A 72089-nucleotide genomic window follows, 5' to 3' on the forward strand; every position below is an offset into this window, starting at 1 on the left:
ATATATTGTGGTAAAAGTTCTTCATAAAGAAGCTTATGTTCTTCGTGACATGGATGGTAAGATGGTAAAAAATCTGATCAATAGTTTATTCCTAAAAGTATATCATATCAACTTATGGGACATATGGAAAGATTGGGCCAAAAAGTGGTTAGAATAATCACAAATGACTTAAAAAGACCAAACTCAATTGAGAAAAATAGGAGTAAACATAAATATAAATATTATATTAATGGTCGAATATTAACAAAACATGGCAGACTGGTCGATTACATATATGTAAAAAAAAAAAAAGGAAGAAAAGAAAAAAAAAGAGAAGGAAAAGTGAATGCTCGACCAGAGAACGGATTAGGCATATGCAACATTCATCTCCTTGAATTCCTTAACAACACGTTTTATGATGAGTTCAGCTATTTTTCTTTAAGCCTTTTAGGATTCTCCGTTTTTTAGAACTCAATCAAGAAAGCGTAGGACTTGGTCGATCCAGCGACCGATGACATCAACCTTATGCTCTGTTTCTCTCTTTCATTCATTGTTTTAAAACGACCGAGTATGATAAAGATTGACCTGAGAGTTGATGAAGTTCAGGAGGGTCTGGGAGTACCATGGACATCTTTCAGGATCGAGTCGTTCAGTCTCCTGAAGGTCATCATTGATTTCTCTACATTAAACTTGCAAAGTTCTTAACATCACCTTGTTAAAGTGATGTTGCTGAGTCCATTGCATGTTGTGGTACCATGCCCAATTGTACTGATCAGAAAGTATGTTTATTTTCCTATGAATGACATCATGTTTGTTCGTATGAGCGTCAAGTTCTTCAAGATATTTCTCGGCAATGAAGTATGCATCGTCGATGCTCTGGAGTTTTATCAAAACATACATAAGTTTGATTAATGAAGCACCATCCCTGGTAGTGAAATGAAAGTCATGAATGAATGAGTAAATGTTACATTGAAGAGTTGAATAAGAAAATATTTCGATATCCATGGTCAAGATTTCTCTTAGAAATCTTTGAGCCCGATTGAAAGCAGACATGGGTCTAACATCCATTAGAGAAGGAAAGAGTACTTGTGGAGAAGGAAAGAGTGCTTGAAGAGAAGAAGAAAAATTGGGTGTACAACAGAATAAGCACCAATGATTCATTTAAATAAGCATTTAGGATGAACAATCACACCCAAAGACAAGGTGTCGTGTTGGTTGAAGTGTCTCATTAATGGTATGAAACGTTTCATAGGGAGAGAAAACGAACAGGTGCATGACTTCTCATGAATAGCTTCTCATTAATACCGTTGATAAAGAAATCTGGTCGATCCTGCCTCACCTCCTGCTAGTCGAGGTACCTGTGATTTAATGGAGAACAAGAGAAGACATTGGGAGCACCGGTTAAGGTCGCAGACCCTCTGATGCCTAATTCAGGGTAGGTCTGCAGAAGGAGTAGAAGAATCGAGATCGTTGTGACATACCTTTCACCATAGATGAGACTCTTATTTATAGCCTTTTGACGATGGTGACATATATGTTAATGCCTCTGTATGGTAGATGCGTATTACGGAAGGGATCTCCTTCCTGGTATGTCACCCTTATCATCCCGAAATCTTCAGCGAGCACATTGGGGAGATCTTATCTCAATATATTGCAAGTATATTTTTATTCCGAATTAGTGGTTAATATCTGAGGCCAACTTCTGAGGTCGAGGTCTATGTTCGAGGCTGAGGTCAGTATCCGAAGTTGAGATTGGTACCCGAGGCCGAGGTCGGTATCCAAGGCTGGGGTTAGTACTTGAGGTTAAGGTTAGTATCCGAGGCTGAGGTTGGTACCCAAAATCCAAGGTCGATATCCGAGGCCGAGATTGGTACCTGAGGCTAACCTCTGAGGCACCTGAGGTCGAGGTCATCTCTTGAGGTTGGCGAACAAGGCCGATCTCTAAAGTCATTGGTTGGCACCAAAGGTCGGGTGATTTTTCAGCCCTCAAGCAATCCATAATCATCGAGTTTGGCTGCTCGGCTCATCTATCTCATATATTCCTTTTAGCCTCATTTTACTCATAACAGTAGCCCCTTACTTCCGAACTCTATACTTTATGAGCTCAAGAAGTAACGTCTGAACTAATGTATGAGAAGGTTAGATCATTCTATGTATGTTCCTCGATTTAGTTGCCTTTATGTTTGGGTGGTTGTGTATGATGACTTAGTAGATATGATAGTCGAACATGTAGTGATAGGTCGTGCACGGTAGAATCAATAGGTCAATCGTCGAATAGTAGATGTTTTAGTAGGCCGAGCACTAAGGACTTGCTTCCCTTATATTGAGGGAAGTCCTTTTGGTCGATTGTACAACTTAGTTAGTTGGGAGTTGAAAGAAATTCTCTTCTCCTGGTAGAATTCACAGTGGAGGACTTTCTTCCCTTACACCAACGGAAGTCCTCGTAATCGGTCATGTAGTTTGGATAGTTGAGAAATCATTTAAAAGAAATTCTCTTCCCCTGACCTGGGGAAGCTCTTTTATTGTAAAATGTATGAGCATAATAGATAGTAAAATAACAGTAGTGTCCTGAGCACCTTTTCCTTTTGAGAAGGGAGGTTGCCCTTGTCGAGTAGGTTGGGGTTGATAAGTAGGTCGAGGTTGGCCGATGAGCCTTATTGTCGAGCTTGGTTGATTGGTTTAGCTTGGTTATTAAGTTTTCTTGCTCTGCCCATCTTTCTTAAGTACCTACTCCGGCTTAGTGTTCAAGGGAGTCTACTGATGGAAGTGACTTTCCGGATGTTGGTTGGTACACTGGCCTCAGTCTTGACCGTCCTCTTTCTTTCTTTTGGCGGTAGCAATAGAGGGCTCCCCTTCTTCCTTTCGTTTCCAATCTTTAGCCGATTTTTTTTCTCATCGAGTAGCTCTTCATGAAGTAAAGAACTCCTCGGCAATGGAATATTTTTTTAGCACAGTTAAGTAGGTCGACGAGGGTAGTCGAGGGGTTCCTACCAATAGAGAAGATGAACTTTCCTTATTTAAGGCCAACCATCATGGCGGTCAGAGCTATCTGGTAGAAATAACCATCAACCTAGACAACTTCGATGTTAAAATGGATGACGTAGCCTTTTAGCAGCTTGTCCTCCCTCTGAGTGATCGTAAAGATGTGGGTCGATGGGTTTCTCCTACCTTTTCCACCAATGAACTAAGTGATGAAAGCTTTGCTGAGTTATGTGAAGGAGTTGATGGATCTCGGCTTCAACTGCCTATTTAACTTTCGTGCCGCCCCTGATAAGGTTAAGGAGAATGTGGGGCACATCACCAAACTGATTGCACCATGTAACTCCATCCATGCCTTAAAGGACTGCAGATGCTCGACAAGATCTCCTATTATGGAGTAGAGAGGATCTGGGGCATCCAGAATTTGGACGGGAGCTAAGCCCCCATGATGTCATCAGTGAACGGTGGTTCAACTTCCTTAAACATGACTTCCACGAAGGTCGGACCCCAGGCTCAACATGCCTGTTGAATGTCACCAAGCTGACCTCGAATCTCTTTCAGCTTTGCCCCCCATGAGACCTCACTCTTTGCGACAACCTAAAGAGTCTTCCCGCGCCTTCTATTCTCTAGAGTGTGGTGCAGGTCAGACTTGGCAATCTCGGATGTTCCCATTGTTTGGGTGGGGACTCGCATGCATCGCACTGGTCAATCCTTCACTACATACGAATTGTGAGGTACCTGTGGAGGTTGGGATTGCTTAGTAGGTGTGCCTGCCTCTGGTCAGTGGTCGGGGGGCAGTTTATGCCTTTCCAGTATCTGGATTAACTGGTTCATATTGCCGGTTAAGGCTTCGACCTAGTTCTCTAGAGAAACTAGCCGACCTTCTCGATTTCAGGATCAACGAACAGGTGCTGGAAGAGCAGAGTCAACATTGTGTTGTGAAGACGGACCTTGGAGATCTGCGGACTACTCGACTGCCATGTTAGTGACTGGTGTGGGAGTTGTCGCAATGATGACTGCCAATGTATTCTTTCTTCCTTTCGCCATTGCGGAACCTTAGTGAGATGGAAATGGCTTTGAGGTCATTCCCACAGACAACACCAACCGTTGATGCAGAAATCTGGTCAATCTTGCCTCGCCTCCTGCTAGCTGGGGTACCTGTGATTTAATGGAGAACAAGAAAAGACACTGGGGGCACCAGTTAAGGCTAGAGACCCTCACATGCCTAAATCAGGTTAGGTTTGCAAAAGTAGTAGAAGAATTAGGATCGTTGTGTCGTAACTTTCACCGTAGATGAGGCTCTTATTTATAGCCTTTTGGTGTTGATGACGTATATGGTAATGCCTCTATATGGTAGATGCGTATCTCCTTCCTGGTACATCGCCCTTATCTTCCTGAAATCTTCAGCGAGCATACTGGGGAGATCTTATATCAATATATTGCAAGTATATTTTTATTCCGAGTTGGTGGTCAATATCTGAGGCCGACTTTTGAGGTCGAGGTCTATGGTCGAGGCTGAGGTTAATATCCGAGGTCAAGGTTGAGGTTGTTACTAGAGGCCAAAGTTAGTATCCGAGGTCGGGGTTAGTACCTGAGGCCGAGGTTGGTACCCGAGGCCGACCTCCGAGGTACCTGAGGTCGATGCCATCTCTTAAGGTCAGCGAACAAGGCCGACCTCCAAAGTCATTGGTCGGCACCAAAGGTTGGGTGATTTTCCAACCCTTAAGCAATCCATAGTCATCGAGTCTGACTGCTCGGCTCATCTGTCTCATACATTTGTTTTACCCTCATTTTACCTATTAAAAAAATACAATTATGCACACAAAAAATTTAAGTATTAGAGAACGCAATACAGACAAGGAGTAAGTTTTCTGGTTGATTGTATTAAAGATAAAGTAGTTACAAGACCAATAACGGACATACAAAGTAATAAAAAATTGAAAGACGATAAAGATGCAATTGCTTCTTGAAGCTTCGACCGCTTGACTTTCTCTCGATGGAGAGTAGCTTAGGTTTTGACTTATGAGTATGCAATCTCACCAATCAATGGAGTATGCTTTTGCATGAAGGAACCGGTTGATTGATTTTAACTTTTTGACCCTATCTACGCTTGGTCAGAGGTTTTTGTACTTCATTTAACAATTTTAGTTTATCTTCCATAACTGAGATTTGAGCTTGTAGGTTAGTCAAGGAAACTTCTGACTCCTTTAAGTATCTGTATGCTACAACAAGTTGCTCCCTAGTAGCTATGATCATCGTCATCTTGAGGGAGGCGACCGAATGCTCAGCTTAAAGTCTATTGACCGTAATGAGTATATCCTAGTGTTCGTGAATCAAGCCTAGGAATTCATACAGTGCATGTAGCTTGACCAACAAAGTTTCATCCGACTAAGTAAGAGTTTGGTATCAGTGAATGAGAAAGTTCAGTCTCTCAATTGATTTTAATGCAATGATGTTAGCAACACTAGATTGAATGAGGATTTGTAATTCTTCCTATAGTTCCTAAATTTTCATTGAAGGTGCGAGAGACTCGACCATCAGGATGTTACGCAGAAAGGCTTAGTCAAAGGAAGATAATATATCTTCTATAGGAAGCAATTCTTTTTAAGAAGACAAGGCATGAGAATCATCGGCCGATGGGACTAGAGGAATGAAGACGTCAACCGTTGCAATCTTCATACCTAGAATAAGAGAAATTTCAGCTAGTTGAGGTATCTCTTTCTTAAGTGTTTCTGTTTCATCCAGAGAAACAATCTCATGCTCATTGGTTGATCGGTTGGTTTTGAGGAAGAAGTAGGCTGAATGGAAAATAAGGCCGATGATGTAACTGACTTTGTAACTTCTTGATCCTAATTAGATGCAAGTGATGTAGTTATTGACTGTAAAAGGCAATTGAAGGACTCCACAGGCTGGTATATTATTACCTTCTCTTGGCCTAAATTTGATCTGACAATTGTCTAATGTCGCTCATAGTCCTTTTTTACTTAGAAACTTTAAGTGTTCGGCCTAGGACTGAGCAGCGTCGGCAATGATGTCTGGAGTAGACACCTCGGCTTGAAGAGTTGATGCAGTAGTTAAGTTTTTAGTGGTCGAAAGTTCCCTTGTTATTGTAGAAAAGAAGAGTAAAGTTAGTAAATGGAACTAATAATCATTATAAAAAAGGAAATGACATAATATTGAAATACCGAACAACAATGGTAATGAATCAGTCATTTGCTGGTGAAAGTTTGGAAAAATTGACGACCAAAGCCAAAGCACAGTTGGAGCGAGAAAAAGGAGGAGGATTAGGATGATATGGCTTGAGATATCGGTCAAAAGGAAGAGTAGGGTTGTTTAATATTTCATTTTCACATTGCCATTTAGTAAATGGCTTAGTAGAATGAGTGTCTTTATGTCTCTTATACACCCATTCCATTTCCCAAGAGTATTTAGCAGGAGAGACACCCGGTCAGAATTTAGTTTTATAATACTTCTCAAAATCTGCAATCGCTTTGGCCAAAGAGGGAATACCTAAAGCAGCTCGACCAAATGTTACAGGCAGGGTAGTGCGAGGCATTATAAGAGGTCCAAGCTATGAGATCTTTGAAATGGTTAAAGGAATTATGAGCGTTAAGATTAAAGCAGTTGCTGGGACCATTGTGGATATATATATACCGTTGTGATCTTTTGACGCTTTAGCTTAGGTTAAACTGGCTCGACCATGTTTATTGAAGAAAAAGAAGAGTTGGCCGTCTTTATTGGTGATGGAGATAGGATGGTCGATGTGGTTGAGGTTGCTTTCCTTGATCATGTCTTCCTCTGAATAGGAGGCATGATCGACTGAGGAATGGTAAACTTTTTGGTGCTTTCTTTATTTTTCTTTTTCTCGGCCATATGTTTCTCCACCTTTGATGAAGAAGGAAGTCGACCGATTATTAATTCATGAGACCCACTGATCAGAGTCCCATAATATATTCTTCCATCAAGAGTAGAATGACTCTAGTTATTGTGGGCAATTGGTGAAGAGAGGGACTGTAAAGGATGAGCTAAGGGACTCAAGTCCTTTTATAAAGTCTGAAAGATAGTGACCAAAACCGTGATTGGCCGATAAGTCAGATGTTGGTTACAAGTCCGATGAATGAAAGGAAAATGGATACCTTGAGTCAAACCAAACTGACATGCAAGAAGATTAGGCAGTATTGTTCAATGCCAGTCTTAACATTAACACCTATGTCTATATTTCTGCCGTATAATAAGTCTCTACATATCAGAAAGTTTTTCCAAGCCACGTTCTTAAGGTTTGACATTTCGGTATTGGTCGATTTATATTATTCAGTAAACCATATCAGACTGAACTCCTTATCCTTAAAGGGACAAAAGGTATGACTGGACTTGTTAAGGTTGAAAGAAAGAAAGAAATTCATATATTCGACTAAAGAATAATTAGTCTTAGAGCGGAGAATATTGCAGTGCTCGAAGGAGGTAAATTCAATATCCATTGGGACGGGTTTAACAAGTATTACTCCAAAATACTCATAAAACAACATCTGGCCAAGCCAAATAGGCCCACCAGAGTGGTAGAATCCTTTAGTAATTGCTTCATACATGCTACAGTAAAGGTGGCCAAGTATGAAAGGGGAAAGAGCAAGCCAATGTCCTTAAGCAAGCGCCTTGGCCAAGTAAATATATTCCTTCGTGATTTGCAAAGCGCTCACACATAATAGAAATCGGTAGATCCATATCAGAAGGAACGTCATATGTTCTTGTTCATCTATTTAATCCCAAGACTAGTGTTGAAGAGCCATGAAGGTAGAATATGCCTTACTGGTCCTGTCTAGGAGAGCGAAAGGATGTAGATTTTTCAGAGTGAAGCCCGGGTAGACAGACACGTCAAAGGGAAGAAGGTGAGTGAATGCATATACATCCATGATCGATGGACCAATGGGATGCATTCAAAATGGAATGTATTGGTCGATCGACTCCAAAAGGTTGATCCTGCTGTAAGAAGGAAGTGATTGGTTGGAAATTCGGGTAGAGAAAATTTAATACACTCATAAATTCCTACTTGCTTCCACATATCATCATGTTGTGCTTCAACACGAGTAAACCATTCAGCCCAATCATTCATCGATTTTGGTCATGTTCGTGGGGACTTGAATGCATTGGAGGGATCTGGAAGACCATTCAATTGGATAAGCAGAACTGCATCAGGGTACTTCGAAAAACTAGCTTCGATTTAATGAAGATGTTCATAGGTGACTGCTGGATGGAAAATAGATCCAAGCATTAATACTAGTGTCTGGTTCAGTTGGAATATTGAAGAAGAGATCATTAATTACTACAGACGACAAGGCATCAGGGTCTTTAATGAAAGATTTCAAGCGGAAAACTAAAATAGAAAAAAAGAAGAAGATATAAGCATGGTGATGATTTGAGAAGAGGTGTAACGACCTTGGAATTTTTGTGCTAATCTTTCCTTAAGTAGTTGTTTTTGGGGTAATTAGCGCTCTACTTGATTGCTTGTGAAATTCACATCAATCACTTTAAATTGTATCTGCATGGCTCTAAACGTGTAGATTAGTGAGCGCTACGTTACTCTGAAATCTGGGATCCATCGCTAAATCCAGTTGTTCTGGAGAATTTTTGGAAGATCTGGATCGGACCTAGACCGCGCGTCGAAAGTCCGATGGCGATGATCTTAGGCTGTTGCGGTCACACCTCAAAAATCAAGTCGATCTGATGTTTTGGGTCGATTTGGTTGAGTTCGGAGTGAAGAGTGTGAGAACGGTTGGAATTTAATAAGCTTTTTATGAAATTGAGTCGTGTAGCTTGCGACGATTTTAAGCATTCACCGTTGGATTCTCGACCCAATTTCACCCTCCGATCAGGATGGTTGGCCAGGCATATCCTAGTGCTTGTGGACTTGATCGATTTCGGGGACCGTTGAATTGAGTGTGGTCCGCCACCGCTGATCTGAAGAGCGGGCGTTACACTGACCTAGATCCATGGTCGGTGAGCTTAAGTCCGACCTTTCGTGGTTATAGGCCCACCAAGTGCTTCGTTGGATCGAGAAAGGCGTACTTTGGTTATAACCTAAGTATACCTTGACCCGGGTTATTTCCATCATTTTAAGGCCTATATATAGTCCTTAAACCCTAGCTCTCATTTCCATACGAATTTTCTCTAACCCTAGCTTGGAAAGAGAGTGGAAAAGAGAGAGTTAGTGAGAGAGATTGGTTGGTGAATCATCTTGATTCTTCCTTGTTCTTCTTCACCTTTGAACCTTTACTTTGAATCGTTCCTCTGACGATTTTGTTTGGGGTAAGTTAACCTAACCCTAACCCGTGTTAGAGCTTAGATTAGACTTGGTGTTGTTGTATCTCATTTCTATCCTTATTTTAGGGTATTCTTGCGTCGTTGACGAAGACAACTCTCTAAATCAGTTCGGCTATTCTTTCTTCGCTTAAGGTGAGGACTTTAAGTGTATAGGTTATGGTTTTCAAGGCTTTCAATCCCAATTTGGTGATTTATTCTTGTTATGGATGAGATTTCACATGTCAAATGTTATGTTTACATTGCTTTCCGATATGCATGTGCTATATTGAGATTTGTGTATTCTAAGTGTATTTATAAAGTATCGTATACGTATAAAATACGCACCTATGTTTGCCATGATTTTTGGTCATGTATGTATGCTAGATGCATGTATGACAACTCCTTGGAAGAAGGAATTGTCTAAGTGCACGTATTTCAACATGCGTCATGTATGTTGTTCCATGGATGCTAAGTGTTTGTAGAAATGCATGAATGATCTACGTGTAACTGATTACACTAAATGCAGGCGTTGAGAAGTGATTCTCAATACTTCTATGGATGCGCATGATTTCCCTTATGCATTTACATTCCAAGTTATTTAAATTCAAGCATTCCTATGCTTACATTTATGTTAAATTGATATTCTTCAGATGTGTATGCACCATGATTTGAGTGGTTGTTCCATTACTGTTTTACATTCCATATGAATATCTGTCGTAGTGTAGGATGTTTGGGACTATGCCTTAGTCCAGGAAATCGGTAATTGACCCTTTGGTCGTGGTTGAGATTGCTTTCGCCACGTGAGACGCATTAGACGAACCCGAGTCGTATTAGAGTTGGCGGCAGTGGTTTGGCCACGCGGAGTGTTTGCGCACTCTATGTCGTTCAATTCAACGTGTGCTCGTGCTAGTCAAGTTCGTCAAGTAACCCGATTGTCCGATGTATGTTTACCATGTATGGACGCTACTGCTTGAATCTAGGGTACCGAACTTACCAATGAAATCCTATTAACTATGGTACCGATCCACTAAGACTCATGAGCCGGACATGGTGGTATGGGACACCGTGGTCGAGCCGTCGGCCTACGTTGGGGTGACGAGCCTCCCCGTAGTGACCAAAGTGAGCAACTAAACTCGTGAGCCGATTATGGTGGTATGGGACACTATATTCGTCTTTGTCGGCCTACATTGATTGGTGACGAGCCCTTTGTAGTGACCTCGAGCATACCGGATACCGCAAGGAGGTGACGAGCCGATCCTGTGGTAGTAAGGGCATGAAAGGCGTGCATTGATTGGTGACGAGCCCTTTCGCTACGACCTCAACTATATGATCGTATGAGATGTCTAGGATTGACGACCCTAGTATGGATCACTATTGGATGGTGATATGAGGAAGGTATCTTAGCTTCCCAATCCTGCTGTATGAATTGGACTAATAACAACTTGGTAATCATAACCATGCACCGCATTTGCATGTGCTTTGTAGATGTGGCGCACTTTGAGGCGATGTCATGCGTAACGTAAGATGAAGACGCTGAGGGTGTACGCGTGAGGGCACGCATCATATTGCATTCATACCTGCATTAACAAGAGTACTTAGGATTTATTTAATTGTCCTGCTTTATCATTACTGTTTGATTGAGCGATAGCATGTTAACCTTGCCTTATTGTTCCACCGAGTTGATCACTCACTCCCACGTTTCGGGCGGTGTTTCACACCCACCAGACTCTGTCTTAGGCCCTGATGTTGCAGATGTGGATGCGACGTCTGAGGCAGAGCGGGAGCTGGATGACGACGAGGCTGCCTTCTCCTATATGCAGTTTTCAGACGGGTTCTAGCGAGCCTCGGTCTGTTGCGCGGGATCTATGGGATTACTATTTTGGGAACTGAAATGATGTAACTTGTACTTATAATTTTGATAAATAACACTTTTACACGATCTGGTTGTATATGTAATTCAGGGACTTACACTTGTACACATATTTTACTATAAGTCTTCCGCTTGCTTTATTCACTTATCCCTGAATCATATCTGCGTTTTGGCTTAATCTATCCCATGTTTATGTGCTAATACAGTCAACATACATCATTCATTAATTATGTTGCATAAGTGATGTTTTGGAACTCGGGAGCTGAGTTATGCTCGACCCCCGAATTTCAGGGCGTTACAAGAGGAGATCAAGAAGTATTAATGTAAAAGATAGAAAGAGTGTGAGGGGAGAAGCGCCGACTTAAAAATTACTTATGAATCGGCTATGATATGTGTGCATTAATGAATAGGAAATCATGACTCATCGTATGATATGCTTTTATGTGACGTTGCACGTGGATAACTTAAAAGCGTGAGGCAATAAATATTTCTTAATACGGCATCCATCGAGCAGAATCAATGGGGAAACAATACGTAGATTAATAGTCGATTCCATTTATGATATCGAGCAATGGAACAACGTTGTTCTCACCTTTTCACCAGAGGCGAAGCGAAGCAACATGGGAGGCAATATTGTACCCTATTTATAACAATTATGGGAAAAACAATAGGACGGTGACATGTGGCATTGTATGAGGAATTTAAAGTGGATAAAAAGATCTTTAAAGTTTTGAAGCTCTTTTTACGGGTGTACAACTGGTGTAAATTTAATTTTACATGTCAGTGGATGGTTGACAGAGTGTTGCGGTCGATATACAAGAAGTGCGGTTGAACTGTTTAAGATATAAAAGGTAATCGAGGGCAACCAAAATAAAACCTTAGTCAACAAAAGTGAAGCACACAACTGAGAAGCATTTGAAAGAGAAACAGTCACAAAAAGGGAAAACGTAACAAGAGAATAATCTAGAGAGGGGTTTTTTAGTTACTATAACTGTTGCAGTAATGGTGAAAGGATATGGAAGAATAAGCTACCACAAAACTCTATAAATAGCAGATGAAATCAACAGAAACGGAGCCTCACACTAACCAAACCAAATAAATAAATCTATCAATTTAATTTATCTAACTTTTCATAAGATTAGCAGTAATCAAGTGGTGGTAATTCTTAGCCATAATCTTTAGTGTAATCGAAGTCTACGCTCATACGTTAAATTTGTTCTTTATCCAATATCAAGTAGTTATTTCAAGAGACACGTTCTTGTAATTGCTCCTAGTAACCGATTATGAGTTTTTCCTTATGTTTGATTTGCACTAGTATTCTAAAAGTCATTAATTGTGAAAGGCACAAAGTAACCTATCTTCGTAGGAAGAATCCTACCCTCTAGTTATCGCTTTCAAGTGGCCGAGTAAGTGACCGATCTTCTCAGGAGTTTCAACACCTGGTCGAGGGTTTGAGTACCCATAGGTGGTGAAATTCCACTACGGTGTGAGTGTGTGGTGGTGTGTGTGCATATGTAAAAAAAGAAAGAACAGAAGAAGTGACCGGCCTTCTCATAACCTGATCACATATGTTGATATTGGACGTACTTGTTTATTTTGGTGCTTGAGGTCAAGATCGATTAGTTTGGATTGAGCTACTATATCGTTTCTGACACGCTCACATGATTGAAAACAGACTGAACAACTAACACTGTCTTATAATACTAGCTATTTTAATACAAGATAAATGGATTGTCTACCAATATGGTCAATGGCCCACTACAAAATAAATAGATTATCAATTGCATCATTATAATTACTTTAATATGATGATCTGCACCATCCAAACATTGTCCATGTAAATTAACTGTTAAAAATCATTGATTAGTCACTCAGATGTGATCTTGTGTTTGTGGGCCATTTGAGACTTGGAATTTCATCATTTTTTGGGCCACGAACTTCTTACAACCATTTTATAAAATATTATATACGTATACTAATTATATATATTAAAACCGATTTAGTAATTAAATTCATTAGGGGATTCTAAATGCAGGGTGGCTACGGGGGTTCTGAATGGAACGGGTTCCAAATGCACACTCAAGAACAAGTCTTTACTCGTCTGGTAAAAAACAAAAATAAAAATGGAGAAGGCCTAATTTCCGAATAAGAAAATTTCCGTTGGGATACAAAGATTGCAATGCGTCACATATACGTGCCTAGTTAGAAAACGTGTGTTGATATCCCTACTTCAACTCACTCGCGCGAATACCATTGTTGTTTCTCTATATTTCCCTAAACATCTCACGTTTTCTTGAATACATCACGACGTATAGTCATCTGATATGTCAGGACTATATAGCCATTGGATCTGGGTTCATGTTTTAGTGATCTAAACGTAGATTTGTGAAAATACAGAGTACTTGAAGGCTTCTTTCAAATTATTCGAGATTAAAAGATCATAAACTCTTGATTAATTTCCAAAAAAACACGCGTCAAAGGGACGGTCCATATTTAACAGGTAAGAGCTAATTAATGAGAGGTTTAGGTATCATCCATATATGCCAAAGCCTATCATATAAAGGGTTTGGATCAAGTAAAAAGGCCCCCAGATCCAACGGTTTTAGTCACGATGTATCATCGACAATACGTCGGGATGTATGGTAGAGATCTTTGTACATTTAAATCTCATCAACCCCATTCATGGTCGTTCATTCCGCTTCTCTGTTTCTATCAGCATCTCGTCTGTTTTCCGAATTTCAATTACCTCTCATACGACGATCCAAGATCACCCAAACACTCCACGCCCCAAATTCGTCAATTTTCCCGTTCCAAAACCCTAACCCAAAATCCAATTCAGATCTAATCGCCCTTCAAAACAAAACCCTAAAAACCTCCCCAAATCCATAGAAACCTCCTTGTCGAAAATCAAAACCATCCCACTCTAATTCATGCCTCCCTGAAGAAAATCCATCTTCCCAAAACCGAGACACATCTCAGATTCTTGAAGAAGGAGACAAAGCCCTAGAAACCCCAATTCCAATCGAAACCAAAACCAAAACCTAATCCGAATCCGAATCCGAATCCATATCCGACCCATTTCATTTCAATCCTTCCTGAATAAAAGCCCTAAGGTAATTCAGAATAGAGAGCCTCCCCTTTTGTCGTGCGATGGGCGTGGGTCGTATCTGTAAAGGAACCTCCAAACCCTCATCTTCTTCTCCATCTTCATCTCCTTCTGTCACGACTTCTACGTCTCTCACGCAGACTGTTAACGGGTCCCACCAGTTCAAGATCGCTGGGTATTCCCTGTTAAAGGGCATTGGGATCGGGAAATACATCCCGTCTGAAACTTTCACGGTCGGGGGTTATAACTGGGCCATCTATTTCTACCCAGATGGGAAGAGCATCGAAGATAATGCGGCATACGTGTCGCTGTTTATTGCGCTTGCGAGCGACGGGACGGACGTGAGGGCGCTGTTCGAATTGACGCTTTTGGATCAGAGTGGGAAGGAGAGGCACAAGGTGCACAGCCATTTTGGGAGGACGCTGGAGAGTGGGCCGTATACGCTCAAATACCGTGGAAGCATGTGGTACGCTCGCATTTCTTTTCTTTGCTCTTGGGTTTCATGTCATGTAAAAGCATTTGCTATTATGTTTCTCACAAGGATTCTTGTTGATTTTGTTCTTAAATTCGTGGACATTGTCTTGGAGGAATTATATGATCCTCAGCCAAGGATTTGTAGTATTCTCGGGCCTTGAGTTTGATAGGCGGGGCCCATTGTTAGGCATTTCAGTCCGTTAAAAGATCAGCCAAATGATTGAGAGGCCCTAATAATCCAGTCTCTTAACACAGTGTTCCATTGAACGTGAACAATTTGCTGTATTGTTTTATTTGCCTTCTGCTTGCATTCGCCCATCGAAGGGTTAGGATTGTCACAACAGGGAGTTTTTGGGGATCCATTGGATCAGTGGGACAGCCATGGTGGTCCCATCAGATTGAATATCTGGGTCACTAATTCATGCCTCCCACTTGTACGAACTCAAATCCTGGTGACACTACATGTCCTTGGGCTGATGATTGTATAATTCTTGTTTGACAGAAGGATATGCTATATTACAGTTATTTCTTTGGGAACAATCTTTTATTATCATTGTCATAGCCTTTTCCCAGCTGGAGGCTGGCTTTATGAAATTACTATCTTTTATTCCTAGCTCAGGGTATAGCCATCGTCTAGCTTGAACGAGATTCAAAACAGGCATTCTCATGATGTCTCAGCAAAAGGTTTTAAGACTGGCTTTCCACCTGACATCAACCCTCCTTTGTGTGGGCTTGGGACCGGCCGGCATGTCATTCCTGGTGAAGCGGATACAAATTAATGGAGTGTTACAGTATTACTAGATATTTATGTAGCACAAGTTGTGGTTTGTTTGTGGTGAGATTGGATATATGAAAAATTCATACCTTTAGTTTTGGATTATAGTCTTACAAGAAGGTAATGTGTGCAAAGGATGTCTAGTGACATGTCATTACAAATGTGATGTGCCCCGGTGGGTTTCAGTCTCACATTATTTTGAAATACAATATCATCACTTCTAGAAGAGATTTCTTGTGGGTTTGTGGGGACACTCACAAAGTCCACCTCTAATGAAATGGGTGGAAGTCCAAAAGCTTAAATATGAGGGAGGCATTGGTATAGGAAGGATTAGAGAAAGGAATAGAGTTTGCCAGAATGTGGTGGAGATTTGGTAAAGAGCAAGAGTCATCATGGAGGCAACCATGGCCCCAAAATATGGAATAGAGGAGAGAGCGTGGGAGCTGGGAGTTGTTTCTAGTGGGAAGGACTCTTTGTGTGGAAAGCTATTTTGAAGTTAGGAGATACATCTAAAGGAGTGGGAAAAATAATTTATTAAGGTGTTAGATTCAAATATGGTAACGGACTTTTGGGAAGACCTTTGGCTTGAGGATGATAATTTGGCTAATATGTATATAAGGCTATATCTAATAACCATCCTAAAATCTTCCATAAAAAATGTTAATGAAGTGGTGAATGACAATGTTTTTTGGTCGAGACAATTTTGGAGGGATCTATAGGATTTCGAGATAGACATGCTAGTTAATTTCCTTTTGAGTAAGATGAAAAAAATGTGTGCTCCATTAGCTACTGGCTCCTTTGCCAAACTTTTCTTTGAGGCTATGCATCCACTAATATCTAGTTAGCTCCCTTGTCTGTTAGTTTGGGGTCTACATGCTCCTCCACCCGTTGAGGCTTTCTGTTGGGCAGCTTCCATAAATGAGACATTGATGCTGGATGACCTTAAAAAAAAGAAAAAGATGTAGAATTGATGGATCATCTATTTATTTTGTCATGCAGCTTGGAGGATTCGGAGTGAACTTTTTCCTTTCGAAGTTGATCGGGCCTTGCATCTTTCTGACTGTCCTTTCAATCCTCGAAGCAAAAATCCTTTGAAGGTTGTTGCCATTTGCATTCATGTGGGAAATATGGAAAGAGCAGAAGAATCTTTGAATATCTTCTTTCTAGCCATGAGTAGGCAATTAGAAAGATAACAAGATCTTTGGAAGCTGGGGCAGGAGCTCTTGAAATATCTATAGTGCTTGTATATCTAGTCTCCTTGGCATTTAGGGGGATGTGGCCTACCATCAAAGTGGATCATTGGTCCCCTTTGTCTCTTTGTTAGAGTAAATTAAACATTGATGGAAGCTCAATTTGGAATCTTGGCCTGTTAGGGACTGCAGGGGTGTTCCCAAGGATGGACATGGGTTAATGAAATTCTCTTGTTTGGATCCCTTGGGTGTGAGCTCCTCGAATCGGGCTGAGCTCCTGGCAATCAAAGCTGGAGTGGAGAAATTTTCCAATCGAATAGAAGGTCCTCTTATAGTTGAGTGCAATTTGCTTGGGCCTCAGTGGCATCTTATCATCCATGAAAATGCCTTTTTATCTATATTGAACTGAGACTACCATCTTGCTTCGAGGTAAACTGTTTTTAAGTGTATTAAATTGTAAATTGAATTGTATTGTGGCGGATCATTGGCAGAGGATGGGGTCTGAATGGATCATCTGTGTGTAGGGGAGTTGTATCAATTGCCTTGATGGATCTGGTCTACTTTATTCCCTTTTTCACATTTGGGGCATCTTAATGAAGCTTTCTACGAATAAAAAAGGAAGATATCATCACTCAGATTATGACCCTATTTCTAGTACCAATTAATGTTCCTGTGACACGTTATTGGCTACTTTAAGCCTATAATGTTGCCTTTCCAACAGAGCCAAGATTATACAACTCCAACAATCAAATAAGAAATGGTTCAAGAATGTTCAGGTGCAATGTTTTGATGGAAATTTGAGTTCTGGTTTTTCTTTCGATATGTAGAGGTACTTTAAATTTTCTTATTCTTTTTCTTTTTTAATTTGGGTATCTTTAGGCATTGATTTGTAGACGCCTAAAAATTAAAATGAGAACTCATTTTAATTAATCATAATCATGTATTAGGGGTCATGATTATTGGTTATCAATATTTTTTTCAAGGGGAATAATCTTGATGATTAACGATCTTGAATACAAATTATAATTACCAATGTTATCAGAATCGTACAGTTTCATATGGTATGAATCATATGATTCATATCATTGTAATGACCTAGATTATTAGTTTAAATCACGTTTTATAAAACTTTTGCCATGTTTCGTTTTGACCTCTTCAAATTTACATTTAAACCATCCCGTTTGGTGATCAGACCTGTAGCATCTTGGATTTAATTTCTAAATGCCCATAAATCGAGCTGACTGGCCAGACTTTGGTTTATATCACGAGTCTTAGATTAAATTTTCAGTTCTATAAGGTAACCAGATTAAGAGATTCGAAGGTTCCAATTTCCCATATCATTAATGGTGTAAATAGATGTAGATAGGGGGGATGATTAAATTAGGGGCATAGGGGGCCTAATCTAAATGTTTCGAGTCGTTACATGTGTTTGTAGCATATTTTGTGACGCGTGATGGTTGATTTTTTTTAGACTATTTGATTTGTTGGTTATTTTAAATTCCATGTATGTATGGTTTGTATTTTAAAGGTATATGTAGGGTTAGTAAGAGTCAGTGTGTTTTGGACCATTCTTGAGGTATACTTTTGAATTCTCTTCGATAGGCTTATCGTTTTCAATTTGTTAGGCATCTTAGAAGGCTCAAATTCGTTAAGACGTGGGTGAAGTTGAAGATCTAGGGAGATGCCATAATAGCCCTTGAAATTTATCATGGGCGTCATTAATAGATCAAACGCTAATATTGGGCTTGTTGGAAAGGTGAAGGAGAGAAAGGTTAATGGTTTTCGTCATAAGTGGATGGTGCACGTGGGGCCCACAGGCTATCAAAGTTTTGGACCTGGTAGCCCCCCCCCCCCCCTCTCTCTCTCTCTCTCTCTCTCTCTCTCTCTTAATAAGGGGATGTTATAAGTGGAGCCCACTTGTGGGCATGCGTTACTACAAGAGGGGTGTGCCATGTGCGTTACCACAAGGAGGGGCTCGCAGGTGGAGTGTGGCGCTTTTGGTGATTCTTTGGTCAATCTGGCTTGAAAGGACAACCCTTCAAGAATGAGAGTCAAGTGGTTGTGTTGGTCTTAAGGCACAGGTCTTAGCGAGTATTTCTGATTTGATATCTTTGAAACCTGTTAAGGGTCGTCTCTTCAGGGTGTTGAGGGTGTCTGTGTGAAGTTTTCCTTGTAGCCAACGGTGCTGTTGGCTGAGGTGGGTTTGTATAGTTCCTTTTTTTTTTCTTTCATATTTTGGCTTGGGTGGGTTTTTATAGATCTTTTTTCCTGTTGTCTTTGTTTTGGCTTCAGCCCTAATAAAGATTTTTCATCTCAAAAAAGAAAAAACAGAAATGACCAAGATACATATCAGGATGTGGTGATTGAACATATATGCAAACTACAATTGAACATCGGAACTGAGAAGTATAGAGATGTATTGTAAATATACATAATGAGAAATGCAGGAAGATTTTAACTCATGTTTTTCCTGATTGCAATGGCTACATACTTCCGATTCTTTCAAAAATGGCTTCATACTTCTGATGCATGTCCAACATGGCAATATAAAAAGCTGATGTGCTGTTGAAAAAAATTTCCCGTTTTATGGATTAACCTCTTCATGTCTCATGTGGTTTTTCAAGCAAATCATGTCAACTCATCTCGATCCTGTATTTGGTCAGTTATCGTGTATGATGTGGACTACCTTTTAACATCATCATCATCATCATTTAAGCCTCATCCCAACCGATTGGGGTCGGTGGATTTCTTTTTAACATGGGTGAAAATATTCAAGTAACTTCAAAATGGCCCATAGTGAAAGTTAGTCAAAGAACTGGTTATGAATGATAGGCACAACATAATAAATCTTACTGTTTAATTGCGCAGGGGTTACAAACGTTTTTTCAAAAGAACTGTTCTAGAGACATCAGACTACCTCAAAGATGACTGCCTATCGGTCCACTGTAGTGTTGGTGTTGTTATGTCGCATACAGAGGGACCCAAGATTTACACAATTGCAGTGCCACCTTCTAACATAGGAGAGCATTTTGGGCAACTCCTTGAAAGTGGAAAGGGAACCGATGTAAATTTTGATGTTGATGGGGAGATTTTTCCTGCCCACAAGTTGGTACTTGCTGCTCGCTCGCCCGTGTTCAGAGCACAACTTTTTGGCCCTATGAAGGACCGTAACACGCAGTCCATAAAGGTTGAAGACATTGAGGCTCCAGTTTTTAAGGTTGTTCAGTGCCTTCCTCTCCCTATAATTAGATTTTCTAATTATGTCAAAATGCTTTTACTTTCAATGTCTTCCCCTCTTTTCTTCTTCTTCTTCTTCTTCCTTTTTTCTTTTTAATTTTTTTTAAAAAAAGATTTTCTGATCATATTAATTTGCTTGGATATTTTTGTGCAGTATGTTAACATGCAAAATTTTTATGAGATAATAGGTGTAGAAAATACATTAAAATTGGCAATCGGGATTATGTATATGATATTTGGGCATTTATCCAAGATACACAATATCATGCATGGATTCATACATATTGCAAGTCTCTATTAAGTTGAGTCCATGAATTTCAATTGCTGCTCAGATTGGTTATTTGTGATCATGATGAAAAGGAAAAGAATTATAAGTAGATGGCTTGATATAGTGTCACTGTATGTGCTTAGTTGGTTGAATGTTGAAGGGATGCTAATCATCATTGTTGTGATCATCATCATAGCCTTGTCCGAGATATTTGGACTGGCTTTATGGATCTTGTTTCACATGTTTGTCAAGATTCGAAACAGGAATTCTCATGGTTTAGCAAAAGTTTGTTGACTGGATTTTTGCCTAACAGCAATCTCCTTTATCTGGGCTGGAGACTGGCTCATGCCTTGCTACAATGAGTTCCCATGATTCTAGGCATAAGAATATAGATAAATTTAATGCGCTTTCTAAGTTTACTAAACCAGATCAGTGAGTGCATGAAGGTTTGTGGAGAATGTTTATTTTGAGGAAGTATGTCTTGGCAAAGGGGGTGGGAGCGGGTGATAGGGTGGGTGGAAAAGTTTCATGGGAACTAGATTCTTAGTGAATGTGGGAGACAATGTTTGATTGTGGCAGGATCCTTTTGCATGGGAGAAAATCTGTACCAACTTGATTTCTAAGGCCATGGGGGTAATCTCTTTAGAGAATAACTTAGTTAAGAGTGTTATTAAGAGTTTGGGTGGGCTTATTTGTAATATGTACTAGAAGAAATCTCAAAGATGAAGAAGCAGAAGATTTTATGAAGTTAAAGCTGATTCTCGGTGATGTCTTCATCATGTGATGGGGACAAGGTGTCCCGTATCGGTATCGGTTGGCGTAACGGTGACCTCCAAAACCGATACGGATATGGGGGCGTAACGGTGATACGGGGGCGTAACGGCCCGTAACGGTGCAAAATTTTTTTTTTGTCAAAAAAATATGAAAAAATATGGATTAAATCCGAAATATTCTAAGCATTCCAAATATGCATTCATTTATAAATTGGAACATGTTTATGGTGGTGTAACGGTCCACTCTTTGGTGAGAAGTTGTATCGGACTATCTGATGAATTTATGAACCAGATAACCTGAATTTGACTACAAAATTCATATATTTAATTTTCTAACTATCTACTATCAATGATAGATATATTAGAATGAATGTAATATGAAAATATCTTACATTTAGGTGTTTGCAATTATTTTTGAGGGCCAAAATTCATGCGTAAATAGAAAAAAATATAAAATGGCACCCCAAATATGTAAAATGCACATTAACATGTTCTACTATGATTAACACATCATATGACATCATTAAAACAGCAAAAGAATCATTAAAAAATGATTTTTCGAATTTTCAAAATAAGGGCCGAAATAAATGCGTAAATAGAAAAAAATATAAAAAAAATATAAAATGGCACCCCAAATATGTAAATTGCACATTAACATGTTCTACTATGATTAACACATCATATGACATCATTAAAACAGCAAAAGAATCATTAAAAAATGATTTTTCGAATTTTCAAAAAAGGGCCGAAATAAATGCGTAAATAGAAAAAAATATAAAAAAAATATAAAATGGCACCCCAAATCTGTAAAATGCATATTAACATGTTCTACTATGATTAACACATCATATGGCATCATTAAAACAGCAAAAGAATCATTAAAAAATGATTTTTCGAATTTTCAAAAAAAGGGCCAAAATAAATGCGTAAATAGAAAAAAATATAAAAATATATAAAATGGCACCCCAAATCTATAAAATGCACATTAACATGTTCTACTATGATTAACACATCATATGATGTCATTAAAACAGCAAAAGAATCATTAAAAAATGATTTTTCGAATTTTCAAAAAAAGGGCCAAAATAAATGCGTAAATAGAAAAAAATATTAAAAAAATATAAAATGGCACCCCAAATCTGTAAAATGCACATTAACATGTTCTACTATGATTAACACATCATATGATGTCATTAAAACAGCAAAAGAATCATTAAAAAATGATTTTTCGAATTTTCAAAAAAAGGGCCAAAATAAATGCGTAAATAGAAAAAAATATAAAAAAAATATAAAATGGCACCCCAAATCTGTAAAATGCACATTAACATGTTCTACTATGATTAACACATCAAATGGCATGATTAAAACAGCAAAACAACCATTAAAATTTGATTTTTCGAATTTTAAAAAAAGGGGCCAAAATTCATGCGTAAATAGAAAAAAATATTAAAAAATTATTAAATGGCACCCCAAATCTGTAAAATGTACATTAACATGTTCTACTATGATTAACACATCATATGACATGATTAAAATAGCAAAACATATTAAAAAAAGTATAAATACCTATTTTTGACGAATTTCTGAAAAATGGCCCGCTGAGCTTTGATTCAAAAAAATCTGTGATATAATGTGTTTTTATCTCAAATACCTAGCTAAGGTTGGTCGAAATTAGTAGTAGAAGGAGTGAAAAACAGTTTGGAAGCAAAAGGTTTCAAAAAAACAGCAAAAAATGAGCTAAAAATGAAAAAAAAAAAGTTACCGTTACGGCCGTTACACCCCGTAACGGGCCCGTATCGGCCGATACGGGTACAAAAAATCGTATCGGCCGATACGGCCCCGAAACGGGTAACGGTTCGCACCGTTACCGTTACGTATCGGCCGATACGGCCGATACGTAACCGATTCGGCACACCTTGGATGGGGAGGATGCTAGAATTGGAAAATTTGCTCTTAAGGGCTCTCTCGTCTTTATCCTTCCTTCCAACTTTGACTAATGGAGATGGCTACCCACCTTATGCTCTTGTGTGGTTATTGTTTGCCCCACCTAGGATGGAAGCTTTTAGGTGGACAGCCGTGACAACAAAACCTCTATCTGGACCATCTCAGGTGTCAAGAACATAAACATCCTGATGGGTTTACTTCTTTTACACTTTTGAAGGTCTCTTGGTTTTCCAAAGTAATTTTGGAGATGTTTTGCTTCTTTGGTTGGAGTCCCTTTTTAACCTAGGGTAACAGTCCTTTTGACTTGTAAGTCAACAAAAGAAAGGAACAATTACATTTTTTATGGCAAAAGAGCTCCATTTCAAGTGCGGAGGAAAAAAAATAAAAATAAATCAGAAGTAGCCTCTAATTAAGTGAGCCCTAATGCATCCCAATATTTGGGATCCCTACCTCAAATCTTTTTTGGATGGTCATTTGTGGTTAATAGCGAAGTGGGATCCAAATGCATCTTGCCTTGTTGGAAATTTTTGTCATTGGGGTGGTGGAAACTAAATCTTGGCGGCTTGTCGGTGATCCCAACCCTAGTGGTATTGGTGGTATGATGAGAAATGAGACCTAAAATATCCCCTTCTCTCTTGCTCTGCCTATGAAGGGGACATGACTAAAGCAAGATGGGTTAGCTCGTAGAGAAGTATTGCACATATTCTATATCAAGATACCTCTTTTACAATGATTGAGGGAGATTCAAAGAATTGAGATACCTCTCTTACGACAATTGTTACAATCCTGATATGTGATCCCATGGGAAAAGATGTACTGAGCAGAAGGTGATGTTATCAAGTTCAAGAGCAAAGGTGCTATCAGATGGGTAGATGTGGAAGCCGAATCCAGATCATTTAATGGTTAGAGGTTGACGGTTAGGGTATATGAAAAGGTAGTGGAAAAGGCAAGGAAGTTGGGTAAAGTGCCCACCCGGAGTAGAACCTTCAGGAAGTTTTCCAGACTATGGATAAAAGGGATGTCAAAGAGGGAGACACTAGTGCAAGAGGTAAGAAAGGTTCCATAAAACTCAATATAGTAGCTCACAGATTAGCCTCTTCAGTGAATTGTGATGAGAAGACATCTCAAAAAAGAGGATCCACAAAGCATGAGAAGGCAGCAAGGGAGAAGTCCAAAATGGACGACTTATGAAGATTCTATCATGGGATGTTAGGGTTCTAGCCACCCAGACAAGAGAAAGGCAGTCTGTAGGGTGGGAAAGGGAATGTACGGTATAACTCTTAAGTCAAGAATCTAAAATACAGGATGTGGATGGCTCAGTAATTCCATGGGGATGCTAACGCGGCAGTTGTTTCGGCTGGAGATCTCATTACTATTGGGACAAGAAGTTTGTGCAGTGGATCGCTAGGAAGGAGATTTTTCTTTGTCCGTCCGTCTGCTCGTTGTCAGGAGCTTGACACCATCAGAGTGCAGTGGCAGAAACCTTGTTGTATTGGACGTGATTTCTTTTTTTGAAGGATACATGGGAGGTGATTTCAGCGTAGTAAGATTTGTCCATGAGGAAAATGGTAACTCTAGATCTTATGCGATTATTGATCTTCCATTTGAAGGAGGGACTGTTACCTGGTCCATTCACCAAGACCACCCTGTTATGTGCAGACTGGATCACTTCTTTGTGGACTGTGAATCTGTGATTGGAAAAGACTCTAACCTTAGTCCATGCTGACCATCCTTCTCAAACCAACAGATCACAACCTGATCCTTCTTATATAGCAACATGATATAATGGGGTCCAAGACCATTTCAATTAAAAAAATAAAAGGCTTAGCATTCTAGGTTTCTTTAATATGGTGGAGAAATGGTGGTCAAGTAATGATGTAGTTGGTTGGGTGGTTTCAGATTTAGCAAAAATTTGCAGATCATCACAGTAAATTTGAAAATATGGTGAAGGAATTAAAATCCATTGTTGTTGCTAAATCAGAATTCATTCTCCATCGCATTGAGGAGATGGACTTGAAAGAAACTGCAGGAGGAATAGAGCGCAGAGAGGGAAGAAATGATTGAGTTGAAAAGGGAACACGAAGTTACTCGTCAAGAGGAAATCATGTGAAGACAACATTTGAGAGTCCTTTGGTTAAAAGAGGTTGATTGGAACTCGGGAGTACTTCTATAGTCTATAGCTAATGCAAGAGAAGGAAGAATGCCATCAAAAGCTTAAGGGTCAAAGGAAGAATGGTTGATGACCAGGAAGAAATTGAAAACATGGTGGTAAATTTCTTAAAAAAACTGTATCCCAACGAAGAAATGGTAAGGCCCAATCTGGATGGGTTTTTATTTGCAAGTCTCCTGGAAGACATAGCTCATAGCTTTGGAAGTGTATGGTGATAAATCTCCGGATAGGGATGGATTTTAGATTGGTTTTTTCCATTTCTGCTGCAAATTTCTGAAGTACGACCTTTTGACCATGTTTGAGGATTTTTTCAAGAGAAGTACACTCGATAAGAGTGTAAATGCAACTCTCATATGCCTCATCCCGTAGAAGCAAGGGGCTTCAAAGCTGCGGGATTTCAGGCTGATCAGCCTTTTAGGCGGCATCTATAAAATCATGGCTGAGGTCCTTGCCAACAGACTTAAAAAAGTCCTCCCTATTATTGTCTCCCCATATTAAGGTGCAGTTGTGGAAGAACATCAGATTCTTGAGGGAATTTTTATAGCCAAGGAAAGCATCTACTCGAGGATGATATCCAAAGAGCCGGGGGATTGTTTGTAAAGTTGACATGGAAAAGGCTTACGATAGGGTAGATTGTGGTTTTTTAAGCTACATGATGACCAGATTGGGCTTCGCAGCTAATGTAAGAGATGGATCACCAAATGTATTTCAATAGCTCAATTCTTTTGATCAATGGTGTTCCGTGTGGGTTCTTTAGTAGCTTTAGAGGAATAAGGCAAGGGAATCCTCAGTCCCCTTTCTCGTTTCTGCTGGTTGCTGAAGGTCTGCAGCTTATTTCCTAAAGGGGAGAGTTGTGCACTGATTGAAGGTTTTAGAGTGGGCAGTCTCTCCTCCACTCACCTCCAATTTTCTGATGACACAATAGTGTTTTGCAGGGCCTCATCCAAGGGTTGTTAGTCGCTATGGTGAAGGTGATTCTAAGATGCTATGAGGTTGCTAAAATGAAGGTGATTCTAAGATTCTTCAAGGCAGTGTTGGGGCTCGATGGCTGGAATTGAAGTTAGATGTCATCGTTTCCCTATTTCATATCCGGGCCTTCTGTTGGGGGCTAACTCCTCACCTTCCATTTGGGTGCTGGTTTTTTCAGGGATCAAGAAGAGGCTTGCTGCCTGGAAATGCAGGTGCTTCCCTGATAAAATCCACCTTGGTGGACCTCCCTTTTTTATTTTATTTTTATCTCTTTAAAATTCCAGCAGGGCTGGCTGCAAAAATTGAGAAAATTCAGAGAGTTTTTGTGGGGGATATTCCTTGAACTAGAGGAGATTCCACTTGGTGAAGTGGGAGGAAGTCCACAAAGCTGAGGAGGAGGGAGGCCTTGGCTTGTGTTAGAGTCCTCAGTAAATGGTGCTGGTGGTGTTTTGGAAAGAAAAGAGATGCACTATGGTGTAAAGTAATGGATGAAAAACATGGCTTGTCGAATAAGGGTTGGAACTCCATGTATCTTCGCAGTTCCCCTGTTTCAAAAATATGGAAGGATATAGCAGGCATGGGAGATCACTCGGAGCCATGGGGAAGATCCTTTTGGAGTGATTCAGATTCTCGGTTAGCAGTTAGCACTGGGGACTCCATTCTGTTTTGGGAAGACTAGTGGTGTGGGAACTGCCCCCTAGTGTCCAGATTTCCTACTCTATTGGTTCCACAGAGGCATATTTCTGTCAAAGATTGCTTGGCAATGGTCGGAAATAGAATATAATGGAACATTACTATGAGAATAAATTTGAAGGACAAGGAATTGGAGAAATTTCAAGCTTTTCATGGTTGATTGAATTTGCCCATCCCCTGTGGAGGCTGATTTGAGTGTGGAAAAGAGATGCTTCGGGTGTCTTTTCTGTTAGGTCTTTCTTTTGGAGTTTGTTGAATGATGATAATAAAGTTCAGTTTGTGGGCCCCTCTTTGGAGTGCACCGGTTCCTCCAACCGTTTCTGCCTTTGTTTGGCTTGTGATTAGGCAGGAAGTGTTGATGGTGGACAAGCTCCAGAGGCGAGGCATGGCTATTCATATACATTATGTGTAAAGCAGCTGAAGAAAGTGGCCCCCATCTTTTCCTCCACTGCCTGGTTGTGGTGGCTGAATTTCTTCCATTTCCATGAAGTGACTTTTAAACTGACCTTAGCTGTAATGATTCTGTTGTTGGAAATAAAGAAACAACCCAAAAAGAAAACGGTTTTTTTTTTTTTTTTTGTTTGTTTTTTTTTTTTGTTTTTTTTGTTTGTTTTTTTTAATTTTATTTTTTTTGTTTGTTTTTTTTGTTTTTGGAACTTTTAGGGAATATAGCCTTCCTACACACTGAGATCTTGCAACTAGCTACAATATCAACATTTATCAATGTGGCAAATGGCATTATGATCTGAACTGTTCGTCAGGTGGGTGCTGTCAGTGCGACCCATTGTCTGAAAAATCAGGCCAATCAACTACCCAGATGGGCTATATATGTATGTTGAATCTAGGACTATGAACCCATTTCTGGCAAGTTGACTTTTTGATCTGATAGTTTGTCAATACAGCTGACATGAACCTTATGGAAATGAAAGGAAAATGAGTTCATCTTGGCTGTCACCTAAACTGACCTTGAGGATCTGCTGTCCTGCAACATGATTAGGAAGACTCTATTATATTATTATTTTTTAAACTATTCAAAAAAAAATTAAAAAAATTTAACGACTGAAAGTTCTCATGTATAAAAATGAGAAGGGTACGCATTATCCATCAAGGCAGATAAGAATCTCGTATACAAAGAGAAGATCCACAATACAAATAGGCTCTTTAGGCACTTGACTAAATTGTTAGAGAAGATCTGTAACACAAATAGCCTCTTTGGGCATTTGACTAAAAGAAACAATTATGTTCCAAGGCATTTAGGATAAAAGCTAGTTTCTTGGTGAAGCGCATTTCCCTCCTATGCAATCACTGAAGATAAGTGCCCTTCCACAATTTGCCTGCCATGTACTTGCTTGCAAAAATGCTCACCTTGACTTTAATGGCTAGAAACTTGGCCCGGTTTGATTTGCTGATCTCTGCCAGCCCAGTCAAAGCTTGCTTGATGTCTCCCCAACCATCCTTAATGGTTGTGAGTTGTGACTAATCATTCAAGGGCTTTAATAGTTGAACTTTTAGTCATCTGTGGCTGGTAAACCGAAGAAACATCTCACGAAGTTGAGTACAATGAAACAATAAATCTGTTTATTTCATCTAAAAGATCTCAATCACCCTTTTGTCTGCTATTTTTTGTCTATACTTAAAAGTTACAGTATTCCTTTTCAGACTGCCAGTGTAGGTTCTATAATTTTAGATGACTCTCTCCATCGTTTTTTATTTCCAATTTGGAAGAATGGCTTTTCATGTTTATTGACTCGGTAATCTTGCTTGTGTGCATTTTTGCAGGCCTTGCTCCATTTCATATACTGGGATGATCTACCAGACCTGCAAGAGCTTACTGGTTTGAATTCGAAATGGGCTTCCACATTGATGGCACAGCATTTACTTGCAGCAGCGGACCGTTATGGATTGGAGAGGCTTAGGTTGCTCTGTGAGGTCAAGCTCTGTGATGAAGTTGCAATAAACACTGTAGCCACAACCTTGGCTTTGGCAGAGCAGCACCACTGTTTTCAGCTAAAATCTGTCTGTCTCAAATTTGTTGCGATGCCTGAGAACCTGAGAGGTATTTCTTTCATTTCTAATTATCCAATTATTGAGTTTAGCAACTGCAATTTTGAATTTATTAGCAATGTAGAGAACCCTAGATTTTAAAAAAAAACCCCACTCTGTAACTACATCAATAACAGGACATGGTGGCTAGTGTTACAGACCATTACAATGGGGGATAAGTGTGTATTTATTTGTTTAAAATACCAAAAATGATAAACAAATGAATACACCCTTATCCATTTCTCTATGGCACTAACACAGTCTTTCTTCTTCTTCTTCTTATTCTTCTTATTCTTCTTTTAATAAATACACTCGTCACTCGCTGCATCTAATTTGGTTATAGAAAAGAAAAAAGTAAATTTTCAGTATTACTCTGATGCCCAAATTAGAAAGCAATGCTCTTTTATATAGAAGAAAAACAATATTGTCACTCTGTACTTTACATCCTTTCTCTTCAACTTCGATGACACAGTAATGCAACTTCTCCACCACAGCTGAAATGAGGCTATGATGACCTTTTTTTTTTTTTTTTTTTTTTCATTTTGGAATGTTATGCTATTATGACAATGACGACAATGACAACTAATGGAACAACAACAATGACGATGACAATGAATGGTACAACACACCTAACAGGGGTGGATGCAAAGAATGGCTTCTTTCTTTTAAATGCCAAAATCCGTTATTTACCAGCAGTTAAAAATGCCAAAACAGCGGCTGTTCCATTAATTCAGTGTCCATCACAACATGGGAATCATATATTTTCTGTACAGAGGAATTATATGAAGTGTGGCTTGTTTACATTGGTTGCTAATTTTAACAAGTGGTTCCATGGTTCAGTAATCCATACCTTTGGTCTGTTGAGGCCCACTGTGGAAGGAGAATGCTCCAGAAATCTCCCAAATGGGAAGGTCTCAGCGGTCAATATTTGTATCTTTTTTCAGTTTGTTTTGGACTATCGTTGCATCTCTTCTTACCTCTATGTCTGCAGGCCACAAACTGAAATGGTGAAATTGTCCCATCGAGGAGATCTGTAAGGTTGTGTCCATTCACAGTGAGACATGATGTTATCTGGATTACCTGATCATTGGCCTCACTCGGTAGAATTGAAAACAAAGATGTGGACCATGTTTCATATAATTCCTTGGTTAAATAATGGTAATTGCCTGGAGCTACTACTGCCTTGTACAACTCTACCGTCTGTATCAAAAGCCTTGGTTAAGGAAGAAAAGACTCTGAGCAGTGGGTTGGATTTTCATCAGGCCTTGGTTCAGGCTCACCACTGTAGATTCAGTGGTCTAGACCCATGTCTGATGCAACAGTCCATGGATCAGGTCCCAACAATTTCCCAGATAGGAAGATCCTTGCCGACAATGTTGGGCCCTTTTTCAGTTTGAATGAACACAGGCAATTGCCAGTGTTCTCTAATCTAATCACCTATTTTCTGGCTACAAATTTGAAGGCTATATGATTTTTCCTATCAAGCACACTGTCTGTGGCATGGCCCATTCACGGTGGGTTGCACCAGATCAACATGTCGGATCTTATGAACTGAAAACTGAGCATATTTGTCCTTTTTACTGACGGGACATGGGCCATTCAATAATTAACGTGCATAAACTTTTTCTGGGTTTGGTGCTGCAGCTGTGATGCAGACGGACGGATTTGAATATCTGAAGGTGAGCTGCCCCGCAGTCTTGACTGAGCTCTTGGAATACGTGGCAAAGGTTGGGGAGCATTCCATCATTGTTTCTCGGCACCATGCAAGTGAAGCGCTTGACGGGAGTGATGCCAACGGGAGGCGCGTGAAGCAGCGGATATAACTCCAACAACAATCTGGAATTCTGTAGCAAAGCTTCACTCACGCACTAGTCTTCTAGATAGATAGATGATGGCTAAAACCATTTTCAACTCCCTCCCATGTTTTTTTGAGATGTAAAATTGGTAATGTTGCCATGGCATTTTTCTTGTACTTGTGTGAAGAAGGCAGGCTTTCTTGAGGTAGTGGATTGGATTTTCATCAGACCTTCGGTGTCATCTTCTTTTGTTTATGTATTCGTTTTCTTCCAGTTCCTGTATTTAGGGGTGTGTTTGGATGCGTTATTGAATTGGACTGTAATGTTTCTACTGCATTTGAGTAAAAAAAATGACAAATTGTAATTTCCTTTACATTCATATCCCCAGGGGAGTATCGTCCAAGACGTAGCTTATGCTGTTATTATCTATATCAACCCCTCCTGATGCGGTAACTTGTAATGTGTGTGTGGGCCCTGGCATGAAGATGAACTGGCCTGAAAAAATAGGTCAGTTGTTGGGCAGCCAAACAGTTCAAAGTTTTTCTTGCATTCTTCTTGCCTCAACTAAAGTTGCTTGTAAACTTCGCCAGTGCCGAGCACGGTGTTAGATTAAAATAAGTTTTAAAAATGATTCAAAAAATATAGAAAAATTGGATTTTTTAAAAATCTTTGTTAACCAACTTGTTTTAATTGTGTTTAGTTTTTGTTGATGCAAAAATCCGGTCCTCCTTGCTAGGCTTCGCGATACATGCACAAGCAACGCAACAATGGAGACCCTGACTAGGACAGGGGATTGTCCGATGCCAAAGTTAGGCAAACTGGATCTTAGTATGGAGTATTTAGACGAGTGATTGTGTTCCTTTCATGGAGTATTTAGACGTGTGATTGTGTACCTTTCACGGTAGATGGAGGCCTTATTTATAGGCTTGGAGATAGTTACGTGCGGAGGGAAGTTTCCTGAATCATAGGTTGGATTATAAGCATGCCCTCGTTCAGTGAACGTTTCTTAACTGTTTCGCGAGATCATCAGTGAAGATAAGATCAAGTGGTCGAGGTCGGGAGATGTGGTAAGAGACCGAGGTTGAACGTTCGAGCTGCCCTCTATGGCTGCTCTGATAGAGAGTGTCCCAAGCTGGGTTCTCTAGTGGTTTATGGTCTGGTCTTCTTCCAACCTTCGTATTTCATGCCGTGGAGTTAGGTCCTCGGTGTTGGATCCTTAGGTTTCGATCAAATTATTGACCTGCCTGTACTGGCTGTGCCTGATCAGTGAGACTGAGCTCCTTGGATGGAGCTTAGATGGCTTCAGGGATGGCCATCCTCTTCATCTTATCGCATGGTGCAGGGCTTCCCTAAGTGTAGCAGCTCAGCGTCTTGCCCCATACTGAGTCATACCTCGTGGGCTCTTACCAAGAGGATCCGAGCAACAACTCGAAAATGGATAGGGCCGTGGAAGAGGTTGGTGTCTGATGTAAGCGGAGATATTTCATCTTCTGATGGTCGAGCTCAAGGAATAGGTAGGTTTCCTAGCAATGGATTATTGCTTTTTGGCCGTTGAGGAGCTCCTTGGTCATGCACGACACTAACTGAACATGCGACGATCACACATGTCCGAGCTGACCTCTTCTCCTTGGCCAGTTCATTTTTACCCATATTAGTTTTATTTTATGTCGGAAAGTTGTTAAGAAAACTAAGCCTTATATATATATATATATATAAACTTCTCACTAATACTTTGTATTGGAAAAAAAAGGTATGTCATGGGAGCAACCTAGCACGCGTGGGGTCGCAATCATGGATGATGCAAGGCTCGATATGGTGTGGTGTCTTTGATTGAATACTTTTTGATTTTCTCGGCATATGTTTTGTACTCATGTGCATAGAGACAAAGAGCCGTTGTATACCTACTTAAAATTAATGAGCTGACATGCGTCAAAATGCATTTATTATGCTGCTCGTATGTGCCTTGAGCCCCAACATCTACTTACCTTTCATTTATAAAGACACCTCATCTCCATTGCAAAATCATTCGAAAATTCTCCACTTTGAATTTTCCTTATGTTCTTTCTAGGCAAATCAATTGAAGTATTCTTGAATTCGTGTGGCTGTGGTCAAGAGTGCACCATATTTAAGCCGTTCATCTTGGAGGAGAGTTGTTCTATCCCAGGGGTAGACTTGCTGGGACCCAGTGCATTAGGGATTATTATGGTTTATTATTTCTTGAATTTTCTGATATATATATAGGGAAAAGGTACTATGCGCTCGACCTCACGATAAGCTCCCGTGAGGTTGAGCTGTGTGGGCCCCACCGTGATGCGTGTTGACCATCAACACCGTGCATTTGATGGGTCCCGTCTAAATTATGGGATATCCCAAAAATCAGCCGTATACGGAACTCAGGTGGGCCATACCATCTAAAATCATGTGAAGACACCGTTAAAACATATAAAAGCACTTTGCGGGGCCCACTTGAGTTTTGAATGCTGCTGAAACTTGGTCTGAACCCTCATTCAAGTGGGACACACATAATGGATGGGCTGGATTTGCAAACCACATATCGGTGGGCCCAAAAAATGATTATGAATGTTTTAATGGTGCACGGCCCCTCCCCACTTCTTTATGTGGTGTGGCCCACACAAGTCACGGTTTGACTTGATTTTTGAGACCTAGGCCCACGATGGAATGGTGCATCTGACTGATGGGGTAGATGTTTGAAACGCATCACGGTGGGGCCCACACAGCTCGACCTCATGGGACAAACTAGTGAGGTCGAGCGCATAGTACCTTTTCCCATATATATATATATATATATATATATATATATATATATATATATATATATATATATATATCTGTATTTTAGAACCAACAATTTAAAGTCAAATTTCTCTTAAAAAAATCTCGGCAATATGACTACCATTTTTTACTCTTAGAATCAATATTTTTTATGTGAAGAACTTCAAGGATGAGGTCAAGTTGATTTACGCTATCAAAGATTTTGCCGGATCACTTGAGGTGAATGAACTAACGACATCTTTTGAACAATCAAAATGGAAGAATGACAACTATCTGTGTCAGAATTATATTTTAAATGCAATGACCAATAAAAACTATGATATCTATTGGCATCTCTCCACTGCCAAAGAATTGTGGAATCATTTGGAAAAGAAATTCAAAACGGAGGATTCTGGAATAGAGTATGTAATTAACCGTTATATTGATTTTAAAATGTATGATGATAAGTTTGTAGTAGATCAAATGCATGATTTACAGAAGATAGTTCCTGAAGTCTCGTCTGAAGGTATGGTATTTGATGAGGCTTTCCAAGCTGCTTTAATAATCGAAAAACTTCCATAATTTTGGAAAGAGTATAAAAATTCTCTTAAGCATAAAAAAACATGAGTTTGGATAACCTTATCCTTCACATACTTAAGAAAGAGGAAGTTAAAAACCGTGATAAACATTCTCTAAATTTAGAATCTGTAACTAAGGCCCACCTTGATGAGAATAACCAGAAAGATCAAGAAAACCGATGGTTTGGACCACAAAAGAAAAAGCATCCATATGGCTAAAGAGATAAGAACAGTAAGAAGAATAAAGGACGTCATGTGTGGGGAAAAAAGAGAGAATTTGCTAAGGAATATAGATTCCGTAAAGGTGATAAGAAGGATAAAGAACATGCACATGTTGTCAAAGAGTTTGTGGGAGTCATCATTGAAACATTCATTGCTTGTGGCTCAAATGAGTGGTGGATTGATTCATGTGCAACCAAGCATCTTTGTTACAACCGTGGTGCCTTTTCCTCCTACGAGAAGGCAGAGAATGCAAGGGATATTTTCATGGGAAATTCATCCAAGGCAAAAGTCGTTGGTGCAAGACATCCGGAAGAATCTTGTTTCTGGTTCTACTCTTGACAAGAATGAGTTTAAGTTAGTTTTTGAATATAGAATGATACTTTTGTTGGGAAATGCTATGTAATTGATTGATTGTTTAAATTGAATTTATGAATGATCATGGTGATGATTCTTCTTTTTATTTGCTTAAGTCTCTTGATATATGACATGCTAGATTAGGTCGCGTAAATTATCATTATCTTGAAAGCATGATTAGTATGGGGCTTATTCTTAGAGTGGAAAGGGAAAACCAAAATAAATGTGAAATATGTGTTTAATTTAAGCATTCCAAAATACCATTTGAAAGAGTTGAAAGGAATAACCAAGTCTTATACTTGATTCACAGTGATATATGTGATTTTAAAAATATTATGACTTGTGGAAGAAAGAAATACTTTATAACTTTAATAAATGATCACTCTAGATATGTAAAGGTATATCTGATTAGGAGTAAAATGAAGCAAATGATAGATTTATAGCCTCTGTGAATGATGTGGAAAATCAATTATAAAGAAAGGTGATGGTTCTTAAATTTGATTGAGGTGAAGAATACATTTCTAACGACTTCACATCTTACTGTGAATTAAAATGGATTATACATGGAGTAACTGTACCATATTCGCATTAGCAAAATGTAATAGTTGAAATGAAAAATAAACTCTGATGAACATGATAAATTTTATGCTTTGTAGTTCTAGTTTGCCCTTTAATTTATGAGGAGAAGCCGTCCTTACCGTATGTTATAATATTCTTAATCATGTACCTCATAAGCATTCTGATAAAAACCCTTATGAATCATGGAAGAACAATCATTTAAACCTGAGTTATCTCCAAGTGTGGGGGTGCCTAGCCAAGTTAGGGCTACCTTTATAGAAAAAATAAAAATAAAAGTAGGAGATAAAAGTCTTGATTGTGCATTCATAGGCTATACATAGAATAACAAGGCTTATAGATTCTTGGTTTTGAGGTCTGATAATCATATTGATGCCGATTCCATCATTGAATCATTATATGTCGATTTCTTTGAAAATATATTCCCAGCTAAATTTAAGACTATTTCTTTTGTGGAAGTAGCAGATTTAGCCATAAGGATTGATATAGAAAATACGTAATAAAAGAGCCCTTAGAACCTGGAAGAAGTAAGAGGGCTAGAGTTGAGACTACCTTTATACTTGACTTTTACACATTCCTTATAGAGAATAATCCATCATTATATGCAGAAGCTATAAGCTCTCCTCATGCAACATTTTGGAAGGAAGCTATTAATAGTGAAATGGACTCTATATTGCACAATAACATTGGGAAATTGGTAGACATACCTTTGGGTAGTAAACTCATAGGTTGTAAATGGGTTTTTAAGAGTAAGCTTAAACCAAATGGGTCTGTTAAGAAATTCAAGATTAGGCTTGTGGTTAAGGGCACAAGCAAAATGAATTGACTTTTTTGACACATTCACCGATCACTAAAATAACAATTATATAAGTATTGATAGATATTGCCTCCATCCATAATTTTGTGATCAATTAAATGGATGTAAAAATCATTTTTTAATGAAAAACTAGAGGAAGAGATCTGTAAGGACCAACTAGAGGGATTTGTGATAAAAAGGTCATGAGAATAAGGTTTGCAAAATAATTAAATCTCTTTATGGGCTAAAGCAGGCTCCTAAGCATTGGCATGGGAAATTTGATAAAGCGTTGCTGTCAAACATAGATAAATGTGTGTATAGCAAGCTGTTTGAAAATGCATGCATAATCATATATTTGTATGTGGAATATATGTTGATATTTAGTTTTAACATTGACGTGGTAAATAAAACTAAGTCCTACCTTAGTTCACAATTTGACATGAAGGATTTGAGAGAAGTGGATGTGATCCTTGGAATCAAAATTGTAAAACACTCCAATTAAATCACTTTATCTCAATCACATAATGTAAAGAAAATTCTGAGAAAATATAATCTTTTGGATTGTACATCGGCAAGTAATTAATTTGATATACATGTAAAATTATGTAAAAATGAAGGTGATAGTGTATCACAACTTGAGTAGTCTACTTTAATAGGGCATTTAATGTATCTAACGAACTGTATTAGACCTGATATTACATATGCGATTGGTAAGTTGAGTAGATACACTAGTAATCCTGAAGAAGATCACTAGAATGATGTAAATAAATTACTAAGATACTTGAAAAAGACTTGCAACTATGGTATGAAGGATACCATGTATCCGGTTGTAAAGGGGTGCAACAATGCAAACTGAATATCAGATTCAATGGAATCCAAGTACACTAGTGGTTATGTGTTTATTATTTGAGGAGCCATAATATTTTGAAAGTCTAAGAAGCAAACTTATATATCTCAGTCCATGATGGAATTTAAGTTTATTGCTCTTGCAACTGCAAATAAAGAGGCGAATGGTAGAAAAATCTGCTTTCAGATATACCCTTGTGGGGAAACCAGTGGTAACAATTACGCTGCATTGTGATAGCTAAGGTAAATAATAAGTCCTACAATGAAAAGTCCTGACATCTACGTCAAATATATAATTTAGTCAATCAATTAATTCAAGATAGGATAATTGCAATTAACTTTGTAAGGTTTAAAGAGAATATAGATGATCCACTAACTAGAGTGCTAGCGAGAGAGTCAGTGATAAGTATATCAATGGGAATGGGGTTGAGTCTCATTTAGATAAATCACTAGCAATGGAAACCTAACGTATATAACAGGAGATCCCGAGAATTAGGTTCAATGGATAACAATAAGTTGTTTGGTATGAATCAGTATCGACATTGTATATGAAAATTAAGAACCACATTCCTCTGTTGTGGTAGTGCTATGACTTGTAGCGAGGAAGGATAAACTGTAAAACCCGTATCCTAGTCCGTACCATTCTGTAGACTTCCGCGATCCTCTTCGTTGAATTTCGGCAACCCTCGACCTGTAATCGGCACTTGCACACAATACTGAATTACAGCCCATAGATCTAAGTCGGCTCGACTTGAAACTTTTATCCTAGCGACCGCGTCGTCACCATGATTTCAACGCCGCGACTCGCGCACCGATCCGATACGCAGGCCAGAAGATATGGACCCATGTTCATTTCAAGGAAAACGCCACACGTTGCGAATTTCGAGAGAATCTCTACAACCCGTCATATCAATCAATCAAGTATACATCAATTACAAGTCAAGTGCACCACCCATACCCCATGCGACCTCACCCCTCACAAGTCAACTCTCTCTCTCTCTCTCTCTCTCTTTCTCTCTCTCTCCACCCATCCCTCTTTCACCCAAATTTCAACCAAGCCCATACCCTAACCATCCCTTTCTTACAACATCCATTCCACCCATCCCTTATCATCCCATCACTTTTCTCTCTCCTTCATTTCTCAAACAATTTCCCAAGCAACCAAGAGATCCAATGTTCAAGCCTCCCATGGAGAAGCTAGGTGTGGCCCACTTCCCTACCCCAAAACCCCTCATCTCCACCATCCAACCCTCATCATCCACCCTTAAAGAAGAGGCTAAGGAGCTAAGGAGTCCAAGGAGCTAAAGAAGAAGGCCAATAGGTGGGTGATCTACCGTTGAATGTTGTTAAAGGCCCACTTGTTATGGGACCCATGTTGATATATGTGTTGTAAACTAGAGGGACCCATAGTGGTGGGGTCCCTCATAGCACGTCTCTCTCTCTCCCTCTCTCTTTCTCTCTCTCTTTTTCTCTGATTTTATGGCCCACCTTGATGTATGTTTCGCATCCACGCCGTCCACCAAGCAGGGCCACCGCCGTCCAGCAGCAGCACTTGTTGCCCGTCCTTGAACGGACCTTGGATGAAGGGAAAACACATTTATTGGCTTGATTGGTGGGCCACCACATGGACCCACCTGATGTACGTGATGTATCCAGACCGTCTAGACGCTGTGGTCTGGACGGTGGTGAAACACAAATATCACCTTGATCTCATATGGGTGGCCCACCACGTGGGACCACCATGATGCTTGTGTGCTATCCATTACCATCCAGCTTGCTGGACGGTGGGCTGGACGCTGGATATGTTTAAAAAATATATATAATTAAATAATGATATATAATATTATATTATATATATAACAATGATATATAATATTATATATATATATATATAAATAATATTCATGTATAGGTGGTGGGCCCCACGTGGGACCCACTTATATGGGAAACGAATTGGCTGGTCTACCGCACACTAGCTATATAGCTGCTGTGTGCAGCGTGTGGGTTTGATCCACACCACCTATCTGTGCGGCCCACCAGATGCATGGGCCTTATCCTCATCGTCCGTCCGTTTGTTGGACGGTGGGACCCAGCCAAACGTGTGGGGTCCCCACTGTCCAGCTGGGACATGGACCTCAGCCATGATGTAGGTGTTACATCCAAACCGTTCATTCATTTGGTGAGCTCGTCTTAGGGCTTGAGACATAAAAAAGAAGCAGATTCAAATCTTTGGTGGGCCACGTACGTGGACCCCACCCATGATGTATGTATTATATCCAAATCGTCTATCCATTTGGAGAGGTCGTCCTAGGGCCTGCCTGTGATTAAAAAAAAAGGGTCAGATCTAACTATCTTGTGGTCCATACTACAAAAGCAGCAGGGGTTTGAACGTCTACCATTGAAACCCTTTTGGGTCACAGAAGTTTTAGACCAATATGAAAATTGTTTTTCCTCCTATCCAGGTCTTTATGACCGTATGAACAGACTGGAAGGAAAATAAACGTTATGGTGGCCCTATGAAAATTTCTAACAGTGAAAATCACTATCTCCACTGCTAATTGTGATGTGGTCCAAATGATCTTTTGATCATTATCACCACTGTTATTTGTGGTATGGTCCAGACGATCCTCCAATGTGAACTATTTTTTTTTTTTGGTTAATGCATTAAAATGATCTCTAAAAATAGATGAATGGTGTAGTTGGTGCGACCCATTTGATGTATATTGGCCCATTAGTGCGGCCCATATGATGTGGCTCATTTGATGTATATGGGCCCATTGGTACGGCCCATATGATGTATGTTGGCCCATTGGAGCGGCCCATTTGATGTATATTAGCCCATTAGTGCGGCCCATATGATGTGGTCCATTTGATGTATACGGGCCCATTGGTACGGCCCATATGATGTGGCCCATTTGATGTATATTGCCCATTAGTGCGGCCCATATGATGCAGTCCATTTGATGTATATGGGTCCACTGGTACGGCCCATATGATATGGCCCATTTGATGTATGTTGGCCCATTAGAGCGGTCCACTTGATGTATATGAGGCCCATTGATATGTAATTGAGGCCCATGGGTTGAGGCCCAATGTAATGTATATAAGGACCATGAGTGAGGCCCAATGAGATGTATGTGAGGCCTTTGTGATGTATATGAGGCTTATTCGATGTGAGATTCCACCATGATGTATGTAATGATGTTTATGGCGGCCATGCCTTGGGAGTAATGATGGTTTGACGTCCACATTGTAAGAGCAATGATGGTTAAATGTCCATATTGTGACTCTCCCTAGGGCCCATTGTTAGGCCCATACTTGTTGTGTGTAGGCCGTTTAGGCCCATCTTCGTTATGAATAGAGTCCATCACCATATAACATGCTTAGTATAGTTCCATGATTCACGCTCATATGCATCATATGTATGCTTGATATGGGGAGTGACTGATCATAGCATATACCTTTGGGCAGGTTGTTTATGGGCTCCCTAATAGGCCGAGTTGCCCTACATGAGCGCGCGTTACGCGCAGGATTGCTGCATGACTGGTAGTGTGATTCATACACCTTGCGTTTACATGATATGATTACTGTACGCCCTAGCAACATCAGGGCTGTGGCCTCCACAGACATATCATGGATAACAAGATCAGACATCGAAAATACTGTTACTAGCATCGGGGCACCATAGATGTCCCTGGGTGAAAATCCCTAAACCCGATGGTACCAAAGGATGACTCCAATGTCAAGACCGAGTGGATACATGAGCACATGAGGCTGAATACCAGGAGGCTGCGTCTCCCACTGTGTTGTGGTCGGTTGGAAAGGGGTGTGGTCTTACCCGCCCGACGGTAGGGGGCATTGCTAGGCTGAGTATGACCAGCTCGTGAATGGGTCCGCTATCGACGTGCCGGATATGTATTGGCAAACTATTAGCCAGACGGATAGTTAGGTTTCTTATGCTCACTTGGATTGGATGCCTGAGAAAGGGGCAGTATCATTTGGAGTGTACTAAACCTCAATGATTATCCAGAGTGAGAATTGTACTGATATTTGATGCTCTAGTGATGAGCTGCATTGATATGTGGATTTGGATGAGGATTGACATGCTTGAGTTGCATCTCACATCGCATGGTCTTGATATGGCTGATAGCATTCATGTCTTGCACTGCATAGCCTTAGTATGACTGATTGCATTCATGTACTCATCAGCATGATTCCACATTACTCTGACATTGCATTCTGAGCACCCTCATATTGCGCACACACTTACACCACACTCTAAGCTTTCTATAAGCTTATGCACGATTGATGCATGTAAGTGACGCTAGGACGCCGCCGCAGCATTGAGATTGGGGCGTGCAGAAGACTTCTAGAGTTTCCGATTCTGTTATTGTATTTCCCTTTATGCGCATTGTACTCAAAGTTTTTGATCATAGTGGATTTGTGAAAATGTCGTTGGTTGTTATTTGTGGGTTATGCTTGTGGCTATGCTTACTGTGAATTAAATTCATGTTGAAAATCCTCCTTGTAGGATCTCAGGATCGAAACTTGGTGTATGGGTGTCGAGAACCAAGAATGGGGTACTACAGAGGCTGTCGGTGCTGAATTCGGCAATTAGAAATTTTGTGAGCCCGGTTTTCGAGTTTAGGGCGTGACATAAACTATACATCCTTAATGAGTTCTATAGCTGTGATACAGTGATATGTGTAACTATAGATACAATTATGATGGACTCACCTATATGAGTGTGGAAGTAGGGTTGTTTCTTATGAGAATTGGGATATTCTCTAGAGCATTCATGAAATTGGGATAAAGCATGTGGCTGTAATATATTAGCTTAGAAAATTCAAGTTGCTCTGAAATATTGTGCGTGTGATGTGTTTGGGTTGTTTCTGTGGGGGAATAGTTCAAACATTTATGTTACTTCCTCCTAACAAGTTAGACATATATACACTAGGCAATGTTCAAACCTTTTAGATATCTTTGTTGACACACTTCGTTTCGCTAATTTTCCCAATTGATTTTATATTCATTTTCTTAAAATTTCAAATTGTGGGGGGTTTTTAAATTAAAATAAGTTTTAAAAATGATTTAAAAAATCTGGAAAAATTAGATTTTACATTTGTAAGCAACTTGTCTTAATTGTATATAGTTTTGTCCAACATTGGAAAGTTGTTAAGAAACCCAAGCATTTATATTAAAACCCTATCACTAATCTTTTGTATTAAAAAACAAAAGTATACCATGGGAGCAACCTTGCACCCTAGTGCGCGGGGCCGCCGACATGGATGTGGTGTGGCACAGTGCGGTGTGGTGTGGTGTGTCTTTGATCGAATACTCTTGGTTTTTTTGGCATATGTTTTGTACTTGTGCACATGAAGACATAGCCATTGTAGACCTATCTAAAATTAATGAGTCGGCATGTATCGACATGCATTTATTACGTTGCTCGCATGCGCTTCAAGCCCCAACTGCTACCTACCTTTCCTTTATAAAGACATCTCCTCTCCATTACAAAATCATTCAAAATTTCTCTCTTCTTTGGATTTTTCTTCCATGTTCTTTTTGGGCAAATCAGTTCGAGTATTCTTATAAGTTCGTATGGTTGTGATTAATAGTTTACCAGATCGAAGCCGTTCATCTTGGAGGAGAGCTGTTGTATCCCGGGGATAAACTTTTTGAGACCCAATGCATCATTATCTTCATGTGAGGGCAAATTTGTCTTTAAGGCAACGACAGTAACATGCCTCAGCTTTCCAAATTCTTATGTTATTTTTCTGGTTTATTATTTCTTGAATTTTTTGATATATATCCGTATTTTAGAACCAACACACTGTGGGGTCACTGGGATGCCAGTGTGATATTGTCCATCAATTTGACCTACTCACATTATACAAAAAATAAGGCATATTCAAAACTTAAGTTGACCAACCACATCAAACAATGGACCCCATGGAAAATGCCCAGCGTGGATGCCTTCCTGGGGTCTACTGTGATGTTTATATGATATACAAATCGGTCATAAGATTATTCCCGCTAAGATGAATGGAAAACCTAAACATGATCTACATCCAAAACTTCTATGGCCCATGAAGATTTTAATGATCGGATGTTTAATCTCCAAATTTTCATGTGGCATGGCCCACTTAGAGCTTTGGATTTGCCTCAATGTTGGACTTGAGTCCTAACATGGGCTGGGAAAATTGATGGACCTACTAGATGTAACACATACATTTTTGTGGACCCCATAAATCTTTTACCTCCAAGGACTCCGGTAGGCAGGGGTTACAGGAATTGCATGTGAAGATTCTCTCAAATCCTAGTCATCCTGGGCTGGATCCCTATGGTAGTTTAGAACAATTTTGAAGTGAATCATCATCCTCATGTGTGACATAGATGTAAAAAAATATTGACACCATCAAAATTATGAGTTTCATTGTGGATGGAGCATATCTCTAAATCACAGTCATCAAGCAATTTTAATTATCCAATTAACAACTATTAAATGTATGGTTAAAACTAATCATTGACACCTGATTTTTGGTATTCGACCAAATCAAGCTCCCATGTGCCAAATAACTCCACTATGATGAATCATCATCTAGCTTGTGTTGAAGACTAATAACATCTCATAACTAAGGAGCAGTAGCCCAAGGCCATTCTTGTGCCATGCATAAAGACCCTACGCCACAAATTGCTAATTCATCCGCAAGTTGGAAAAATTGGATCCCATAGGCTTATAAATATCCCTTCACACTCATTTCAATGGGACTTGATTTGACTTGATTAAACTTGATGAGACTTTGAAAAGGGTTTGGACTTAGGAACCTTGACATTTCCATGACAAGGAGCTTCAGGCGTGCAGATACTCACTAAGATGAGCCTCACTCGCCTGAACATTTTAACATACTAAGAAGAGACCCCTTATGTCTTGTGTTAGGACTTTCACAAGAAGCTGTGATGCCATATACTAGGCCTCATAAACCAGGCCCTATGCTGAAGTGCAGACCCATCTTGTAAGACTCCAAAGATCAAATCAAATCAAAGTAGCAGTTTTTTTTTTTTACCCCACACACACACCCCCACACACTCACGCTAGTGGAATTTCACCACCTATGGATACTCGAACCCTTGACGAGTGTTGAAACCCCTGAGAGTCTACCACCCGAGCAAGAGTAAGGAAATCAAATCAAAGTAGCAGTTGTACACACAACGGGTATTAAAGTTAAGTAAAGACAAATAAACTAGAGAATGGCTGGCTAAAGTAAAAGTATACTAGTCCAAGAGGTGCCCATGGGGCCACACAAACCACAATACCCACATGTCAGAATATCCAAAATGTACAGAAACTATAATAATAATAATAAAAGGAATCTAGGGTCCACTGGCTGGCTCGAATAGCACAACCATACTATCAGGGCTCCTCCACCCTTAGCGCTCCACAAGGCTGTACTAAAACGCCCACAAGTGCATTGCTAGTCCACACTACTCTTATATTATCTATATATGTCAAATAAAAGGCATTAGAGGCTAAAATAGTGAAGAAATACCCCAAGATTTTACACGCGACATGATAGCCAAGCATATGATTCAACAAGAACATTAAGTATTAACATACAAGTTATACATGCTAATCTAGCACACAATTGGGTTCTATTATAAATTAAATAATTCACCAGTTAAGTCTTATCTAAACACCCGGAAGTATGTCATACTCTTAAAGCTGGGGATATACATCCAGCTGGCATGAGAATAGCCTATAGTACACTGGTAAGCCAGTAAAGTACAAAAAAGCCCGTGCATATTGATTAGCCTGTGGAATCTAATCTATATGCGGAATAGGCCCACGGATCTGTCTGTGCATGGGCCATGGCGATCAGGGGTTCATATAGCTTACCTAGCTGAGACGCCGTCATGGAAGCCAGATGAGAACACCAGAATACCAGAATTCCTTTAGAGCTTAGGATCTTCCTCTCCTTCACACCCTTTCTGCAAATCAGTAGATGGGACTCGAATTTCTGCTATATGGTGTAGGATTGGGGACCCAGCTCTCTTTTATAGAATCTGTAGAGAGAGAGTTTGAAACCCATCACAACTCTCTCTCCCACGCTCCACATTGTATCATCCTAGTACAACTCAAATTGCTGTCTGCGTAAGACAGTTATAACATTCCAGCCCTAGTACGCAAAGCTGTGCAGATAGACTGCGCAGCGCATAACCTGAAGTGGGGCCCACTGTTCTACTCAATCATCCAGTCCAACTGAATAACAATCCAAACCGTTGATCAGTAAGGCCCACTAAATAGAGTTCTTACATTCTCCCACTTGGGCCTCATTGAGCAACGTCAATGATAGAATAATTTTAAAAACAAGTTTTGATCATTTAAGAAAATATCTAAATGGAAACAGTTGGACAGTATGAGTAATGCTATTCAATCTGGTCCATTAAGACAGTCAGTATCGAAACGCGGTAGTCATCACAACATTTAATTTAGGCGAAGTGAGTCTAAGCGCGATCACAAATACTTTCAATCTTAACGACATAGATCACGAACTAGGAAATGTGGTATAAGGATTACACACTTTAGTGTGATAATATGTGCCTATCCTCAAGAGGTCCTGAAGCTTTTTCATGTCTCCAACGAGACACAACTGTAGTTCCACTTATTCAAAATTTGCGCATATATATAAATAAGCAGAAATAAATCTTTATATCAAAATCATCCAAACAAACTGTATAAAATGAGATCTCTAAGTGTCTGTGGAAATCAAAATACGCTCAACTCCCACTAACTGAAAACATTTGTGGGATCAATGACTCCCATGGATGTTACATGCTCCTGAAATGGCGTGATAGGGAGCCCTTTAGTGAGCGGATTTGCAATCATCTGCTTAGTGCCGATGAATTCCACGGACACTTGATGATTCTAAACCCTTTCCTTTACAACAAGATACTTGATGTCGATATGCCTCAACCTTGACGAATGCTTGTTGTTACTGGAGAAGGAAATAGCAGTCGAATTATCGTAAAATATTCTCAATAGTTTCGGGATATGCTCCAGTACCCGCAAACCTGAAAAGAAACTCTGTAACCATAGTGCCTGATTAGATGCCTCATGGCAGGCAATAAATTTAGCTTCCATAGTAGATGAGGCTGTGGTAGATTGTTTCACACTTTTCCACGACATAGCTCCTCCCACCATCATGAAGATGTATTCTGAAGTAGACTTCTTAGTATCGACGCAGCCTGCAAAGTCTGCATCTGAATATCCTATCAACTTCAACTGATCAGACCTTCTGTATGTGAGTCCGAAGTCTTTTGTTCTCTGAAGATACCGTAATACTTTCTTTGCAGCTATCCAATGTTGCATTCCTGGATTAGATAGATATCTTCCCAACATTCCAGTGACAAAGGCAATGTCCGGTCGTGTACAGACTTGAGCATATATGATGCTCCCTACTACTGATGCGTACGGAAATTCTTTCATTCGATTCTTTTCTAAATCATTCTTTGGACATTGAAATAAACCAAATTTGTCGCCCTTCACAATGGGCGACTTTCCTGAAGAACAATTTTGCATGCCATACCTTTCGAGTACCCTAGTAATATAGGCTCTCTGTGACAGGCTGAGCAGTCCAAGTGTTCTGTCACGGCGAATCTCAATGCCGATGACGTAAGAAGCTTCACCAAGGTCTTTCATTTCAAACCTTTGAGATAAGAATTTCTTGGTGTTGCTTAACATCCTGGTATCACTGCTAGCTAATAGAATGTCATCAACATACAAAATCATCATAACGAACTAACTCCCACTAGTTTGAATGTAGATGCATTCATCTGCAGTGTTTTCTACAAAGCCATATGAAGAAATTACTTCATGAAACTTAAGGTACCACTGCCGCGATGCCTGTTTCAACCCATAGATGGACTTCTTAAGTTTGCAAACCAAATGTTCTGAGCCAGTATTTATAAAACCTTCGGGCTGCAACATGTACACATTCTCATTTAGATCCCCATTGAGAAATGCAGTCTTTACATCCATCTGATGTAACTCTAAATCCATATGAGCTACAAGAGCCATTATGATCCTGAACGAGTCTTTCTTGGATACTGGTGAGAAAGTCTCCTTAAAGTCAATGCCTTCACGTTGGTTAAAACCCTTGGCAACAAGTCTGGCTTTATATCGTTTGACATTACCTTTGGAGTCCCGTTTGGTTTTAAATATCCATTTACAACCAATCGGCCTTATTCTAGTGGGTAAATCTACAAGATCCCATACTTTATTGCCCTGCATGGATTTCAACTCATCTTTCATGGCATTAAACCAACGAGAAGGATCAGCACTTTGTTTGACTTGTGTAAAAGATTCAGGATCCTTTTCCACCCCTATGTCAAAGTCGTGTTCCTGTAAGTATACGATGTAATCGTCTCGATTTACAGGCCTTCTCTCTCTTTCAGATCTTCTTAATGGTTCAGCTTGTTGGGTCTGATCTTGATTTTCCTCATCAGTGGTTTGTATATGAGGTTCTACGTGGTGCTCTGCAGTGACTGCAGAATTGACTGCATCATTAATGTCCACGTGATCTGGATTGACTATGACAGGAGTCACAGTCCTTTGTTCCTCAAATACAAAATTTCTTTTGTTCGTGCTCCCACTGTTTTCAGTGTTCTCAATAAATCTGGCATTCCCAGTCTCAACAATCCTGATGGAGTGGGAAGGACAGTAAAATCGATAGCCTTTTGATCTTTCTGGGTATCCAATGAAGAAACAACTTATGGTTCTAGGATCAAGCTTCTTTTCATGCGGGTTATAAATTTTGGCCTCAGCAGAACAATCCCAAACATGTAGATATCGGAGACTTGGTTTTCTCCCATTCCACAACTCAAAAGGAGTTTTGCTTACTGCTTTGCTGGGAACCCTGTTTAATATATGAACTGCAGTTTTAATCGCATCACCCCACAGAGATTCTGGCAATGTTGAATTGCTAACCATACTTCGCACCATATCCATAAGGGTGCGATTACGTCTCTCAGCAACTTCATTTTGCTCTGGAGTACCAGGCATAGTGTACTGAGCAACAATGCCACAATCCTGCAGGTATTTAGCGAATGGCCCTGGATTACGTCCTGATTCGTCATATCTGCCATAGTATTCACCACCACGGTCAGATCTGACAACTTTAATTTTCTTATCGAGTTGATTTTCAACCTCGGCCTTATAGATTTTAAAAGCATCCAGGGCATCTGATTTCTCACTGATAAGGTATAGGTACCCAAAGCGAGAGTAGTCATCTATAAAGGTAATGAAATATTTGTGGCCACTCCATGAGGCTGTAGGGAATGGTCCACAGATATCTGTATGTATAACCTCTAATAGATCTACACTCCTGGTTGTACCTTTCTTTCTCGTTCTAGTCTGTTTTCCTTTTATGCAATCAATGCATACTTTATAGTCAGAGAAGTCTAGAGAATGCAAAATTCCTTCTCGCACAAGCCTGTCTAATCTCTCACGAGATATATGGCACAGCCGCCTGTGCCACAACATGGAGGAATTCTCATAGTCTAATCTTTGCTTGGATCCCACTACATTTCCATGCAAGGTTTTAATATTATAGACGTGAGAGGCAATCAAGTCTAACTGGTATAAGTTGTTTACTAAAGAGCCGGTTTCAACTTTAATCGAATTAAAGTAAATACTAAAACTTTTATTTCCAAAGTGGAACGAATATCCCAACTTATCCAAACAGGAAATTGAAATTAAATTGCGCCTTATAGACGGCACACAGAATGTATTTACTAAATTCAAAAAATGGCCAGTCTTCAACTTAAGCCTATAGACTCCTATTGCCTCCACGTCAACTTTGACACCATTGCCTACGTATACTGAGCGTTCCCATCAGTTGGTGGCCTAGCCTGTAGTAATTCCTGCATAGAAGTGTATATGTGAATAGTAGTTCCTGAATCTATCCACCAGGAATCCACTGACACATTGGTCAGATTAGATTCAAAACAGATAAGAACAGAATGATTACCTTTCTTTATGAGCCAATCCTTAAAACCTTCGTAGTCTTTCTTTAGATGACCCGTCTTTTTACAAAAGTAGCATGGTTTGCCTTTAACCCGTTTGCGTTTAGATCCATTTCCAGATTGATTCTCATGGTTTCCAAATGGAGGACCAGAGAATCCATTATTAGAACCTTGTTTCCTCTTCCTTCTACCTTTATTCCCTTGCCCATGCCCTTGTCCTGAAGTCACCATATTAACATTTTGAACTTTTATCATCTGTCTGATCCTGTCTTCTTCTTGGACGCACTGAGTGATAGTGATAAGTTCATCCAATGTCCACAAGTCCTTCAGAGTGTTATAGTTTACCAGGAACGTGCCGAATTGGGGAGGTAGGTTGTTCATGATCAAATGAACCAGTTGATCATCAGTGAGTACAAGCCCTAGAGCACGGATCTTAGAAACAACTTCGATCTGCTCTACAATGTATTCACGGATGTTGCCTTTTCCATCGTAGGACGAGCAAGTCAATTTATTCAGAAGAATGCCTACTTCAGATTTATCAGATTTCTTGAATCGTTTTCCCATTTCAGTCAGGAAAACTTTGGCCTTATCTGTTTCAGGCATGGCACCTTTCATCGATTCAGAAATTGAATATTTAATGACTTTCAGGCATGTATCATTTGATCTAAACCATGTAACCCATCTATTATATTCAGCTTCAGTGGCATTATTAGATGGCTTTGGCGGTTCTGGTGTTATCAGGGCAAGATCTAATTGAAGACAGCCCAGTACAACTTCAATGGCGTTCTTCCATTGAGTATAATTAGACCCATTTAAGGCAAGGACTTGATGCGTGTTAGTTGGAATTGAGACTGAAATATAAGAGATACACATATACTCACATTAGTTCATTATTTCACAAAACAGTTTACTAAACAAAAATTATTAGGCAAAGATAGCTGATTCAGTTGCTAAGGGAGGCATCAACCGAATCATCCAGGATGACGATGGGCCCAATCATCTCATCCTGGTGAGGATCTGTTTACATCATTATCATTCCTCCTATGGGCGGTAATAACAATATGTTAGTGATCCTCCTGAATATGAAGCTAAGTGATGTAAGTCATGTAAATCTGAGACACTCAACACCTGTGGGTGAGATGAGTCTTTCAGCTTTACATTACCAGCACCATTTACTTCACCTGTTCACTTGACTGCCAAACGGTAATCGTCTGTGTTTTCGTTACCGTACGCATGAAAAAGTGAACGCAACTGTATGCAATCCTCCTTATCCCAATGTTACAAGTCTGTACTTGTAAAGTTTTCATCGATTGAGGTCACTATGGTGGCTAACACAACCGAATCCAAAACTACAAATATAGACTTTAGGATTACTATTATAATCCTGCCTCTATATGGATTATATCTTAATTAGTCTGATGCGGTCCATAAGTTAGTTGATTTTGACCTTTTGAAAATCCTTAAAGTGAAACATATAAATAGGTTTCATACCTCATATTCCAACGGTCCATATCAATACTTAAAGATGGGTGATGGGCCAACTATAGGGCTGAATCAAAACTATTATTTGATCTGGATTTATTAATGAGTATCATAGACCAGTCCAGTCTTCATCATTCACTCGATCAACAAATAATATGGACTGAATATTTTGACGGACAGTACCATGTATGACCGTCCATAATTTGAACGGATTAAAAGAAAAATCTTAATATCATATGAAAAACATGATCAAGCTAATAGACTGGCAAGATCATAACATATGGTCCATATTAATCTGAATGAGTCGGACTGTACTCTTATGATTGAATCCATAGATGGTCCATACCAAAATTATAAAACAGAACGAGATCGCGTGGCGTGGACCAGATTATTGGATCAATGGGTCTAGAAAAATATCAGGGCACACCAATCGAAATCTGGATCGGATCCTGAATTGTAGACCCGACTAATCAACATTCGGCTCCACAAAACCCGATATCATCTACCAAATACGCGTAATCGAGTCCAAATACGCGTAATCGGGTCCGAAGACCCGATTACATATAAGGTCGATCTCGACCTAGTTCTTGTGGCATCTGAAAGCAGGTCGTTTTTGACCTAGTGCAAGCGGCGTCTGAAAGACGCTGGTATGAAGCCGCCCCTTCTTCGACAGGAGCCGCCGCTGCCAAGAAGGAAGATCGTCGCCGCGACCTCCTACATGATTCAGAAACCTTGGACATCCATGGAAGTATGGTCGGAATCCATGGCTGCAGCGGAGGAGAAGCACGGCAGGCGACTGGCTGAGGATGCTGTCGAAGATGGACAATGAATCCATGTCCATTATCACCGATTATGAAGGTAGGGTACAAAATACCCAATTCCAATTTGGGAATCACAATCCCTATTTTCCTGATTTTAGGGTTTCGTGATATGCATGCCCAATACTTCAAATTAGGGATGGAAATCCCTAATTCGTTGTCTAGATTCGGGGCTAATCTGGAATTCCCCTAATTAACGAATTTGGGAATTCAAAAAATCCCTAATTTTCTGGATTTAGGGTTTCAGATTTGAAATCCTTAGTAGGCGATTTGGGGATTCTGAATCCGAAATCCCTAATCGGTATGACTGTATTTAGGGTTTATCGAATTCAAATCCCTAATCAATATTTAGGATTAAAATAATCCCTAACTACAACTGTTTCAGGAATTCGAAAATCCCTGATGCAGATCTGTTTCAGGAATTCAAAATCCCTAATTTGATCTGATATAGTTGGATGCGATCATCCATACCTATGCACAGATTTCTCTGATACCAAATGTGGAATCTAATCTATATGCGGAATAGGCCCACGGATCTGTCTGTGCATGGGACATGGCGATCAGGGGTTCAGATAGCTTACCTAGCTGAGACGCCGCCATGGAAGCCGGATAAGAACACCAAAATACCAGAATTCCTTTAGAGCTTAGGATCTTCCTCTCCTTCACACCCTTTCTGCAAATCAGTAGATGGGACTCGAATTTCTGCTATATGGTGTAGGATTGGGGACCCAGCTCTCTTTTATAGAATCTGTAGAGAGAGAGTTTGAAACCCATCACAACTCTCTCTCCCACGCTCCACATTGTAGCATCCTAGTACAACTCAAATTGCTGTCTACGTAAGACAGTTATAGTATTCCAGCCCTAGTACACAAAGCTGCGCAGATAGACTGCGCAGCGCATCACCTGAAGTGGGGCCCACTGTTCTACTCAATCATCCAGTCCAACTGAATGACAATCCAAACCGTTGATCAGTAAGGCCCACTAAACAGAGTTCTTACATAGCCACCTGATGAAATTCACCAAAAAGGATACCCATAGTGATTAGCCAGCCAATAAAATGCACAAAAGTACACCCATACTGGCCAATTACCTAGTAAAATCCTCATGCCTCGAATTCATATCAAGCACAACCATTATTGATTAAATTTTACAAGTAATCCTATATAAAACCAATTCAGTCTACAATAGATTCAATTTGCAAGCAGTTCAATTTATAAATAATCTACTTTATAAGCAATTCCTTTGACTAGTGGCCCTTCCCCAATTATATAGCAACATACCAATGTTTAAATCTTTTCCATCAAAAGTCCAATTATGGACATACAAAAATGGTTCAACTCGAAAAAAGCCGCTTAGACGAAAAAGTCCAATTAAAGGACAAAAAGAAAGGGTCCATCCCGAAAACCACTTGAGCCATAATCATGTCAAAAGATGAAATTCATCAATAGGTTAGGCAACTAACCAAAGTTGTGTTTCATCGAATTCATAGAAAATGACAATTCAAGCCATAAATAATTTATAAAATGGAAATAAAAAGCCATGCAAGTAATTCATAAAAGTGGCAGTTAAAACCACTGAAATAAATCATAAAAAATTTCAATACACAAATAATTCATGTTTTTACAGTTTTCACTGTTATAATCGAATCACACTATTTCCCTAATTCTAAGCATATTATCACTCTAGCACATGAAACCTATAAGATAACATGTTAGAGTTCACATCCAAGAGATTATACTTAGAATTCCAATGTAAACATAAATTCAAAAACTACGCATAAGGTCTACAAGTTCAAGCAGTAGTGCCTATGAAAAACAACAGTACAAACAATAAATTACATGTCCGAACAACAGTACAATGCATATACGAAAATCAATACCGAACTAAAATATTGGGAAAAGCTTGAAGGGTAGACCCTTACATTTCGAATAGGGATTCTTACAGCTATGAGTGCTTTGACCTGGGTGTGCTGCGATCATGACAACTCATATGGCTGAAAATTGGAAAAATCGTGTTCTAACTTCAAAACGCAAGAATTAGTTCTAATTCACTTTAATTATTCTCAAAATAGGGGTCAATTAGGAAAAGTTCTTAGCTGAGGAGTCAACCTGACCCATCGATCCGACCTCGAATTCGGGCACAAATAGACGATCTAACACTGCTAGACCACCATTAGGCCAATGCATGTAGCTAGGCAGCTAGTACTGCCAGTCTGAACTTTAGAAACCCTAAATGCACACACTGGATATGGTGTGAACAATAACATATATGTGTTAGTGGATTGAAGCCGCCAACCCTCATACAACATGAAAAGGCGAGCTTAAGAAGTCCGAGAAGGGGGTGTGAATAGGACTATGCCAAAGAAAAAAATTAAAGTGCTGAAATATTAAATAAATCAAAAATCTCAATCGCACTAGTATTGAAAAATTGATTCAAACTAATTCATAAGACAACTTACACCTAAACCAAGTTTAGGCAGGACAACCTTATTTCACAAACGTTTGTAAGAATCAAGATCTCAAACCAAGCAAGAGAAAATAAAGCTATCTATTATAAATATTCACCACTTTTGCATAAATGAAATTACAAACATTCTCCACAAATGCAAAAAGTAAACATTCACCACAACACCAAGAGTTATAGTGGTTCGGTGTGTACAACAACTGTTCTCAAACAGCCACACCCACTCCACTCCCAATAATCACTATCTACGTGATATTGGCTTTCACTATAAATAAGGTTTTCTTAAAGTCACCTTAAAACCTGGTATAGTTGTGATTTTAAAGGACTATCACAAACAAAAAACCCCCTGTAAGTGCTATGGTTTCTAGCTCCTATAATTGTCAAATTTTATAGTGCCAAAACCTCTCTTGGAATATGTGTCCTGTGTACCTCATCTACATAAAGAAGTCTGTGCATCCCTTAAGGACAAGGGTCTTTAGTTCAAAAACTTTAAAGGCAAGATTACTTGTTCATGTTCATATATAACATCAATTGTGAATTCAAGCTTTCAAGATTCAAGAGTTCAAGATTTTCAAAGCTTCGTACAAGTTAAGACAACGTTTCTAGATTTTGATACTCAAGTTCAAGCTTCAACGTTAGTCAATTTCAAGCTTCAAAAGACTCAAGTTCAAGCTTCATCCTATGACAAGATCTCAAGCTTCATGAACTTCAAAGAACGATTATCAATTGAAGAAAACGAAGTTTCAATGTTCATACATCATGTATAAGGTATGAATATCCCTAGATTAACCACAGGGTAGGTCATTTTGATTACATTATTCAATTAGATCATTTTATAAGTGAATAGACTATTTCTTGATTAGTTTTGGACTCTGTTCGACTAGTCCTAGCACTGGCACGACCAGTCTAAGAAAGTCCTCGACCAATCCTAAGTTTGTTACAAATTTTTAAAATTTTTTGTTAAGCCTCAACCAGTCCTGGAGACTGCTCAACCGGTCATGTGAACAGTGCTCGACTCGTTCTCGACCAGTCCTGCAGCCTCGATTCAAGGTCTAGCAACTAAATCTGGTTCCACACGACCAGTCGTGGAACGACTTTCTCTTATCGGGCTCAAAATTTTAAAAATCTGTTGGTCCTACGACTAGTCGTGGTGTCTTCAGGACCAGTCGTGAACATGATTTCTTCACTTATAAATAGAGCATGAATTTCAGAGCTTTTCATTCAATTCAAACTAAATCAATACGCCACTCTGAGAGATAAGTTAGTGATCTTTTTAAGCTATAATGTGCTCATTTAATATTCTCTTTTATTAGCTTTCTTTACATTTAATTTTGAATTTTCGCATTCCAATTTTATTTGAAAGAGGGATTGAAGTATTCCCATTTCTTGGAATCAAAATTAAATCAAGCTAGCCCAAGGTGCTTTAAATCTAAAATCAATTTAGAACCTAGAACCATTTCATAAGTGAGTTTGGACATTGAACTTCTACGTTGAACTTCTACTCCGATTTAGTTCTTTCGGGCTTCATAAAAAAGAGAATATCTAGGTATTTTACAGTATTGTAAATTTTTGTATTTTGGTTTTATTGAGATTGTGATAGAAAAATCTCTTTGTTTTGGTTTGTCTGAGGTGATCCAGAAAACTCAGAGTGTGGGGTTTTTAAATTGTGTAAGCCCACTTGAAAGACACAATTGTGAGGGTTTTAGGTGAACCTGGAAAAACCTATTTTTATAGTGAACGCTAATATCCACTGTGTGAGGATATTAAGAGTGGAGTAGTTGTGTGGCTGTTTTTCTAAACAGTTGGTGTACACACAAGCAAACCACTATAGTTTATGGTCTTGTGGATTGGTTGTTTATTTCTTTTTGTGGATGATTGTAATTTTCCTTTTTGCATTGTGGAGAGTGTTGTAATTTCTTTTATGCAAGTGTGAAGAATGTTGTACTAGCGTAGATTTCTTTCCTTACTATTTATTTCTTTATTCTTCTGTATCAGTTTGAGTTTTTGATACACAAACCGTACTAGTAAGGTTGTCCTGTCATAAACCCTTGGTTTTTATGGTGTAAGGTTGTCCTTAGAACAACATCTGTATCAACCTCTCAATACTCGTTCATTTGAGGTTGTCTTTAAATTCAACATTGTGGGATTGTCTATTGCTATCTGTATTTAATTTATTTAAATTTTGCTGTTATTTTTTTTAAATTTGGCATAGTCCTATTCACCCCCCTCTAGGACATATAGCTCAGCCTTTTCAAGTGGTATCAAAGCCTAATAGTTCATTTTATTTGTTATTTCTTTTTGGATTAATTTCCTGAGCTAATCGATCTGAGCTTTATAAGATGTCAAATTTTGATGGCCTATCAGCCATTAGGCCTCCACCATTTGATGGCTCTAATTATACCTATTGGAAAGCCAGGATGAGAATTTTCTTAAAATCCATGGATGAGAGTGTGTGGCAAGTCACGGTGACTGATTAGCCTCCTACCACTGAAGTAACTGGCATCGATGGATCTAAAACTATGAGAGTTACACCTTACTTCTCTTGGACCACAATTTAGAAAAGTGAGAGTAGTGCCAATGCAAAAGCACTAAATGCAATCACTTGCGCACTATCACCAGATGAATTTAAAAAAAGTATATCATGTGATACTGCAAAGCAAGCCAGGGATATTTTAGAAATGACACACGAGAGAGCATCAATTGTTAAGAAATCTAAAGTCCAAATCCTCACAACTAAATTTGAGGAAATACGTATGGAGGAAAGTGAAACTTTCATAGACTTTTATAATAGATTAAATGACATTGTTAACTCAATGTGGGGTCTCGGTAATAAAATCCCAGAAAGTAAAGTCTATGCAAAGATACTACGCTCACTACTTGAATGGTTCAATTCAAAGGTGACTACGATCCAGGAACTTCGTAATATGGACAATATAAGGGTAGTTGAATTAGTTGGATTATTACAGACCTATGAGTTAAACTTTAAAGCTCCCAAAGGTAAATCCATCGCCCTTAAATATTTTAAATGTATTTCTCAAGAAAATAGTAATTCTGATTTAGAAAATTCTGAAGATGATATGACCCTTTTAGCTAAAAAGTTTTATAAGATTTTCAAAAGTAAAAAGAGGGTTGATTTTTAAAAATCTAATGATAAGAAAAAATCTAAATCTAAAACTTGAAAATCTTTAAAAGATAGTCAATGTTACAACTGCTATGAATATGGGCATTTAGCGGACAAGTGTCCTAAAAAGGACAAACCTAAAAAGAAAGGTATGTTGGCTACTTCGGATGAATCTTTTAGCACTAAAGCCTCTTATGAATCAAAAGATTCTGAAACCGAGTCGGGTAATGAAGTTAAAGCCCTTATGACTCTAGCTAAGTTCACATTTTTAGATAATGATGATTCAACTAGTGAAGAAAATCTGAATAGTGATCATGAAAATGAAGAAGATCTTCAAGATGCTTACAATGCCCTATACAAGGAAAGTTGTAAAATTGTGGTAAAACTAAAACTTCAGAAAGAAAAGTTTTCGAAACTTTAAGAAAATCTTGATACTCTTGTTTTAGAAAAATTCCACATTTCAGATTGTTTTGAAAAAACTAAACGCGATTTAGATTTCAAAACCTCCCTTATTGAAAATCTAAAATCCGAAAATGAAAAACTAAAACTTGAAGTCTCTTCACTTTTGAGTTTAAAGGATACATGAAAGTATGCTCAAGGTGATCCTAAGTTAAAAAAACTATTATTTGGATCCAAAAAATGTGGCGACTGATCCGGTTTGGGTTACGACAAAAATATTCCTCCCAAACATAAGAATACTCCTCTTAAGTTTGTAAAAGGAGAGTCTTCAAACTCAAAAAGAAAAAGTTCAAATCAAAATTATTCTAAAAATGCTAAAACTTTTCAATCCTTAAAACCTAAAAGCAACCATATCAACTATAAAAATCAGAATCGTAATCCTTTAGCTGAGAAAATTGTTGATTTACTTAAGGAGCTCCTAAAATCTAACTCAAAGGGTCGGTCTTATATCAACTACAAACACAAGAAGACCAACTGTACTCCTAAACCCAAAATTGTAATGAAATGGGTTCCTAAGGTTACTTGCTTGGTTGCCCACACGACTTTTAAAGCTTCAAGCCATTCAAAGTGGTACCTAGACAGTGGATGCTCTAGGCACATGACCGGTGACAAAGGTCTGTTCACCAATCTTAAAGACATGACTGATGGTTCAGTAACATTTGGTGATGGTAGCAACTGCAGGATTATTAGCCATGGTACGGTTCAACTTTCTAACCTCCCTTTATTTGAGAATGTTTTATATGTAGAAGGTTTAAAACACAACTTATTAAGCATTTCTCAAATATGCGATAAAAATCATAGCGTAAAATTTTCTAACCTAGGGTGTGAAATTTTAAATAAAAACGATTTTGTAATATTAACTGATCGCAGAACTTCTGAAAACTGCTATATTGTAAGTGATTCTAGCTCATCTAATTTATCGCGTTACATGGTCCATACCGATGAGATCGAGTTATATCATAAACGCCTTCGACATGTACACTACCGTAACTTGTATAGATTGAGCAAAAGAGAGTTAGTAAGAGGCCTACCCAAAATATAAAAAATAGATAAAATATGTGGCGAATACTAGATTGGCAAGCAAACTAGAGTTTTCACAAAAAAAGTGGACTCCAATGCCACATCTAAACCGCTCAAACTCCCCCATATGGATCTTATTGGACCAACTAGAACGGAGAGTCGAGGTAGCAAAAAGTATATTCTGGTAATCGTTAATGACTTTACCAGATATACTTGGGTAGTCTTCTTAAGAGACAAATCAGAAACTCTCGATGAAGTTAAAAGGGTACTTAGACGTATCTAAACTAAAAAAGATACTCAAGTCTATAAGATCCGTAGCGATCATGGATCAGAATTTGAGAATAGCGGTTTTGAAAAGTTTTGTAGTAATTAGGGAATATCACATGAATTCTCTGCACCCAAAAAACCACAACAAAATGGTATAGTAGAAAGAAAAAATAGAGTGCTTCAAGAAATGACAAATGTAATGTTAAATAGTATGAAGCTTTCTAAAAATATTTAGGCCGAAGCTGTAAATACTACATGTTATATAATTAACCGTGTTTATATTAGAAAATCAAATGAAAAAATGGCTTATGAAATGTGGTTTGATAAGAAGCTTACTGTCAAATACTTTCGAGTGTTTGGCAGCAAGTGCTACATTTTACGTGACTGAGAAAATCTGGGTAAGTTTGACACCAAAAGTGATGAATGGGTATTTTTAGGGTATGCTCTGAATAGTCGAGCATATCGGGTTCTTAATAAGAGAACCGGTGTAATTCAAGAATCCATTAATGTGGCTATTGATGATCACTTGAATACACCTATCTCAAGTTCAAATAATGATAAAGTACTTCTGTTTGATAAACCAGATTCTTCATCAAGTCAAAATAACTCTGAACTAAGAACAGTTAAAGACTATCCAACTAATTAAATTCTTAGAAACCCTCTTACTGGTGTACGCACTCGTAGACAACTAGAAGATGTGTATAACTACGTGTACTTTACATCTCAGATAGAACTGGCTAACGTAAAAGAAGCTCTTACTGATGAAAATTGGATAGTTGTGATGTAAGAAGAGCTTAATCAATTTGTCAGAAATGATGTTTGGTACTTAGTTCCTAGACCAAAAGATAAACATATTATCGGAACTAAGTGGATTTTTAAAAATAAGTCTGATGAACTAGGTAATATAATTCGAAACAACGCTAGACTGGTTGTACAAGGGTACACTCAAATTGAAAGCATTGATTATGATGAAACCTTTGCCACAGTAGCTTGTCTTGAATCAATCAGATTATTTATATCCATTGCTTGCTTTAGAAAGTTCAAAATATATCAAATGGATGTAAAGAGTGCTTTTTAAATGACAATTTGTATGAAGAAGTGTATGTTGAACAACCAATAGGTTTTGAAGACCCTAAGAATATTCATCATGTCTATTGCCTAAAAAAGGCTCTCTACGGTTTAAAACAAGCTCCCAGGGCATGGTATGAAAAATTAACTAAGTTTTTACTAAGTCATAACTTTATAATGGGAAGTGTTGATAAGACTTTGTTTGCAAAGAAACATAATGATCACATTTTAATAGTACAAATTTATGTTGATGATATTATTTATGGATCTACCTGTGCTAACATGACTGTTGAGTTTGCAGATCTTATGAAATCTAAGTTCGAAATGAGCATGGTTGGGAAATTGAATTATTTCCTAGGGTTGCAAGTTAGACAACAACCTGATGGTTTCTTTATTTCTTAAACCAAATATGCTCTAAACTTAGTCAAAAAGTTTAGATTTGAGAATGGAAAAAATTTTGATACTCCTATGAGTACGACTCTAAAACTCTCAAAGGACTCTACAGGTAAGAAAGTGGATCTTAAATTGTATCGCAGTATGATAGGTAGTTTGTTGTATTTAACTACGAGTCGACCTGATATTACATTTAGCATAGGGATTTGCGCTAGATATTAATCTGACCCTAAAGAGTCACATTTAACTGCTGTTAAGAGGATTATGTGATATGTCGCAAATTCAGCTAATCTGGGTCTTTGGTATCCACATGATACTAGTGTTCAATTAACTGGTTACACTGATGCTGATTAGGATGGTAACGTTGATAATAGGAAATCAACCAGTGGTGGTTGTTTCTATGTTGGAAACTATTTAGTTTCTTGGCAGAGTAAGAAACAAAGTTCCGTATCGCTCTCTATCGCTAAGGCTGAATACATTGCAGCAGGTAATGCATGCACTCAGCTTGTATGGATGAAAAGAATGTTAAGCGATTATGGAATTGCATAGGACTCTGTGGTTTTATATTGTGATAATTCCAGTGTGATTAATATATCTAAAAATCTAATCCAGCATTCACGAATCATGCACATTGACATTAGATATCATTACATTCGTGAGTTAGTGGAAGAAAAGACAATTACTTTGGAATATATTTCGACCGAGATTCAACTTGCTGACATTTTCACGAAACTGCTCGACAAAAATAGGTTTTCTAAATTGAAATTTGATCCTGGTATGTGCAATTTGAATTGATTATTCATGCATTTCTGTATTATAATTTATATACTTGTTAGTTTGAATGTTTAAATTTTAAAATTTAATGAAAAATGCACATTTTTGGCTGTGCACGACCAGTTGAGTACATACTCGACTAGTTGTGGCATGACCGGTTAAGCATGTACTTGACCAGGATTTGGGGAAAAACTCATTTTTTCTTCATTTGGATTTCTTCTCCAACGGGTCCTAGCTCGTCCAGTCGAACCCATTTCCATTATTCTTCAAGGTTAGTGCTTTATTTCCATTTTCCTTATAGATTCAAGTTCATATCACTTCTTTTTCATATTTGGAGTGATTTATTTCTTGTTTCATTAAGGTTTTTGGGGTTTTCTTCTCCAAAATCTGATTTTGAGAAAACTCACTCTACTTCTTTTGCAACCTTTTGATTCCTTAATTTTCTAGTTGCAAATGGAAGATAGAGGCAAAAATAAAAGTTTTTGTGGTCCTTCAACATTTAGATTGACACCTATCATAAGGCGCCACCTTCGGTCACCCGAAGATGATCCCTCCTATGTGCGGGATTTAAGGTTGCGCAATGTTATAGTTGAAGATCCTGTTCATGTTGAACATCTTGCTCTATTTGAAATCCTTCCTCTTCTCCAATCTGTAGGATGGGCTAACATTCTATATTGGGGTGGGCTGGTATACCGGTCTATTGTGCAAGCTATGTATGTATGTATTTCTAATTTTTCAACTGAAAATTTAACTTTTATTATAGCAACTAGAGAAGGTTTATTTGAAGTAGACCGAATCTGATTTTTGGCCTAATGGACATACTGTCAATGATGACAGTATTCCAATTAGCACTCTAGTAGTTAAACCATCTGAATCAGAAAACGTATGCTTACTAGAGTATTGTGCAATATAGATGCGCAATGGAGTCAAAATAGGAATGCGCTTGCTTCAAAGTATTTGGTATCCAGATACAGGGTCCTTCACAGGATATTTATTTTAAATCTTTATCCATGTTCTGGTAACAAAATCGAACTCACCTCTTTCATGGTTCGAATTTTCATTCCATCATCTCTGGTACATTTGTATGTCTTCCTTCTTTAATCTGTCATTCCATCATACAATTCCGTCTCCATCCTGGACATAGTGATATCCCTTTTGCATATCTTATGACTATGTTGGCTGCCCATATGTTAGTGGTTGTGCCTGTTGGAGAGGCTCCTATTCAACACCTACTCTTCAATAGCTCAAATATAAACAAGATGAATTTGAGGTTGGCTGCAGGCCAAGTCAATGTAGGTGCTGGTGGAAATGATCCCGCAAATGAAGAAGAAGGTGGTGATTTACCTCTAGATGACATTAACATGGACGATATCTTTGATAAGATTGAATCAGATTCTGAGGCTGACCCTGATTATCAGCCTTCTGATTTCGTTGAGAGGTTGAATTCTCTTGAGGAACAGGTGGCTCAGATTCGTGTAACCCAGGATTCGTAATTTGTTTATATTCGTAAATATATGAAGCGCATTAATAAGGGTTTACATCAGATTGATCCATCTATTCCTGCTCCCTCTTCAGGATTTAATTAGTATTTTCTAATCTTGGTTTGTGATAACTTTAATGATACTTGGATTTCTTTTGTCTTGTGAGGTTATACTTGACTTAACTTGGTAGTACTTGGTTGAACTTGGTTTGAATATGACTTGCTTATGGATTTAATATGTTGACTATCTTGATCATTTATTCCTCAATACTCTTCTTATTTTTCCTTCTTTATCTAATTCCCCTTCTATTTCTTAATTCATTCCTTTATCATATTGTGACAAAATGGGGGAGAATTTTGGCATGCTTAATATATTGTGATTATGGTATATTGGTATATGGCATTTGGATTGTATATGGATGTGGATTATGGATGAATTAATTGTGAATGATTTATTTTAGTGAAGGGGAGTTAAGTAAGGGGGACTATTGTTGGTGGAATTGATGCAAATTGATAATTGGTGCATGATTCTTTATGCGTATAATGCTTATGTTTGTATGGAGTATGTTTTGTCACAAATTTGACAAAGGGGGAGATTGTAAGTGCTATAGTTTTTAGCTCTTATAATTGTCAAATTTTGTAGTGCCAAAACCTCTCTTGGAATCTGTGTCTTGTGTAGCTCATTTACATAATGAAGTCTATGCATCTCTCAAGGACAAGGGTCTTTAGTTTAAAAAGTTCAAAGACAAGATTACTTGTTCATGTTCATGTTCAACATCAATTGTGAATTCAAGCTTTTAAGCTTCAAGAGTTCAAGATTTTCAAAGCTTCGTACAAGTCAAGACAACGTTCTTAGATTTTGATACTCAAGTTCAAGCTTCAACGTTAGTCAATTTCAAGCTTCAAAATACTCAAGTTCAAGCTTCATCCTATGACAAGATCTCAAGCTTCGTGAACTTTAAAGAACGACTATCAACTGAAGAAAAAGAAGTTTCCATGTTCATACATATGTATAAGGTATGAATGACCCTAGATTGACCATAGGGTAGGTCATTTTGAATACATAATTCAATTAGATCATTTTATAAGTGAATAGACTGTTTCTCGACTAGTCTTGGACTCTGTTTGACTAGTCTTACCACTGGCACGACTAGTCTAAGAAATTCCTCAACCAGTCCTAAGTTTGTTACAAATTTTCAGAATTTTTTGTTAAGCCTCAACCAGTCCTGGAGACTGCTCGACCGGTCATGTGAACATTGCTCGACTCGTTCTCGACCAGTCCTGCAGCCTTGACTCAAAGTCCAGCAACTAAATCTGGTTCTACATGACCAATCATGGACAGGTCACGACTAGTCGTGGAGGTCCCTTGACCGGTCGTGCAGGGCATACGACCAGTCGTGGAACGACTTTCTCTTATCGGGCTCAAAATTTCAAAAATCTGTTGGTCCTACGATCAGTAGTGGTGTCCTCAGGACCAGTCATGAACACTATTTCTTCACTTATAAATAGAGAAAGAATTTTAGAGCTTTTCATTCGATTCAAGCTAAATCAATACACCACTTTAAGAGATAAGTTAGTGGTCTTTTTAAGCTATAGTGTGCTCATTTAATATTCTCTTTTATTAGCTTTATTTGCATTTGATTTCGAATTTCCAAATTCCAATTTTATTTCAAAGAAGGATTGAAGTATTCCCATTTCTTGGAATCAAAATCAAATCAAGCTAGTCCAAGGTGCTTTAAATCTAAAATCAATTTAGAACCTAGAACCATTTCATAAATAAGTTTAGACATTGAACTTCTACGTTAAACTTCTACTAATATGTGTCTTCAGGGCTTCATCAAAAAGAGAATATCCAGGTATTTTACATTATTGTAAATTTCTGTATTTTAGTTTCATTGAGATTGTGCCAGAAAAATCTCTCTATTTTGGTTTGTCTGAGGTGATCCAGAAAACTCAGAGTGTGGGATTTTTGAATTATGTAAGCCCACTTGAAAGACACAATTGTGAGGGTTTTAGGTGAAACTGAAAAAACTTATTTTCATAGTGAACGCTAATATCCACTGTGTGAGGATATTAGGAGTGGAGTAGTTGTGTGGATGTTTTTCTAAATAGTTGGTGTACACACAAGCGAACCACTATAATTTCTAGTCTTATGGATTGGTTGTTTATTTATTTTTGTGGATGATTGTAATTTCCCTTTTTGCATTGTGGAGAATGTTGTAATTTCTTTTATGCAAGTGTGGAGAATGTTGTAATAGCGTAGATTTCTTTCCTTACTGTTTATTTCTTTATTCCTTTGTATTAGTTTGAGTTTTTGATACAAAAACCGTTCTAGTAAGGTTTTCCTGCCATAAACCCTTGATTTTTATTGTGTAAGGTTGTCCTTAGAACAACATCTATATCAACCTCTCAATACTCGTTCATTTGAGGTTGTCTTTAAATTCAACATTGTAGGATTGTCTATTGCTATCTGTATTTAATTTATTTAAATTCCACTGTAATTTTTTTAATTTGGCATAGTCCTATTCACCCCCCCTCTAGGACATATAGCTCGGCCTTTTCATCCCCTTTAAGAATTTTCTAGCTATCTCAGAAAAACCAACAAATGAGATTTTCTATCTATCTCAATAAAACAAACTATAAAAGCAAAGTATACATATCTTCTCCTTTGAAGATGTATCAGTTGATGTAGCCGTAGAACTTCTTCTCTTGTAGTAGATTGTTCAATGTTCAGTCATATAGACAAGGGTTCAAGATTCTAAATTGATTTTAAATAGATTCAAATCAAATGCTACTTGTTTGAATTCCTTAAGATCTCAAAGAAGAGTATTTACTCTCTTTATAAAATAAAATTCAAAAAATAAGAGATCAAAGAATTAAAACAAAAACGCTATTAAAAATATTATAAATGCTGTGGAATAGCTTAACAATAATGGGGCTTTTCTCTCTCTTGTGGAAGGATTTAATATACTTGAATTGTTAATTTTGGATTGAGAGAAGGCCTCTACATATAGGCAAAGAAGTTGTTGCTTTGACTCGTCTAAGATAGTTTTCGACTCGTATAAGAACCAGATTCCGTTCCAACAAATTTTCAAACTTGAGCACGATAAAATAAAACAGATCTTCGACTAGTTGAAGGCCCTGCTCGACTAGTCGAGGGCCCTGTTCGACTGGTCGAGCAAGGTCTTCGACTGGTCGAGGGTGCCTAAAATCCGAACTGATTCAGTTGCTGGACTTCGAGTCGAGCAACCCTCGACTGGTCGAAGGCCCATCTTCGACTGGTCGAGCAGTCTGCTCGACTGGTCGAAGAAGTAACGGAAAAATCCATTTTTCTTCAATTTAAACTAGGACTGGTCGAAAAATTCTTAGTCTAGTGGAGCCACAAGTTAGACTAGTCGAACCTTTGCTTAAACTAGTCAAACTTTAGCCTAACATAAGCATAAAAACCCATTTAAATTATGTTTTGAAAGTACCTAAGCCTAAGGTCTTTCTAGGGTTTGTATACCTGAAATCATTGGACTTTGAAGTAGCTTGAACTTCATGAAAATTGTTCTTCTACTTGATTCTTCAATAGAACTTGAAATTGAAGATGGAGCCTGATCTTCTACTAGAACTTTAGTAGTACTTGAACTCAATCATCTTGAACTTAGTAGAATTTGAACTTTTCATCTTGATCTTGAACTTTAATAAAGTCTTGAACTTTTCATCTTGATCCACATTAGAAAGCCTACCTCAGAAGCTATTTTGTCTAAATGAAATTTGACAAACAAAGGTGTGCTTTATATAATATAGCACTCACAATCTTCGCCTTTTTTAAATTTGTGAGAAAACACTTATTATGACAACAACTAGAATGAGATCTTGTATTCTTGATCCCATGTTGTAGAAGATTTGTTGCAGCTTTGATGAATGTGCGAAAAATTTACTACTCCCCCTCAATGTGAGCTTTCCCTGTATTATGACATATGCATTTTCCATTCCAATGCCAATGCATACTCCAAGCATATATAATAAAGTAATATTCATTACATCAACATTCATATCATCTCATATTATGTATCAATATTCAACATTATGCATCAACATGCAACATTCATATCGTCATTCTTCATTCATTCTAATAGAAATAATTAATCCTCTCTCCCTTTTTGTCATATTATGACAAATAAAAGAATAATTATTTAAATAACCATATCAAAATCAGTAGAATAAAAAGATAAAATTATCAAGATATAAGCATAGAAGTATGTTAAGTTAAGGATGTCATCAAGATAATAAAAATTTATCAAGAAGCATTAAAGGTGAGTAGACTACGAGAGTGATCATCAAGCACATACACAAAGTTAAAGTTTTACAAGCCAAATGTATTTTAAAAATACTAAAAGTAGCCTAGTTGGATCTAGAGGAAGAGGGAGGAGGTATGGAAGGATCAATCTGGTGCAATCCCTTGGCGATGCGATGAAAGTACTTTCGCATGTATTTCATTGAGGATTTGTGACTTTCTGCCAGATTGTCTTGAGATACCTTCAACTCAATCACCTTTTCCTCAATGGATTTGATCCGATCATTAACCTGGGAAGGTTGATAGTCTAGATCAACTTCATCATCCGACTCATCAAGCTCAGCAAATATGTCGTCCATCGATGTGTCCTCTAGCAAAGGTGCGTCTTCTTCTTATTCTCCTTCATCTAACTGGCCAGGAAGGAACACCAGGTTCATTTTGTGTAGATTTGTATTATCAAAGGGTAATTCTGACTCTGGTGCTGTTGAGGCATAAAAAATATTCCATTGCATTGGTCAGAGAATTCCATAGTGCAGATCCTTCCTAGAGTTGTGCACTCCTTATTCTGGTAGAAATGAGTGAATTAGGGTATTTTGGTAAAAAAGCAGTGACTGAGGGTACTTTAGTAAAAAGCAGTGACTGGGGGTATTTTGGTAAAAAGTAGTGACTGGGGGTATTTTGGTAAAAAGTAGTGAAGAGGGTATTTTGGTAAAAAGGGGTGCATGAGTGTCATTTTAATGAAGAAGTAGTTGTACACTACTATTTAAGGAAAAATGGTTGAAAACCATTATATAAGGAAGGAGGGTGGAAGTTGTATAAAGAAAGAAGTGGTGGTGATCACCACTATTTAAGAGAGGGATGCCTATAAATACCCCTTCCCATGCCACATTTGAAGGGTTATTGTTGGTTGGAACACAAGAGAAGTGAAGAGATGTGAAGAGAAGAAAGGGAGATAGAGAGGAAAGAGATCCTCTTGCGCCATTTGCGCAAACACTCTTGAAAGATAAGCCTTTACGCCATCCGCGTAATGGAAATTGGAAAAAAGCCTCATGCACCACTCCATGTGGCAACCATTTCTGCAAAGAAAACCCTTTGCGCGAACCCGCGCAACCACTTTTGCAAGAAAAACCCTTTGCGTGAGCTGCGCAAAAAGCCCTTTGCGCCACTTTATGTGGAGGTTGTCTTAATGCAAGGCTTTTCTTGTCTTGATGGAAGCCCTCATGCACCACTTCTTTAGAGTATATCTTGATGGAAGACCTCATGCACCACTTCTTTAGAGTATATCTTGATGAAAGCCCTCATGCACCACTTATTGTGGAAAGCTTGTCTTAAAGCCTGGCTCTTACGCCACTTATTGTGGAAAACATGTCTTAAGCAGAGGCTTTGCGCCACTTTACATGGATTTATGTCCTAAGACATGGCTTTTGCGCCATTTGAAGAGGAAGCATGTCCTGAAGAAAGCCTCTCATACCACTTCTCATGGAAATATGTCCTGAAGAAAGCCTCTCACACCATTATCCATGGGGACTTGTCTTAAGGCAAGCAGTGTGCACCATTCTCCATAGACTTTTGTCTAGAAGTATGCCTTGTGCATTCCACCTTGGCTAAAGTTTGTGTGCCCCACTTATGATGGAGGGTCTCAAGGAGCTCACAAAGGGGAAAGAAAAATAGAGTATGATGGAAGGTCCACATAATTTAAGTTCGAGGTTTCCAGATCAAGGGTTGTGCGCTCCACATTTCAAGGGTTGTGCTCTATTTCAAGGGTTGTGCACCCACATTTCAAGGGTTGTGTGCTCCACATTTTAAGGGTTGTGCACTCCACATCTTAAGGGTTGTGCATTCTATATTTCAAGGGTTGTGCGCTCTACCTTCAGAGGAAAATGAAGGAAATGCGAGTAAAGAAAGAGAATTCCAAAAGAAAGAAGAATCTGTCCGTACACTGGGAGAATGAATGGAAGGATAATCAGAACCTATCGCACGACCAAATCGAGGGCTTCTAGTCCGCACAACCCATCCGCCTTTGCGATGAACATCAAAAGCGTCGAAATGCTGCTAAAATAGCCGCTGAATTACCTTCTCTTTCATTTATTACAATGTATTAAGTGTACTCTATTTTTAGAATCAAGGGAATCCGAGGATGTAAATGAACTCAGAATAAGATATCTTGTGATCATTATTCTCTCATTATTTCTTTGTTATCATTGAATAAATTTTCCAAATCAAACGCATTTTTTTTCTTGTTGAAATAGGTGCCTCAGTCGAAGGAATGACAACATTGCAATAAAGATCAATGCAAGTTACGAGATAGGCGAAAGGAATTGACTCATGACCAGGATGAATACGAAATTGAATAATCAAATAACACATCAAAGAAGAAAAATAAATAGGAATACCAGATACAACAAAGTGAAGGACACGAGTCATGAAGGGAGTAAGTTCAGACTTATTCCCAAATTGTGGATACACATTGGACGTAAAAATGCGATGTAAGATTCGGTATTTGGAAAGCATCTGGTTAGCATGGAGGGAATTGACAGACTTCCATTCTGCATCAAAGCGACATAATTCACAAGTGATCACTTGTTGCTTAGTATAACTCATTTTCTCTATGAGAGTGGCAATGTGAATGCCATCATCAGTGACGTTTACGTCAAGTAAACCTGAAATTAAGTGGCGATCAATAGGGACTATCCCTTCTCAAAAATTAATTGTAAATATCAGATTTTCAAGGACATGTTTCTTATGGACACGTACATGCCTTACACTATGGAGGGGTAAGTCATTCCGCCCCAATTGAGAATATTTTCCCAACTTATAGCAGTAAGGATAGGTAAAAGTTGAAATGGTGTAATGTGGTCTACATTTATAGTCCTTTCAATAATAATTTCTCTAGTGCAAAAATCCCTAACATCTTCCAAATCTTCTTTGGGAGATCTTAGGGTTCTCACGCTAATGGAAGTCGACTTATACGAGGAGCCACTTGAGCCCCTATGAGTACCCTTCCTCTTAGTACGATGCTCCATTTAGAGATTGCAAAAGAGAAGATTAAAGAAGATAGATAGGTTGAGTCTAGATCAGATTTTTGCTCAAAAACCCACTAAAGAAAGGTTGTAAATCACAAATACACCACAAATAGAAGAAAAACCAGTAAAGTGCAACCCAAATCTAGAAGGAAAATAGGAATAGACCACTTAAAACGAAGATTTTGAGATGAGTTCGTTGAGAGAAGCACCGTTTAGTCGAAGAAGAAGGTGGAAAATGAAATAGAAATGTGATTTTCCCCCTTTAATGTGCAAACCCGCACTCCTTGACTGGTCAAGCATGGTCCTCGACCTGTCGAGTAGTTCAAAAATTTGAAAAAAATTTATATTTAAAATTTTAAATTTATTTACGTGTTATGCATTTAAACATTATAAACATATAATAATAATAATAATAATAAATGCATAAAAAATATGATTAATTAAATAAAAGTACACAAACCAATATCATGCTTTAATTTGGAATATCTATTCCTGTCGAGCGGTTTGGTCATTATGTCTGCAAGCTGCTTTTCAGTTTGAATATATTCTAATGACATACTCTTGTCCTTAACTAATTCTTGAATATAATGATATCGAATGTCGATATGTTTCGCACAACTGGGTGCTAGCATTACTAGCTACGATATATTCGACTTGAGTTGTTGAGAGTGATATAGAATTTTGTTTCTTGCTGAGCTAGGAAACTAAATAATTCCCTACGTAGAAACATCCACTACTGATAGATTTTCTATCGTCGATGTTTCCTGCCCAATCGGCATCACTATATCTGGAAAGTTGTACAGTTGTATCATGTAGATACCATAGTCATAAGTTAGCAGTATTTGCGACATATCTGATTATCCATTTAATAACAATTAGATGTGATTCCTTAGGATCAGATTGATATCTAGCATATATTCTGACACTAAAAGCTAAATCAGGTCTACTAACAGTTAAATATAGAAGACTACTAATCATACTCCGATATAGATGGGAGTCTATAGTTTTTCCTGATTCATCTTTAGAAAGTTTGAGAGTTATACTCATAAGAGTATCAAACTTTTTCTCATTCTCAAACCCAAATCTCTTTACAAGATTCAAGACATACTTGGTTTGTGTTATGAATATGCCATCTTCCTATTGTTTTACTTGTAATCTAAGAAGGTAATTTAGTTCTCCAACCATACTCATTTCAAACTTGGATTTCATTAAATCTGTAAACTCAATGGACAAGTTAGTGCATGTAGATCCGTAAATAATATCGTCAACTTCGATATGTACTATCAATATATGTTCATTATATTTCTTGACGAACAAGGTTTTATCAACACTTCCCATGATAAAGTTGTGACTAAGTAAGAATTTAGTCAACTTTTCGTACCATGCCCTGGGAGCTCGTTTCAAACTATAAAGTGCCTTTTTAAGATGGTACACAAGATTTGATAGTTTAGGGTCCTCAAAACCCTTAGGTTGTTCGAAATATACTTATTCTTGTCGATCACCGTTTAGAAATGTACTTTTGACATCCATTTGATAAATTTTAAAATTTTCATAGCAAGCAATTGAAATGAATAATCTAATGGATTCAAGGAGCGCAACTGGTGTAATGGTTTCATCATAGTTAATTCCTTCTATCTGAGTGTAACCTTGTACAACTAGTTGTGCCTCGTTTCTAATGATATTCCCCATTTCATCAGATTTGTTCTTAAACATCCATCTGGTTCTGATTATATGTTTATCAGAAGGCCTAGGAACCAAGTACCAAACATCATTTTTAAACAAATTGATTTAACAATTCTTGCATAGCCAATTTCCAACATTCATCGGCAAGTGCTTCTTTTACATTGCCGGTTCAATTTGAGAAGTAAAGAAGATGTAATTACAGATATTTTGTCTTCTTGTCTGAACGCCAGTGCGAGGGTTACCCAATATTTGATCAGTAGGATGGTCTTTGACTAATCTTAATTCAGTGTTATTTGATTTAGATGAAGAGTCAGGTTTATTTATAATGTTGACTTCATCATCATCTTGACTTGGTGTGGGTGTGATCAGGTGATCGTCAATTACTACGTTAATAGATTCCTGAATTACCCTTGTTCTTTTATTAAGAACACGATATGCTTGACTATTTAGAGCATAATCCTAGAATATACCCTCATCACTCTTGGCTTTAAACTTTCCAAAATTTCCCGGTCACGTAAAATGAAACATTTACTTCTGAAAGTCCGAAAGTATTTGACGGTCGGTTTTTAATTAAACCATAAATCATAGGCTGTTTTATCTTTAACTTTTCTACTATACACATGATTTATAATGTAACAAGAAATATTTATCTTCAGCTCATAAGTTTTTCGGTAAGTTCATGCTATTTAGCATTAAATTGGCCATTTCCTATAATACTCTGTTTTTCTTTCAACAACTCCATTCCGTTGAGGTGTTTTAGAAGCAGAAAACTCAGGTGATATACCATGGTCAGTCCAGTACTTCTCAAAATTGCTATTTTCAAACTCAGTACCATGATCACTTGTAATTTTGATCACAGGTACTTCTTTCTCAGTCTGAATTCGTTTTAAAATTTTTCTGACTTCATCGAGAGTATCTAATTTCTCTCTTAAGAAGACTACCCAAGTATATCTGATAAAATCATCAACAATAATCAGAAAATACTTCTTTTCATTTCTACTCTCCGTTCTCGTTGGTCCCACCAAGTC

The 72089-nt window shown here is 38.4% G+C and overlaps 1 protein-coding gene across 1 annotated transcript; it reads left to right on the top strand.

Annotated features, from left to right (window-relative positions):
- Positions 1-13801: 13801 nt before the first annotated feature.
- LOC131231690 (BTB/POZ and MATH domain-containing protein 2-like) lies at positions 13802-30933 on the top strand. Its single transcript, XM_058227977.1, has 4 exons — positions 13802-14694; positions 19536-19884; positions 28501-28777; positions 30409-30933. The coding sequence occupies exons 1-4, from the start codon at positions 14273-14275 to the stop codon at positions 30585-30587; spliced, it is 1227 nt and encodes a 408-aa protein (XP_058083960.1). The 5' UTR covers positions 13802-14272; the 3' UTR covers positions 30588-30933.
- The last annotated feature ends 41156 nt before the right edge of the window (positions 30934-72089 follow it).

The sequence above is a fragment of the Magnolia sinica genome, chromosome 17, assembly GCF_029962835.1.
Source record: "Magnolia sinica isolate HGM2019 chromosome 17, MsV1, whole genome shotgun sequence".
NCBI classification, from domain to species: Eukaryota; Viridiplantae; Streptophyta; class Magnoliopsida; order Magnoliales; family Magnoliaceae; genus Magnolia; species Magnolia sinica.

What these genes read in the sequence shown, in the direction of transcription:
- LOC131231690 (XM_058227977.1), top strand. Translation starts at nt 14,273, where the DNA reads ATGGGCGTGGGTCGTATCTGTAAAGGAACCTCCAAACCCTCATCTTCT. An exon ending in AAATACCGTGGAAGCATGTG is followed by an intron (nt 14,695 to 19,535) that starts GTACGCTCGCAT and finishes TTAATTGCGCAG; the next exon opens with GGGTTACAAACGTTTTTTCA. An exon ending in GATGCCTGAGAACCTGAGAG is followed by an intron (nt 28,778 to 30,408) that starts GTATTTCTTTCA and finishes TTGGTGCTGCAG; the next exon opens with CTGTGATGCAGACGGACGGA.